At 39.2% G+C, this 56,634-nt stretch overlaps 1 protein-coding gene across 2 annotated transcripts; it reads right to left on the reverse strand.

Moving 5' to 3' along the window:
* Window positions 1–6,032: 6,032 nt before the first annotated feature.
* Window positions 6,033–39,874, reverse strand: si:dkey-205h13.2 (uncharacterized). 2 transcript variants are annotated; one of them, XM_051936672.1, is made up of 8 exons: window positions 39,618–39,874; window positions 31,134–31,292; window positions 23,055–23,213; window positions 21,060–21,099; window positions 20,377–20,410; window positions 20,218–20,265; window positions 19,810–19,981; window positions 18,431–18,972 (listed from the first exon to the last, which is right to left on the reverse strand). In XM_051936672.1, the coding sequence occupies exons 2-8, from the start codon at window positions 31,289–31,291 to the stop codon at window positions 18,849–18,851; spliced, it is 735 nt and encodes a 244-aa protein (XP_051792632.1). In that variant the 5' UTR covers window position 31,292; window positions 39,618–39,874; the 3' UTR covers window positions 18,431–18,848. The 2 variants fall into 2 exon arrangements, with proteins under 2 accessions (XP_051792633.1, XP_051792632.1); XM_051936673.1 differs by lacking the exons at window positions 18,431–18,972; window positions 19,810–19,981; window positions 20,218–20,265; window positions 20,377–20,410; window positions 21,060–21,099 and adding exons at window positions 6,033–7,500; window positions 14,974–15,132 and having other exon boundaries at window positions 39,618–39,870.
* Between the last annotated feature and the right edge of the window lie 16,760 nt (window positions 39,875–56,634).

Below are 56,634 nucleotides of genomic sequence, written 5' to 3' on the forward strand. Positions count from 1 at the left end.
ATACAGTGAAATTTGGTACAGACGTACATATTTATACTTACTTCGAAATAACATCCTCTGCTGCAGCCACACTGAGTCCAGAAAGAGTTTGGGCCTCAATAGCTGATGTTTTGGGGCAGATCTTTCCAGGGTTTTCTCTGCAAAGTTGGAAGAGGATTTCCCAGTCTCCATTACAAGGTGAACATTAAATGGTTTAATGTGTATTTTAAATGTCAAGAATGTCATGAAAAGAAGCGGCAACCCTCCTACTGGTTTTCACTGGAACCCGGACAGCTTCTCTTGTGTGATAAATTAAAAAAAAGAATGAAGTTTGATTTTATTGACACTTCACAAAAATTTACCTTCGTTCCCATTAATATATCAAAAATCGTGTGTGATGTTTATCAAGCTACAGTGAAGAGTCGTACTGCTTACAGAAAGATTTTGCGTTATGTTGTTGTGCACATCGCTGACAGCTCATAAGAGCAGTAAACCTGAACGTAGTTACTGCAGCTACACAGATGGACGTACCTAAAAGCAGTCCTGCTGCAATGACAACACTCAACTGTAAGTCAGAATAGAAAATTGTAATGTCAAAATGCACATCATGTTAAAACAATAAAACAAAGGAATTCTTCGCACATCTATTTCACGAAGTAGGTCAGGTGGTCGATCGTATCTAGCAGTAATGAGGAGACACCTGCACCCTGTCCAACGAGCAAAACTACATTCATTAGTGGGACTTTTTGGTGCCAGATTTTTATCAGGCAAATAGTTTATCCTCCAAACAAAGAAGCTTTCTGCAAGAGGGAGTGGCTGTGACTTCACCATCAGTGAACATACTCCACATACCAAAATCTTCCACTGAATGGTTGTTTTCACTTGCATACAGAAAACAATCCTATATATTGCAAAAATTAAAATTAAAAAAAAAATTACAGTGCAAGAGTAAAATCCTCCAAGATTAGTTCTTAAGGCTGCATGTTGTCAAAGAAGAGCTACACTTACAGGTTGCATTTGTAGATGAACATGCAATTATAACAATGAAATACTCTCCAAAATACACAGAATTTTAGGGTCTGCAGAGGTAACTTTATTCCTGGTGCCCGGAACTAATAGGGAATTATTGTTGCTGCATGACACCTGTTTGCCCAGTTGTACCTGCCAGGGTGATGAGGAACCACAAAAGTGCACTGATGTTTTAATTGTCACTGACTCTGTATGCCACACAGTCTGTGATTGGGAGGACACATAAAAAGAAAACACTCTGGATCTGGTGCTGTCTTGTTTGTGAGATTTGCACATCAGATTACACACCCACCATTGCAGCAATGAATGTTTCATTCATCGCCCATTTCAGGATGGATTTTAAAACTTTACTGTTGTTTTAAAGGTTAGAACTGGGCTGGTGCTTCCACGTTTAGCAGGACGTTTACATGTTCACACCCCATTTAGAGCACTAAAGACAGCCAACCAGATGCTCTTACATGTTCCAAAATCGACAAACACAAAGAGTACAATCTAAAATTTGTACCAGCTGCTCCTGATCTTTATTGGCCATCTAGATGAGCCTATGGGACACATGCAGTTGGAGACTAAATTATTAGCCTCCTATGAAATTTTAGGTTTTTCCCAAAAAAATCCTAAATGCTGTTAAACAGATCAATGCATTTTTAACACAGCTTTTCCAAACATCCTACTTTTATTTTGGATGCTTACATTATTTTACTTTGCAGCAGAAACAAAATGATTTAACAAAAAACAAAAACTACCAGGGCCAAAATTATTAGCCCTCTTAAGAACTGATCTTTTTATTGAGCCAAACCACAAATCACTGCTGAGCAATCATGTGCTTTAACTTTGTAACGCTCACACAGTTTGTTATCAATCAATCTGGGGTTTGTCCTGCACTGAACAAACAGCATAAAAACTTCATTAACGATCTGAGCTGTCGCTTAAGAAAGCATCATGTCAATAACAAAAAAAATCAGTTTAGACTTGTCAAGAAAAATTGTTTATGCTTACAAAGCAGGAGAAGGGTCTACAAAGTTCTCACAGCATTTACAAGTGTCGAGAAGTGGAGTGAGAAGCATCATCAAGAAAGTCAAAGAGAGCTACATAGTACAGAACAAGTCTGGCAGAGGTAGGAAGTGAAAGATTTCAAAGAGTCTGGAAAGAAAACTGGTGAGAGATGTGTCTAAAGATGCTAGAACTACCACCAAAACACTAGTTAATGACTTAGCCGAGTCAGGAATTCGAGTGTCAAAGAAGACAGTCACTAGAACCCTGCACAGAAGTGGACTGAGAGGATACAGGCCAGGAAAAACTCATCTTCTACAGAAGAGACACCTTCAGGGCAGACTGAAGTATGCTAAGGACAACCTGGAGAAAGATTATGAACACTGGAAGACCTCTGGTCAGATGAGACCAAATTAGACCTCTTTGGTCATAGAGACGCTGCGTATGCTTGGAGAAAGAAGGGAGAGATGTAGAACAAAAAGAACACCGTCCCCACAGGTAAACACGGTGGTGGCAGTACTCTGTTGTTGGGATGCTTCAGTGCTTCTGGAACTGGGAATCTTGTCAAGGCTGAAGGAATGATGAAAAAAGAAGGATGCATGAAGATTTTTGAAAGAAAACTCCAACTAGTCAGCTACAAAACTGGGTCTGGGTTGTTGCTTTGTCTTCCAACATGACAACGACCCAAAACATACGTCGCTCCTGGTGAAGAATTAGATTGATTACCAGAAGACCAAAGTGGCCCTGTGACTGACTGGTGACCTGACCAGGGTGTCCCCTGCTTTCACCCAAAGTCAGCTGGGATAGACTCCAGCACTCCTGTGACCCTAATGAGGATTAAGTGGTGTATAGATGATGGATTTATAGGCCAACTAGATGAGCCTCTGGGACACATTTATGACAAACATGGAGGAACTGCAACTTGACTGATTGGTGGAACCATAAGATGGTAACTCTTGATGTTTGGTGGTATGATATCTATAAAGTACACTTTGTGATACATATGTCTGGATTATTCACACCAAGTCACAACTTTTTCTTAGTCTGGCAGCTCTTTTGTGCAGTCTCAACGGGCCAAATACAAACTTGAAGACAACGAGGAATTTGCTGTTAATTTGTAGCTTTATTGCTGTTGATTCTTAATTTGTTTCCAACATTAGTCACACAAGATAGATCTAAATCACCATTCTCAATGAGTACTCATGCATACAAACAATGAGAAGAGAATAAATCCACTTTGCATGAGCAGCTTGACATTGCATATGTCGAATGTGCTCAAACAGGACGACGTCCAGCACAGAAAAAGGGATCGCAGTAAAAGCGAACACGATAGTCGTTGCACATCTTCTTCCCGGGCACGTTTCTGCAGACGAATCCTGAATATACATCATATCTGAAAAGAAACCAACATGGCACGTGTTAAAAGCAACCTAATTAAAACAGTTTACAGTCTGAACAGGAGTTTACACATATTTACAAAAGTCATGTATATAATGGCAGTCTGGAGCTTCCAATGACTCTTCAAACTAAATGATTAGAACACATGTATCTCTGTCACAAAAAACAAACAATCATTCACTGTGGCCATTTCACAAATTTATTATCGTCCTTTAGAAATATGCACAATGCACAATTGTTGTATGCGACAGAACCATGAGCTTGAATTATTTCATCACAGAAATTAGGAGTTATTCGGATTATTGTAAAGTCAAGACGGCCATAACGTGTGATCCTGACCTGTGTATGTAAACTTTTGTTCACAACTTGAAGTATTTCCAATTTCACCCATACTAGTGGCTCAAAAAATGCGTATATCAATATGTCAGTATATTAACAGTCTACTATCATTGTGGTTCAGGCTGAAATATCTCCAAAATCATTGGATGAGTTACCATCCAATTCTGTTCAGACCTCGACTTTTACTCTGACACCACTAGCAGGGGGACATTTGCAGCTTTTAGTGACAGCAATCTTGACAGCTGCTGGATAAATTCTATTGAAATTTGGTACAGATGTTCATGTCACATTGTGGTGATCCCTTAAATTGTGATCTCAACAAACTCATACAATGACAACATAAATCCAACACTTTATTTATACTTGTACTTACCTAAAAATCTTATCCCCTGTGTCATCCACACTGAGTCCAGAAAGAGTTTGGGCTTCAATACCATATGGTTTGTCGCAGATCATTCCAGGGTTTTCCTTTCGAAGATCGGAGAGGGTTTCGAAGTCTCCCTTACCAGAGGGGTTATCTCTGTCAAACCAAACTGTCCAGCATCCTGGAAAAAGGTGATCAAATTAAGATCAACTGGCAACAGGGAATACTGGAAATCTGCATATAACTGTGCATGTTGTAGTTTGGCCAAGATAAGCGTCATACTTGGATATGTTTTACATTCTTACATTTTTAATGCAAAGACAGGTGCAATGTAAATTTAAAAACAAAAAAAAACAAAAAGCGTCATCCGCTTACTAATGTGAATGGGATAGTTGAAAGCTACACTGAAGAATCTTACCTTCTCCAGGAAAAACGGGCACTGCACCGAGAGCCTTCTGACTGTTCTCTAACACAGATATACAGAAAGATGTTATGTTTTGTTATTGTGCAAAGTGCTGATAGATCATAAGAACAGTAAAACTGACAACAGTTACTGTAACTACACAGATGAACTTACCAAAAACCAGTCCTACTACAATGGCAACACTCAGCTGGAAACAGAAAAGAGAAAGTGGGAATGCAAAAATCCACATCATGTTCAAAAATGTAAACACAGGAATTCATCACAATTTAGCACCGTCGCTTCACAGCTACAAGATCCCTGGTTTGCGTCTCAGCCTGGGATTATTCTATGTGGACTTTACATGTTCTCCCTGTGCATCTTGAGTTTTCACCAGGCTAAGTTGTCCATTAGTGTGAATGTGATTGTTTGTCTCCACATGTAGTCCTGTGATAGACTGGTGACCTGTCCAGGGTGTCCCCTGCCTTTTCCCTAAGTCAACTGGGATCCGCTCTGGAAAATGTAGTGTCTTTTGATAATCAAATGTTCAGATAGTCATATTGTCATGTTATCAGAAGGCCTACAATAAACCTATGAAAGAAAAAAAAACAATTGCTTTTGTGACAAAGACACATGTGCTTCAATCATTCCATCATAGAAAGTTCAGAGCTCTTGTTTTTGGAAACTAAAGACATTCATGTCTTTACAAGTGTATATATCAGGGACCATGTAGGACTGCAAAGAGAACTCCAAACCACTGAAATGTTGTGATAATAAATACATTGTTGCAAGTTAGACAGTCTGCCTGTCACAAATAAATAAAAACAGACATATAAGCACAAAAATATAACTTACCAATTTGATCATGGTTGTGGATGATGAGAAACCTTGAAACCTGTGAAAAGAGGAAAGAGAACAAAGATAGTAAAAATACAGACTGACAAATATGAAACGTCATAATATGAACGCCTGTTGTGATGGCGCCAGTGTGAGCTTCTGGCCAGAATTTTGAATGTGAGACCAAATAGTCTTCCTGTTCTGTCTGAGGTCCTGCTCAACTTCACCGTCAGCCGTGTACCAAAGACATCAGAGAAAACGGGGTAAGGGTGAGAATCAAGACTCACCCTGTGTGCTCCACGTATGAGTGGTCCTTGTCTCTGTTGTGGTCGCAGTGGTCGAGGAGGTAACTCTTGTCCTGGTGTCCTGCGCTCATTGGAATATATACCTTTTTTTGGATGGGACCTGTTTGTCCAGGTGTTCTTGACCGGCCAGCCGAGCGGCCTCAACCAGTGGGATGACAGTCCCCAGAGGCGGCGTGGACTTTTAAAAATGTTAATGACTCTTGGTTTTGCCCAGTCTGTGACTAACCCGACTGGGTTATTATTAGTTTTTATTGTTCTAACAAAAATTCTGACCAAGTTCTATCTTTCACTAAATGCATTGTGAAATCATTATGCCCTGATATTATAAAAAGGTTTTCCCAGTGATGCACTGTTGTGTTGTGACGTAACATTGGACAACACTGTGGTAATGTTTTAGAAAAGAACATTCTTTAATGTGTAACTTCAAGCAGCATCCCCAAAACATCCTTAGAACAATACAGGTGAAATGTTCCATCGTTGTAAATTGATCACAAAGCAAATTAGAGAAGATGTTCTGCTATCTGAGAACATCTAGAAAACATTTGTAGAATGTTGGTTTGAGAACATTTTTCTTTTGTTGTCATGTACCATTATCTGTGACCCTGGCTACACCCTCCAAACATCCTCTTGAGGGCTTGGTTGGCTTTTAACTTTCTTGGAATGTTGTTGGAAATGATAAATAACCTGAAACTGGTATTTAAACATTTTCAATGAAAAATGTTTTAGCACTTGTAGGTAAGGCTAGCCAGCGTTGTGGGAACATTCCTTGTTAGCTGGTAAAAACATGCATGTCGCCTGCATGAGGTTAACGGTTTACTTTTTCTGCTGCTTTTAATGAGAAGTAAAAATACTGCTAAATGAAGGCCAGAAGACACAATTACTTAGTGTGCAAAACTAAAAACACTCACCCACAGGATGTCAGTAGAGAAAAATGGTTTTGTGAATCTGTGTCTGGCAAACTAAGCATCTCACTGCCCATCTCTCTACCTATATACGGTCCTTTAACACTAACTTGAGCATTTTTAGTTGCTAGAAAGATGGAAGTAGTCGCAGGCTTTAGAATTATGTGTCACAGAACACAGACAAACTAAACAATCCCACATTTGAAAAGCATGCAATTTGAAAATAAGATATGTTCACAAATAGTCATCCATGTATTGCAGTGGGTTGAGTGAGAAAACAATTGTTGGAGATCAGATGTGCAGCTACACCATTCTGCTGCAGTCACTTTAAACCTTTTTCATTGTAGTTTCACACAGATCAATGCACTGATAAGGAGGATGCATGCATACTCCTTTTTTTTTTTGCCACAAACAGGTCTAAACTGGGTGTGTTGTTGTCCAGGCTCGGTAAGTGTCACATGTACAAAAAAGCAAAACAAAAGGCTTGATCTATTTAGGAATGTGGGTGGGACAGTAGCAGGACCATCATAAATGGAGGTCAAGAAAACACTGAGCCACTGGATGGTTGTTTTAAATATCACCTCAAAAGAATCTGCAATCAGCCTGTATTTAAAGGAAAGGTTATGAAAGAGTTGGTGCTGTGTGACAAACAAATAACAGAAGTAGGAATTTATCAACAACCTACATGAAAAATGTCATAAAACATGTTCTGCTGGTACAGAAGATAATTTATGATATTAATCGATATTTAGGTAGAATACAGTGAAATTTGGTACAGACGTACATATTTATACTTACTTCGAAATCACATCCTCTGCTGCAGCCACACTGAGTCCAGAAAGAGTTTGGGCCTCAATAGCTGATGTTTTGGGGCAGATCTTTCCAGGGTTTTCTCTGCAAAGATGGAAGAGGATTTCCCAGTCTCCAGTATCAGAGGAGTCATCTCTGTCCAGCATCCTGGAAAAAGACGATCAAACTGAGATTAATCTAAGACCACAATGTTTTTCCACACTCATGAACATTAAATGGTTTAATGTGTATTTTAAATGTCAAGAATGTCATGAAAAGAAGCGGCAACCCTCCTACTGGTTTTCACTGGAACCCGGACAGCTTCTCTTGTGTGATAAATTTAAAAAAAGAGTGAAGTTTGATTTTATTGACACTTCACAAAAATTTACCTTCGTTCCCATTAATATATCAAAAATCGTGTGTGATGTTTATCAAGCTACAGTGAAGAGTCGTACTGCTTACAGAAAGATTTTGCGTTATGTTGTTGTGCACATTGCTGACAGCTCATAAGAGCAGTAAACCTGAACGTAGTTACTGCAGCTACACAGATGGACGTACCTAAAAGCAGTCCTGCTGCAATGACAACACTCAACTGTAAGTCAGAATAGAAAATTGTAATGTCAAAATGCACATCATGTTAAAACAATAAAACAAAGGAATTCTTCTAACGAGCAAAACTACATTCATTAGTGGGACTTTTTGGTGCCAGATTTTTATCAGGCAAATAGTTTATCCTCCAAACAAAGAAGCTTTCTGCAGGAGGGAGTGGCTGTGACTTCACCATCAGTGAACATACTCCACATACCAAAATCTTCCACTGAATGGTTGTTTTCACTTGCATACAGAAAAGAATCCTATATATCGCAAAAAATTAATAAAAAATTACAATGCATGAGTAAAATCCTCGGATATTAGTTCTTAAAGGCATTATGGAAGATGTTTTTTTGTTGTTTAATTTGTCTGATTCACATAAAATTAATATACTGACCTTTAGTGGACTTGTATGTATGGTCTCTAAAGGATAAAAAATAAAAATAAATAACTGGACATGGCAGGACCTGAAAAACATCAGCCAATCAATGCGCTCGGACTGAGGCGTTTGGTTTGCTCCCTTTCCTGTCAATCAAAAATCTTCCGGCTCAGGCCTAGTTACGTAGATTACGTACGCCTTGGACTTACATGTTTTCTGTATGTGTTGCTTTGGTATAGCTTCGTAGTTAGCTGGCGACTTGTTTTGCTCATCTTTTTTTACATAATGGCAGATAAAGATCCAGGGGGACCCAGCCGTAAAAGACAACTTCACGAGTGCTACGCAAGTTTCTGGAGGGGGGCGTTTCTTCGTAAATGTTAAGAGGGGGGAGGTTAGAGGGGGGTGAGGGAGAGCTTGTATGTGCGCATGCTACGTTCAAAGTCGTAGGAAATTAAATCTCCTCTAATGCCTTTAAAACTTTACTGTTGTTTTAAAGGTTAGAACTGGGCTGCTGCTTCCACGTTTAGCAGGACGTTTACATGTTCACACCCCATTTAGAGCACTAAAGACAGCCAACCAGATGCTCTTACATGTTCCAAAATCGACAAACACAAAGAGTACAATCTAAAATTTGCACCAGCTGCTCCTGATCTTTATTGGCCATCTCGATGAGCCTTTGGGACACATGCAGTTGGAGACTAAATTATTAGCCTCCTATGAAAATTTAGGTTTTTCCAAAAAAAAATCCTAAATGCTGTTAAACAGATCAATGCATTTTGAACACAGCTTTTCCAAACATCCTACTTTTATTTTGGATGCTTACTTTATTTTACTTTGCAGCAGAAACAAAATGATTTAACAAAAAACAAAAACTACCAGGGCCAAAATTATTAGCCCTCTTAAGAACTGATCTTTTTATTGAGCCAAACCACAAATCACTGCTGAGCAATCATGTGCTTTAACTTTGTAACGCTCACACAGTTTGTTATCAATCAATCTGGGGTTTGTCCTGCACTGCACAAACAGCATAAAAACTTCATTAACGATCTGAGTTGTCGCTTGAGAAAGCATCATGTCAGAAACCAAAGAAATCAGTTTAGACTTGTCAAGAAAAATTGTTTATGCTTACAAAGCAGGAGAAGGGTCTACAAAGTTATCAAAGCATTTACAAGTGTCTAGAAGTAGAGTGAGAAGCATCATCAAGAAAGTCAAAGAGAGCTACATAGTACAGAACAAGTCTGGCAGAGGTAGAAAGTGAAAGATTTCAAAGACTCTGGAAAGAAAACTGGTGAGAGACGTATCTAAAGATGGTAGAACAACCACCAAAACACTAGTTAATGACTTAGTCGAGTCAGGAATTCTAGTGTCAAAGAAGACAGTCACTAGAGCCCTGCACAGAAGTGGACTGAGACGATACAGGCCAGGAAAAACTCATCTTCGACAGAAGAGACACCTTCAGGGCAGAGTGAAGTATGCTAAGGACAACCTGGAGAAAGATTATGAACACTGGAAGACCTCTGGTCAGATGAGACCAAATTAGACCTCTGTGGTCATAGAGACGCTGCGTATGCTTGGAGAAAGAAGGGAGAGATGTAGAACAAAAAGAACACCGTCCCCACAGGTAAACACGGTGGTGGCAGTACTCTGTTGTTGGGATGCTTCAGTGCTTCTGGAACTGGAAATCTTGTCAAGGCTGAAGGAATGATGAAAAAATAAGGATGCATGAAGATTTTTGAAAGAAAACTCCAACTAGTCAGCTACAAAACTGGGTCTGGGTTGTTGCTTTGTCTTCCAACATGACAACGACCCAAAACATACGTCGCTCCTGGTGAAGAATTAGATGAATTACCAGAAGACCAAAGTGGCCCTGTGACAGACTGGTGACCTGACCAGGGTGTCCCCTGCTTTCGCCCAAAGTCAGCTGGGATAGACTCCAGCACTCCTGTGACCCTAATGAGGATTAAGTGGTGTATAGATGATGGATTAATGGATGGATGGATGGTTGGTTTTTGGTTATTGTTAAATAATTTTGCTTCTGTGTACAAAGTTAAATAATGTAAGGATCCAAAATAAAACTACAATGTTTGGAAAAGCTCTGTTAAAAATTCTTTGATCGGTGTAACAGCACTTGGAAAGTTTTTGAAAAAGAAAGAAAAAAATTTCATAGGGGGGCTAATAATTTTGCCTTCAACTGTGTATGTCTCGACAGATATGGATGTGAACTGCAACTTGACTGGTTTGTGGAACCACAAGATGGTAACTCTTGATGTTTGGTGGTATGATATCTATAAAGTACACTTTGTGATACACATGTCTGGATTATTCACACCAAGTCTCAACTTTTTCTTAGTCTGGCAGCTCTTTTGTGGAGTCTCAACGGGCCAAATACAAACTTGAAGACAACGAGGAATTTGCTGTTAATTTGTAGCTTTATTGCTGTTGATTCTTAATTTGTTTCCAACATTAGCCACACAAGATAGATCTAAATCACCATTCTCAATGAGTACTCATGCATACAAACAATGAGAAGAGAATAAATCCACTTTGCATGAGCAGCTTGACATTGCATATGTCGAATGTGCTCAAACAGGACGACGTACAGTACAGAAAGAGGGATCGCAGTAAAAGCGAACACGATAGTCGTTGCACATCCTCATCCTGGGCTGTTCGTCGTTTCTGCAGACGAATCCTGAAACTACATCATATCTGAAAAAACACCAACATGGCACTTGTTAAAAGCAACCTAATTAAAACAGTTTACAGTCTGAACAGGAGTTTACACATATTTACAAAAGTCATGTATATAATGGCAGTCTGGAGCTTCCAATGACTCTTCAAACTAAATGATTAGAACACATGCATCTCTGTCACAAAAAAAAAGAAAAAAATTCACTGTGGCCATTTCACAAATTTATTATCGTCCTTTAGAAATATGCACAATGCACAATTGTTGTATGTGACAGAACCATGAGCTTGAATTATTTCATCACAGAAATTAGGAGTTATTTGGATGATTGTAAACTCAAGACTGGCATAACATGTGTGTTCCTGACCTGTGTATGTAAACTTTTGTTCACAACTTTTAGCATTTACAATTTTAACCATACTAGTGGCTCAAAAAATGCGTATATCAATATGTCAGTATATTAACAGTCTACTATCATTGTGGTTCAGGCTGAAATATCTCCAAAATCATTGGATGAGTTGCCATCCAATTCTGTTCAGACCTCGACTTTTACTCTGACACCACTAGCAGGGGGACATTTGCAGCTTTTAGTGACAGCAATCTTGACAGCTGCTGGATAAATTCTATTGAAATTTGGTACAGATGTTCATGTCACATTGTGGTGATCCCTTAAATTGTGATCTCAACAAACTCATACAATGACAACATAAATCCAACACTTTATTTATACTTGTACTTACCTAAAAATCTTATCCCCCGCTGCACCCACACTGAGTCCAGAAAGAGTTTGGGCTTCAATACGATATGGTTGGTTACAGATCATTCCAGGGTTTTCCTTTCGAAGATCGGAGAGGGTTTCGAAGTCTCCCTTACCAGAGGGGTTATCTCTGTCAAACCAAACTGTCCAGCATCCTGGAAAAGGTGATCAAATTAAGATCAACTGGCAACAGGGAATACTGGAAATCTGCATATAACTGTGCATGTTGTAGTTTGGCCAAGATAAGCGTCATACTTGGATACGTTTTACATACTTACATTTTTAATGCAAAGACAGGTGCAATGTAAATTTAAAAACAAAAAAAACAAAAAGCGTCATCCGCTTACTAATGTGAATGGGATAGTTGAAAGCTACAGTGAAGAATCTTACCTTCTAAAGGAAAAACGGGCACTGCACCGAGAGCCTTCTGACTGTTCTCTAACACAGATATACAGAAAGATGTTATGTTTTGTTATTGTGCAAAGAGCTGATAGATCATAAGAACAGTAAAACTGACAACAGTTACTGTAACTACACAGATGAACTTACCAAAAACCAGTCCTACTACAATGGCAACACTCAGCTGGAAACAGAAAAGAGAAAGTGGGAATGCAAAAATCCACATCATGTTCAAAAATGTAAATACAGGAATTTGTCACAATTTAGCACTGTCGCTTCACAGCTACAAGATCCCTGGTTTGCGTCTCAGCCTGGGATTATTCTATGTGGACTCTACATGTTCTCCCTGTGCATCTTGAGTTTTCACCAGGCTAAGTTGTCCATTAGTGTGAATGTGATTGTTTGTCTCCACATGTAGTCCTGTGATAGACTGGTGACCTGTCCAGAGTGTCCCCTGCCTTTTCCCTAAGTCAACTGGGATCCGCTCTGGAAAATATAGTGTCTTTTGATAATCAAATGTTCAGATAGTCATATTGTCATGTTATCAGAAGGCCTACAATAAACCTATGAAACAAAAAAAAAAATCAACAATTGCTTTTGTGACAAAGACATATGTGCTTCAATCATTCCATCGTAGAAAGTTCAGAGCTCTTGTTTTTGGAAACTCAAGACATTCATGTCTTTACAAGTGTATATATCAGGGACCATCTAGGACTGCAAAGAGAACCCCAAATCACTGAAATGTTGTGATAATAAATACATTGTTGCAAGTTAGATAGTCTGCCTGTCACAAATAAATAAAAACAGACATATAAGCACAAAAATATAACTTACCAATTTGATCATGGTTGTGGATGATGAGAAACCTTGAAACCTGTGAAAAGAGGAAAGAGAACAAAGATAGTAAATACAGACTGACAAATATGAAACGTCATAATATGAACGCCTGTTGTGATGGCGCCAGTGTGAGCTTCTGGCCAGAATTTTGAATGTGAGACCAAATAGTCTTCCTGTTCTGTCTGAGGTCCTGCTCAACTTCACCGTCAGCCATTTACCAAAGACATCAGAGAAAACAGGGTAAGCGTGAGAATCAAGACTTACCCTGTGTGCTCCACGTATGAGTGGTCCTTGTCTCTGTTGTGGTCGCAGTGGTCGAGGAGGTAACTCTTGTCCTGGTGTCCTGCGCTCATTGGAATATATACCTTTTTTTGGATGGGACCTGTTTGTCCAGGTGTTCTTGACCGGCCAGCCGAGCGGCCTCAACCAGTGGGATGACAGTCCCCAGAGGCGGCGTGGACTTTTAAAAATGTTAATGACTCTTGGTTTTGCCCAGTCTGTGACTGACCCGACTGGGTTATTATTAGTTTTTATTGTTCTACCAAAATTCTGACAAAGTTCTATCTTTCACTAAATACATTGTGAAATCATTATGCATTAATATTATAAAAAGGTTTTCCCAGTGATGCACTGTTGTGTTGTGATGTAACATTGGACAACATTGTGGTAATGTTTTAGAAAAGAACATTCCTTAATGTGTAACTTCAAGCAGCATCCCCAAAACATCCTTAGAACAATACAGGTGAAATGTTCCATCTTTGTAAATTAATCACAAAGCAGATTATAGAAGATGTTCTGCTATCTGAGAACATCTAGAAAACATTTGTAGAATGTTGGTTTGAGAACATTTTTCTTTAGTTGTCATGTACCATTATCTGTGACCCTGGCTACACCCTCCAAACATCCTCTTGAGGGCTTGGTTGGCTTTTAACTTTCTTGGAATGTTGTTGGAAATGATAAATAACCTCAAACTGGTATTTAAACATTTTCAATGAAATATTTTTAGAACTTGTAGGTAAGGCTAACCAGCGTTGTGGGAACATTCCTTGTTTGCTGGTAAAAACATGCATGTCGCCTGCATGAGGTTAACAGTTTACTTTTTCTGCTGCTTTAATGAGAAGTAAAAATATTGCTAAATGAAGGCCAGAAGACACAATTACTTAGTGTGCAAAACTAAAAACACTCACCTACAGGACCTGTCAGTAGAGAAAAATGGTTTTGTGAATCTGTGTCTGGCAAACTAAGCATCTCACTGCCCATCTCTCTACCTATATACGGTCCTTTAACACTAACTTGAACGTATTTAGTTGCCAGCAAGATGGAAGTAGTCACAGGCTTTAGAATTATGTGTCACAGAACACAGACAAACTAAACAATCCCCCATTTGAAAAGCATGCAATTTGAAAATAAGATATGTTCACAAATAGTCATCCATGTATTGCAGTGGGTTGAGTGAGAAAACAATTGTTGGAGATCAGATGTGCAGCTACACCATTCTGCTGCAGTCACTTTAAACCTTTTATCATTGTAGTTTCACATAGATCAATGCACTGATAAGGAGGATGCATGCATTACATAGTCTTTTTTTTTTTTCTTTTGCCACAAACAGGTCTAAACTGGGTGTGTTGTTGTCCAGGCTAGGTAAGTGTCACATGTACAAAAAAACAAAACAAAAGACTTGATCTATTTAGGAATGTGGGTGGGACAGTAGCAGGACCATCATAAATGGAGTTCAAGAAAACACTGAGCCACTGGATGGTTGTTTTAAATATCACCTCAAAAGAATCTGCAATCAGCCTGTATTTAAAGGAAAGGTTATGAAAGAGTTGGTGCTGTGTGACAAACAAATAACAGAAGTAGGAATTTATCAACAACCTACAAGAAAAATGTCATAAAACATGTTCTGCTGGTACAGAAGATAATTTATAATATTAATCGATATTTAGGTAGAATACAGTGAAATTTGGTACAGATGTACATATTTATACTTACTTTGAAATCACATCCTCTGCTGCAGCCACACTGAGTCCAGAAAGAGTTTGGGCCTCAATAGCTGATGTTTTGGGGCAGATCTTTCCAGGGTTTTCTCTGCAAAGATGGAAGAGGATTTCCCAGTCTCCAGTATCAGAGGAGTCATCTCTGTCCAGCATCCTGGAAAAAGATGATCAAACTGAGATTAATCTAAGACCACAATGTTTTTCCACACTCATGAACATTAAATGGTTTAATGTGTATTTTAAATATCAAGAATGTCATGAAAAGAAGCGGCAACCCTCCTACTGGTTTTCACTGGAACCCGGACAGCTTCTCTTGTGTGATAAATTTAAAAAAAAGAGTGAAGTTTGATTTTATTGACACTTCACAAAAATTTACCTTCGTTCCCATTAATATATCAAAAATCGTGTGTGATGTTTATCAAGCTACAGTGAAGAGTCGTACTGCTTACAGAAAGATTTTGCGTTATGTTGTTGTGCACATCGCCGACAGCTCATAAGAGCAGTAAACCTGAACGTAGTTACTGCAGCTACACAGATGGACGTACCTAAAAGCAGTCCTGCTGCAATGACAACACTCAACTGTAAGTCAGAATAGAAAATTGTAATGTGAAAATGCACATCATGTTAAAACAATAAAACAAAGGAATTCTTCGCACATCTATTTCACGAAGTAGGTCAGGTGGTCGATCGTATCTAGCAGTAATGAGGAGACACCTGCACCCTGTCCAATGAGCAAAACTACATTCATTAGTGGGACTTCTTGGTGCCAGATTTTTATCAGGCAAATAGTTTATCCTCCAAACAAAGAAGCTTTCTGCAAGAGGGAGTGGCTGTGACTTCACCATCAGTGAACATACTCCACATACCAAAATCTTCCACTGAATGGTTGTTTTCACTTGCATACAGAAAACAATCCTATATATTGCAAAAATTACAATAAAAAAAATTACAATGCATGAGTAAATTCCTCGGATATTAGTTCTTAAGCCTGCATGTTGTCAAAGAAGAGCTACACTTACAGGTTGCATTTGTAGATGAACATGCAATTATAACAATGAGATACTCTCCAAAATACACAGAATTTTAGTGTCTGCAGACGTAACTTTATTCCTGGTGCCCTGAACTAATAGGGATTTATTGTTGCTGCATGACACCTGTTTGCCCAGTTGTACCTGCCAGGGGGATGAGGAACCACAAAAGTGCACTGATGTTTTAATTGTCACTGACTCTGTATGCCACACATAAAAAGAAAACACTCTGGATCTGGTGCTGTCTTGTTTGTGACATTTGCACATCAGATTACACACCCACCATTGACTTGTATGTATGGTCTCTAAAAGAACAAAAAAATAAATAAATAAATAACTGTGGACATGGCAGGACCTGATAAACATCAGCCAATCAATGCGCTCGGACTGAGGCGTTTGGTTTGCTCCCTTTCCTGTCAATCAAAAATCTTCCGGCTCAGGCCTAGTTACGTAGATTACGTACACCTTGGACTTACGTGTTTTCTGTATGTGTTGCTTTGGTATAGCTTCGTAGTTAGCTGGCCACTTGTTTTGCTCATCTTTTTTTACATAATGGCAGATAAAGATCCAGGGGGACCCAGCCGTAAAAGACAACTTCACGAGTGCTACGCAAGTTTCTGGAGGGGGGCGTTTCTTCGTAAATGTTAAGAGGGGGGAGGTTAGAGGGGGGTGAGGGAGAGCTTGTATGTGCGCATGCTACGTTCAAAGTCGTAGGAAATTAAATCTCCTCTAATGCCTTTCAAACTTTACTGTTGTTTTAAAGGTTAGAACTGGGCTGCTGCTTCCACGTTTAGCAGGACGTTTACATGTTCACACCCCATTTAGAGCACTAAAGACAGCCAACCAGATGCTCTTACATGTTCCAAAATCGACAAACACAAAGAGTACAATCTAAAATTTGCACCAGCTGCTCCTGATCTTTATTGGCCATCTCGATGAGCCTTTGGGACACATGCAGTTGGAGACTAAATTATTAGCCTCCTATGAAAATTTAGGTTTTTCCAAAAAAAAATCCTAAATGCTGTTAAACAGATCAATGCATTTTGAACACAGCTTTTCCAAACATCCTACTTTTATTTTGGATGCTTACTTTATTTTACTTTGCAGCAGAAACAAAATGATTTAACAAAAAACAAAAACTACCAGGGCCAAAATTATTAGCCCTCTTAAGAACTGATCTTTTTATTGAGCCAAACCACAAATCACTGCTGAGCAATCATGTGCTTTAACTTTGTAACGCTCACACAGTTTGTTATCAATCAATCTGGGGTTTGTCCTGCACTGAACAAACAGCATAAAAACTTCATTAACGATCTGAGTTGTCGCTTGAGAAAGCATCATGTCAGAAACCAAAGAAATCAGTTTAGACTTGTCAAGAAAAATTGTTTATGCTTACAAAGCAGGAGAAGGGTCTACAAAGTTATCAAAGCATTTACAAGTGTCTAGAAGTGGAGTGAGAAGCATCATCAAGAAAGTCAAAGAGAGCTACATAGTACAGAACAAGTCTGGCAGAGGTAGGAAGTGAAAGATTTCAAAGACTCTGGATAGAAAACTGGTGAGAGACGTATCTAAAGATGCTAGAACTACCACCAAAACACTAGTTAATGACTTAGTCGAGTCAGGAATTCGAGTGTCAAAGAAGACAGTCACTAGAGCCCTGCACAGAAGTGGACTGAGAGGATACAGGCCAGGAAAAACTCATCTTCGACAGAAGAGACACCTTCAGGGCAGACTGAAGTATGCTAAGGACAACCTGGAGAAAGATTATGAACACTGGAAGACCTCTGGTCAGATGAGACCAAATTAGACCTCTTTGGTTATCGAGACGCTGCTTATGTTTGGAGAAAGAAGGGAGAGATGTAGAACAAAAAGAACACCGTCCCCACAGGTAAACACGGTGGTGGCAGTACTCTGTTGTTGGGATGCTTCAGTGCTTCTGGAACTGGGAATCTTGTCAAGGCTGAAGGAATGATGAAAAAATAAGGATGCATGAAGATTTTTGAAAGAAAACTCCAACTAGTCAGCTACAAAACTGGGTCTGGGTTGTTGCTTTGTCTTCCAACATGACAACGACCCAAAACATACGTCGCTCCTGGTGAAGAATTAGATGAATTACCAGAAGACCAAAGTGGCCCTGTGACTGACTGGTGACCTGACCAGGGTGTCCCCTGCTTTCACCCAAAGTCAGCTGGGATAGACTCCAGCACTCCTGTGACTCTAATGAGGATTAAGTGGTGTATAGATGATGGATTAATGGATGGATGGATGGTTGGTTTTTGTTAAATAATTTTGCTTCTGTGTACAAAGTTAAATAATGTAAGGATCCAAAATAAAACTACAATGTTTGGAAAAGCTCTGTTAAAAATTCTTTGATCGGTGTAACAGCACTTGGAAAGTTTTTGAAAAAGAAAGAAAAAAATTTCATAGGGGGGCTAATAATTTTGCCTTCAACTGTGTATGTCTCGACAGATATGGATGTGAACTGCAACTTGACTGGTTTGTGGAACCACAAGATGGTAACTCTTGATGTTTGGTGGTATGATATCTATATAGTACACTTTGTGATACACATGTCTGGATTATTCACACCAAGTCACAACTTTTTCTTAGTCTGGCAGCTCTTTTGTGGAGTCTCAACGGGCCAAATACAAACTTGAAGACAACGAGGAATTTGCTGTTAATTTGTAGCTTTATTGCTGTTGATTCTTAATTTGTTTCCAACATTAGCCACACAAGATAGATCTAAATCACCATTCTCAATGAGTACTAATGCATACAAACAATGAGAAGAGAATAAATCCACTTTGCATGAGCAGCTTGACATTGCATATGTCGAATGTGCTCAAACAGGACGACGTCCAGCACAGAAATAGGGATCGCAGTAAAAGCGAACACGATAGTCGTTGCACATCCTCATCCCGGGCTGTTGGTTGTTTACGCAGACGAATCCTGAAACTACATCATATCTGAAAAAAGAAACCAACATGGCACTTGTTAAAAGCAACCTAATTAAAACAGTTTACAGTCTGAACAGGAGTTTACACATATTGACAAAAGTCATGTATATAATGGCAGTCTGGAGCTTCCAATGACTCTTCAAACTAAATAAATGGAACACTGGGGGGAGGGAGGGAGGGCTTTGGTGAGTTCCTGTGATTTGTTATTGTTTATTGTTTATGTTATTGCCCAAAAACACAATAAACATAATGTTGAAAAAAAAATAAGTGGAATACATGCATCTCTGTCCCAAAAAAAACAACAATAATTCATAGTGGCCATTTCACAAATTTATTATCGTCCTTTAGAAATATGCACAATGCACAATTGTTGTATGTGACAGAACCATGAGCTTGAATTATTTCATCACAGAAATTAGGAGTTATTTGGATGATTGTAAACTCAAGACTGGCATAACATGTGTGTTCCTGACCTGTGTATGTAAACTTTTGTTCACAACTTGAAGTATTTACAATTTTAACCCTACTAGTGGCTCAAAAAATGCTTATATCAGTATGTCAGTATATTAACAGTCTACTATCATTGTGGTTCAGGCTGAAATATCTCCAAAATCATTGGATGAGTTACCATCCAATTCTGTTCAGACCTCGACTTTTACTCTGACACCACTAGCAGGGGGACATTTGCAGCTTTTAGTGACAGCAATCTTGACAGCTGCTGGATAAATTCTATTGAAATTTGGTACAGATGTTCATGTCACATTGTGGTGATCCCTTAAATTGTGATCTCAACAAACTCATACAATGGCAACATAAATCCAACACTTTATTTATACTTGTACTTACCTAAAAATCTTATCCCCCGCTGCACCCACACTGAGTCCAGAAAGAGTTTGGGCTTCAATATTGAGTGGTTTGTCACAGATCATTCCAGGGTTTTCCTTTCGAAGATCGGAGAGGGTTTCCCAGTCTCCCTTACCAGAGGGGTTATCTCTGTCAAACCAAACTGTCCAGCATCCTGGAAAAAGGTGATCAAATTAAGATCAACTGGCAACAGAGAATACTGGAAATCTGCACATAACTGTGCATGTTGTAGTTTGGCCAAGATAAGCGTCATACTTGGATACGTTTTACATACTTACATTTTTAATGCAAAGACAGGTGCAATGTAAATTTAAAAACAAAAAAAACAAAAAGCGTCATCCGCTTACTAATGTGAATGGGATAGTTGAAAGCTACACTGAAGAATCTTACCTTCTAAAGGAAAAACGGGCACTGCACCGAGAGCCTTCTGACTGTTCTCTAACACAGATATACAGAAAGATGTTATGTTTTGTTATTGTGCAAAGTGCTGATAGATCATAAGAACAGTAAAACTGACAACAGTTACTGTAACTACACAGATGAACTTACCAAAAACCAGTCCTACTACAATGGCAACACTCAGCTGGAAACAGAAAAGAGAAAGTGGGAATGCAAAAATCCACATCATGTTCAAAAATGTAAATACAGGAATTCGTCACAATTTAGCACTGTCGCTTCACAGCTACAAGATCCCTGGTTTGCGTCTCAGCCTGGGATTATTCTATGTGGACTCTACATGTTCTCCCTGTGCATCTTGAGTTTTCACCAGGCTAAGTTGTCCATTAGTGTGAATGTGATTGTTTGTCTCCACATGTAGTCCTGTGATAGACTGGTGACCTGTCCAGAGTGTCCCCTGCCTTTTCCCTAAGTCAACTGGGATCCGCTCTGGAAAATGTAGTGTCTTTTGATAATCAAATGTTCAGATAGTCATATTGTCATGTTATCAGAAGGCCTACAATAAACCTATGAAAGAAAAAAAAAATCCCCAATTGCTTTTGTGACAAAGACACATGTGCTTCAATCATTCCATCGTAGAAAGTTCAGAGCTCTTGTTTTTGGAAACTCAAGACATTCATGTCTTTACAAGTGTATATATCAGGGACCATCTAGGACTGCAAAGAGAACCCCAAATCACTGAAATGTTGTGATAATAAATACATTGTTGCAAGTTAGACAGTCTGCCTGTCACAAATAAATAAAAACAGACATATAAGCACAAAAATATAACTTACCAATTTGATCATGGTTGTGGATGATGAGAAACGTTGAAACCTGTGAAAAGAGGAAAGAGAACAAAGATAGTAAATACAGACTGACAAATATGAAACGTCATAATATGAACGCCTGTTGTGATGGCGCCAGTGTGAGCTTCTGGCCAGAATTTTGAATGTGAGACCAAATAGTCTTCCTGTTCTGTCTGAGGTCCTGCTCAACTTCACCGTCAGCCATTTACCAAAGACATCAGAGAAAACAGGGTAAGCGTGAGAATCAAGACTTACCCTGTGTGCTCCACGTATGAGTGGTCCTTGTCTCTGTTGTGGTCGCAGTGGTCGAGGAGGTAACTCTTGTCCTGGTGTCCTGCGCTCATTGGAATATATACCTTTTTTTGGATGGGACCTGTTTGTCCAGGTGTTCTTGACCGGCCAGCCGAGCGGCCTCAACCAGTGGGATGACAGTCCCCAGAGGCAGCGTGGACTTTTAAAAATGTTAATGACTCTTGGTTTTGCCCAGTCTGTGACTAACCCGACTGGGTTATTATTAGTTTTTATTGTTCTACCAAAATTCTGACAAAGTTCTATCTTTCACTAAATACATTGTGAAATCATTATGCCCTGATATTATAAAAAGGTTTTCCCAGTGATGCACTGTTGTGTTGTGACGTAACATTGGACAACACTGTGGTAATGTTTTAGAAAAGAACATTCTTTAATGTGTAACTTCAAGCAGCATCCCCAAAACATCCTTAGAACAATACAGGTGAAATGTTCCATCTTTGTAAATTAATCAAAAAGCAAATTAGAGAAGATGTTCTGCTATCTGAGAAAATCTAGAAAACATTTGTAGAATGTTGGTTTGAGAACATTTTTCTTTTGTTGTCATGTACCATTATCTGTGACCCTGGCTACACCCTCCAAACATCCTCTTGAGGGCTTGGTTGGCTTTTAACTTTCTTGGAATGTTGTTGGAAATGATAAATGACCTGAAACTGGTATTTAAACATTTTCAATGAAATATTTTTAGAACTTGTAGCTAAGGCTAGCCAGCGTTGTGGGAACATTCCTTGTTTGCTGGTAAAAACATGCATGTCGCCTGCATGAGGTTAACAGTTTACTTTTTCTGCTGCTTTTAATGAGAAGTAAAAATACTGCTAAATGAAGGCCAGAAGACACAATTACTTAGTGTGCAAAACTAAAAACACTCACCCACAGGATGTCAGTAGAGAAAAATGGTTTTGTGAATCTGTGTCTGGCAAACTAAGCATCTCACTGCCCATCTCTCTACCTATATACGGTCCTTTAACACTAACTTGAACGTATTTAGTTGCCAGCAAGATGGAAGTAGTCACAGGCTTTAGAATTATGTGTCACAGAACACAGACAAACTAAACAATCCCACATTTGAAAAGCATGCAATTTGAAAATAAAATATGTTCACAAATAGTCATCCATGTATTGCAGTGGGTTGAGTGAGAAAACAATTGTTGGAGATCAGATGTGCAGCTACACCATTCTGCTGCAGTCACTTTAAACCTTTTATCATTGTAGTTTCACATAGATCAATGCACTGATAAGGAGGATGCATGCATTACATAGTCTTTTTTTTTTTTTCTTTTGCCACAAACAGGTCTAAACTGGGTGTGTTGTTGTCCAGGCTAGGTAAGTGTCACATGTACAAAAAAACAAAACAAAAGACTTGATCTATTTAGGAATGTGGGTGGGACAGTAGCAGGACCATCATAAATGGAGTTCAAGAAAACACTGAGCCACTGGATGGTTGTTTTAAATATCACCTCAAAAGAATCTGCAATCAGCCTGTACTGAAAGGAAAGGTTATGAAAGAGTTGGTGCTGTGTGACAAACAAATAACAGAAGTAGGAATTTATCAACAACCTACAAGAAAAATGTCATAAAACATGTTCTGCTGGTACAGAAGATAATTTATAATATTAATCGATATTTAGGTAGAATACAGTGAAATTTGGTACAGATGTACATATTTATACTTACTTTGAAATCACATCCTCTGCTGCAGCCACACTGAGTCCAGAAAGAGTTTGGGCCTCAATAGCTGATGTTTTGGGGCAGATCTTTCCAGGGTTTTCTCTGCAAAGATGGAAGAGGATTTCCCAGTCTCCAGTATCAGAGGAGTCATCTCTGTCCAGCATCCTGGAAAAAGACGATCAAACTGAGATTAATCTAAGACCACAATGTTTTTCCACACTCATGAACATTAAATGGTTTAATGTGTATTTTAAATATCAAGAATGTCATGAAAAGAAGCGGCAACCCTCCTACTGGTTTTCACTGGAACCCGGACAGCTTCTCTTGTGTGATAAATTTAAAAAAAAGAGTGAAGTTTGATTTTATTGACACTTCACAAAAATTTACCTTCGTTCCCATTAATATATCAAAAATCGTGTGTGATGTTTATCAAGCTACAGTGAAGAGTCGTACTGCTTACAGAAAGATTTTGCGTTATGTTGTTGTGCACATCGCTGACAGCTCATAAGAGCAGTAAACCTGAACGTAGTTACTGCAGCTACACAGATGGACGTACCTAAAAGCAGTCCTGCTGCAATGACAACACTCAACTGTAAGTCAGAATAGAAAATTGTAATGTGAAAATGCACATCATGTTAAAACAAAAAACAAAGGAATTCTTCGCACATCTATTTCACGAAGTAGGTCAGGTGGTCGATCGTATCTAGCAGTAATGAGGAGACACCTGCACCCTGTCCAATGAGCAAAACTACATTCATTAGTGGGACTTCTTGGTGCCAGATTTTTATCAGGCAAATAGTTTATCCTCCAAACAAAGAAGCTTTCTGCAAGAGGGAGTGGCTGTGACTTCACCATCAGTGAACATACTCCACATACCAAAATCTTCCACTGAATGGTTGTTTTCACTTGCATACAGAAAACAATCCTATATATTGCAAAAATTAAAATAAAAAAAAATTACAATGCATGAGTAAATTCCTCGGATATTAGTTCTTAAGCCTGCATGTTGTCAAAGAAGAGCTACACTTAGAGGTTGCATTTGTAGATGAACATGCAATTATAACAATGAGATACTCTCCAAAATACACAGAATTTTAGTGTCTGCAGACGTAACTTTATTCCTGGTGCCCTGAACTAATAGGGATTTATTGTTGCTGCATGACACCTGTTTGCCCAGTTGTACCTGCCAGGGGGATGAGGAACCACAAAAGTGCACTGATGTTTTAATTGTCACTGACTCTGTATGCCACACATAAAAAGAAAACACTCTGGATCTGGTGCTGTCTTGTTTGTGACATTTGCACATCAGATTACACACCCACCATTGACTTGTATGTATGGTCTCTAAAAGAACAAAAAAATAAATAAATAAATAACTGTGGACATGGCAGGACCTGATAAACATCAGCCAATCAATGCGCTCGGACTGAGGCGTTTGGTTTGCTCCCTTTCCTGTCAATCAAAAATCTTCCGGCTCAGGCCTAGTTACGTAGATTACGTACACCTTGGACTTACATGTTTTCTGTATGTGTTGCTTTGGTATAGCTTCGTAGTTAGCTGGCCACTTGTTTTGCTCATCTTTTTTTACATAATGGCAGATAAAGATCCAGGGGGACCCAGCCGTAAAAGACAACTTCACGAGTGCTACGCAAGTTTCTGGAGGGGGGCGTTTCTTCGTAAATGTTAAGAGGGGGGAGGTTAGAGGGGGGTGAGGGAGAGCTTGTATGTGCGCATGCTACGTTCAAAGTCGTAGGAAATTAAATCTCCTCTAATGCCTTTCAAACTTTACTGTTGTTTTAAAGGTTAGAACTGGGCTGCTGCTTCCACGTTTAGCAGGACGTTTACATGTTCACACCCCATTTAGAGCACTAAAGACAGCCAACCAGATGCTCTTACATGTTCCAAAATCGACAAACACAAAGACTACAATCTAAAATTTGCACCAGCTGCTCCTGATCTTTATTGGCCATCTCGATGAGCCTTTGGGACACATGCAGTTGGAGACTAAATTATTAGCCTCCTATGAAAATTTAGGTTTTTCCAAAAAAAAATCCTAAATGCTGTTAAACAGATCAATGCATTTTGAACACAGCTTTTCCAAACATCCTACTTTTATTTTGGATGCTTACTTTATTTTACTTTGCAGCAGAAACAAAATGATTTAACAAAAAACAAAAACTACCAGGGCCAAAATTATTAGCCCTCTTAAGAACTGATCTTTTTATTGTGCCAAACCACAAATCACTGCTGAGCAATCATGTGCTTTAACTTTGTAACGCTCACACAGTTTGTTATCAATCAATCTGGGGTTTGTCCTGCACTGCACAAACAGCATAAAAACTTCATTAACGATCTGAGTTGTCGCTTGAGAAAGCATCATGTCAGAAACCAAAGAAATCAGTTTAGACTTGTCAAGAAAAATTGTTTATGCTTACAAAGCAGGAGAAGGGTCTACAAAGTTCTCACAGCATTTACAAGTGTCTAGAAGTGGAGTGAGAAGCATCATCAAGAAAGTCAAAGAGAGCTACATAGTACAGAACAAGTCTGGCAGAGGTAGGAAGTGAAAGATTTCAAAGACTCTGGATAGAAAACTGGTGAGAGACGTATCTAAAGATGCTAGAACTACCACCAAAACACTAGTTAATGACTTAGTCGAGTCAGGAATTCGAGTGTCAAAGAAGACAGTCACTAGAGCCCTGCACAGAAGTGGACTGAGAGGATACAGGCCAGGAAAAACTCATCTTCGACAGAAGAGACACCTTCAGGGCAGACTGAAGTATGCTAAGGACAACCTGGAGAAAGATTATGAACACTGGAAGACCTCTGGTCAGATGAGACCAAATTAGACCTCTTTGGTTATCGAGACGCTGCTTATGTTTGGAGAAAGAAGGGAGAGATGTAGAACAAAAAGAACACCGTCCCCACAGGTAAACACGGTGGTGGCAGTACTCTGTTGTTGGGATGCTTCAGTGCTTCTGGAACTGGGAATCTTGTCAAGGCTGAAGGAATGATGAAAAAATAAGGATGCATGAAGATTTTTGAAAGAAAACTCCAACTAGTCAGCTACAAAACTGGGTCTGGGTTGTTGCTTTGTCTTCCAACATGACAACGACCCAAAACATACGTCGCTCCTGGTGAAGAATTAGATGAATTACCAGAAGACCAAAGTGGCCCTGTGACAGACTGGTGACCTGACCAGGGTGTCCCCTGCTTTCACCCAAAGTCAGCTGGGATAGACTCCAGCACTCCTGTGACTCTAATGAGGATTAAGTGGTGTATAGATGATGGATTAATGGATGGATGGATGGTTGGTTTTTGTTAAATAATTTTGCTTCTGTGTACAAAGTTAAATAATGTAAGGATCCAAAATAAAACTACAATGTTTGGAAAAGCTCTGTTAAAAATTCTTTGATCGGTGTAACAGCACTTGGAAAGTTTTTGAAAAAGAAAGAAAAAAATTTCATAGGGGGGCTAATAATTTTGCCTTCAACTGTGTATGTCTCGACAGATATGGATGTGAACTGCAACTTGACTGGTTTGTGGAACCACAAGATGGTAACTCTTGATGTTTGGTGGTATGATATCTATATAGTACACTTTGTGATACACATGTCTGGATTATTCACACCAAGTCACAACTTTTTCTTAGTCTGGCAGCTCTTTTGTGGAGTCTCAACGGGCCAAATACAAACTTGAAGACAACGAGGAATTTGCTGTTAATTTGTAGCTTTATTGCTGTTGATTCTTAATTTGTTTCCAACATTAGTCACACAAGATAGATCTAAATCACCATTCTCAATGAGTACTAATGCATACAAACAATGAGAAGAGAAAAAATCCACTTTGCATGAGCAGCTTGACATTGCATATGTCGAATGTGCTCAAACAGGACGACGTCCAGCACAGAAATAGGGATCGCAGTAAAAGCGAACACGATAGTCGTTGCACATCCTCATCCCGGGCTGTTGGTTGTTTACGCAGACGAATCCTGAAACTACATCATATCTGAAAAAAGAAACCAACATGGCACTTGTTAAAAGCAACCTAATTAAAACAGTTTACAGTCTGAACAGGAGTTTACACATATTGACAAAAGTCATGTATATAATGGCAGTCTGGAGCTTCCAATGACTCTTCAAACTAAATAAATGGAACACTGGGGGGAGGGAGGGAGGGCTTTGGTGAGTTCCTGTGATTTGTTATTGTTTATTGTTTATGTTATTGCCCAAAAACACAATAAACATAATGTTGAAAAAAAAATAAGTGGAATACATGCATCTCTGTCCCAAAAAAAACAACAATAATTCATAGTGGCCATTTCACAAATTTATTATCGTCCTTTAGAAATATGCACAATGCACAATTGTTGTATGTGACAGAACCATGAGCTTGAATTATTTCATCACAGAAATTAGGAGTTATTTGGATGATTGTAAACTCAAGACTGGCATAACATGTGTGTTCCTGACCTGTGTATGTAAACTTTTGTTCACAACTTGAAGTATTTACAATTTTAACCCTACTAGTGGCTCAAAAAATGCTTATATCAGTATGTCAGTATATTAACAGTCTACTATCATTGTGGTTCAGGCTGAAATATCTCCAAAATCATTGGATGAGTTACCATCCAATTCTGTTCAGACCTCGACTTTTACTCTGACACCACTAGCAGGGGGACATTTGCAGCTTTTAGTGACAGCAATCTTGACAGCTGCTGGATAAATTCTATTGAAATTTGGTACAGATGTTCATGTCACATTGTGGTGATCCCTTAAATTGTGATCTCAACAAACTCATACAATGGCAACATAAATCCAACACTTTATTTATACTTGTACTTACCTAAAAATCTTATCCCCCGCTGCACCCACACTGAGTCCAGAAAGAGTTTGGGCTTCAATATTGAGTGGTTTGTCACAGATCATTCCAGGGTTTTCCTTTCGAAGATCGGAGAGGGTTTCCCAGTCTCCCTTACCAGAGGGGTTATCTCTGTCAAACCAAACTGTCCAGCATCCTGGAAAAAGGTGATCAAATTAAGATCAACTGGCAACAGAGAATACTGGAAATCTGCACATAACTGTGCATGTTGTAGTTTGGCCAAGATAAGCGTCATACTTGGATACGTTTTACATACTTACATTTTTAATGCAAAGACAGGTGCAATGTAAATTTAAAAACAAAAAAAACAAAAAGCGTCATCCGCTTACTAATGTGAATGGGATAGTTGAAAGCTACACTGAAGAATCTTACCTTCTAAAGGAAAAACGGGCACTGCACCGAGAGCCTTCTGACTGTTCTCTAACACAGATATACAGAAAGATGTTATGTTTTGTTATTGTGCAAAGTGCTGATAGATCATAAGAACAGTAAAACTGACAACAGTTACTGTAACTACACAGATGAACTTACCAAAAACCAGTCCTACTACAATGGCAACACTCAGCTGGAAACAGAAAAGAGAAAGTGGGAATGCAAAAATCCACATCATGTTCAAAAATGTAAATACAGGAATTCGTCACAATTTAGCACTGTCGCTTCACAGCTACAAGATCCCTGGTTTGCGTCTCAGCCTGGGATTATTCTATGTGGACTCTACATGTTCTCCCTGTGCATCTTGAGTTTTCACCAGGCTAAGTTGTCCATTAGTGTGAATGTGATTGTTTGTCTCCACATGTAGTCCTGTGATAGACTGGTGACCTGTCCAGAGTGTCCCCTGCCTTTTCCCTAAGTCAACTGGGATCCGCTCTGGAAAATGTAGTGTCTTTTGATAATCAAATGTTCAGATAGTCATATTGTCATGTTATCAGAAGGCCTACAATAAACCTATGAAAGAAAAAAAAAATCCCCAATTGCTTTTGTGACAAAGACACATGTGCTTCAATCATTCCATCGTAGAAAGTTCAGAGCTCTTGTTTTTGGAAACTCAAGACATTCATGTCTTTACAAGTGTATATATCAGGGACCATCTAGGACTGCAAAGAGAACCCCAAATCACTGAAATGTTGTGATAATAAATACATTGTTGCAAGTTAGACAGTCTGCCTGTCACAAATAAATAAAAACAGACATATAAGCACAAAAATATAACTTACCAATTTGATCATGGTTGTGGATGATGAGAAACGTTGAAACCTGTGAAAAGAGGAAAGAGAACAAAGATAGTAAATACAGACTGACAAATATGAAACGTCATAATATGAACGCCTGTTGTGATGGCGCCAGTGTGAGCTTCTGGCCAGAATTTTGAATGTGAGACCAAATAGTCTTCCTGTTCTGTCTGAGGTCCTGCTCAACTTCACCGTCAGCCGTGTACCAAAGACATCAGAGAAAACGGGGTAAGGGTGAGAATCAAGACTCACCCTGTGTGCTCCACGTATGAGTGGTCCTTGTCTCTGTTGTGGTCGCAGTGGTCGAGGAGGTAACTCTTGTCCTGGTGTCCTGCGCTCATTGGAATATATACCTTTTTTTGGATGGGACCTGTTTGTCCAGGTGTTCTTGACCGGCCAGCCGAGCGGCCTCAACCAGTGGGATGACAGTCCCCAGAGGCAGCGTGGACTTTTAAAAATGTTAATGACTCTTGGTTTTGCCCAGTCTGTGACTAACCCGACTGGGTTATTATTAGTTTTTATTGTTCTACCAAAATTCTGACAAAGTTCTATCTTTCACTAAATACATTGTGAAATCATTATGCCCTGATATTATAAAAAGGTTTTCCCAGTGATGCACTGTTGTGTTGTGACGTAACATTGGACAACATTGTGGTAATGTTTTAGAAAAGAACATTCTTTAATGTGTAACTTCAAGCAGCATCCCCAAAACATCCTTAGAACAATACAGGAGAAATGTTCCATCTTTGTAAATTAATCAAAAAGCAAATTAGAGAAGATGTTCTGCTATCTGAGAAAATCTAGAAAACATTTGTAGAATGTTGGTTTGAGAACATTTTTCTTTTGTTATCATGTACCATTATCTGTGACCCTGGCTACACCCTCCAAACATCCTCTTGAGGGCTTGGTTGGCTTTTAACTTTCTTGGAATGTTGTTGGAAATGATAAATGACCTGAAACTGGTATTTAAACATTTTCAATGAAATATTTTTAGAACTTGTAGGTAAGGCTAGCCAGCATTGTGGGAACATTCCTTGTTTGCTGGTAAAAACATGCATGTCGCCTGCATGAGGTTAACAGTTTACTTTTTCTGCTGCTTTTAATGAGAAGTAAAAATACTGCTAAATGAAGGCCAGAAGACACAATTACTTAGTGTGCAAAACTAAAAACACTCACCCACAGGATGTCAGTAGAGAAAAATGGTTTTGTGAATCTGTGTCTGGCAAACTAAGCATCTCACTGCCCATCTCTCTACCTATATACGGTCCTTTAACACTAACTTGAACGTATTTAGTTGCCAGCAAGATGGAAGTAGTCACAGGCTTTAGAATTATGTGTCACAGAACACAGACAAACTAAACAATCCCCCATTTGAAAAGCATGCAATTTGAAAATAAAATATGTTCACAAATAGTCATCCATGTATTGCAGTGGGTTGAGTGAGAAAACAATTGTTGGAGATCAGATGTGCAGCTACACCATTCTGCTGCAGTCACTTTAAACCTTTTATCATTGTAGTTTCACATAGATCAATGCACTGATAAGGAGGATGCATGCATTACATAGTCTTTTTTTTTTTTCTTTTGCCACAAACAGGTCTAAACTGGGTGTGTTGTTGTCCAGGCTAGGTAAGTGTCACATGTACAAAAAACAAAACAAAAGACTTGATCTATTTAGGAATGTGGGTGGGACAGTAGCAGGACCATCATAAATGGAGTTCAAGAAAACACTGAGCCACTGGATGGTTGTTTTAAATATCACCTCAAAAGAATCTGCAATCAGCCTGTATTTAAAGGAAAGGTTATGAAAGAGTTGGTGCTGTGTGACAAACAAATAACAGAAGTAGGAATTTATCAACAAACTACAAGAAAAATGTCATAAAACATGTTCTGCTGGTACAGAAGATAATTTATAATATTAATCGATATTTAGGTAGAATACAGTGAAATTTGGTACAGACGTACATATTTATACTTACTTTGAAATCACATCCTCTGCTGCAGCCACACTGAGTCCAGAAAGAGTTTGGGCCTCAATAGCTGATGTTTTGGGGCAGATCTTTCCAGGGTTTTCTCTGCAAAGATGGAAGAGGATTTCCCAGTCTCCAGTATCAGAGGAGTCATCTCTGTCCAGCATCCTGGAAAAAGACGATCAAACTGAGATTAATCTAAGACCACAATGTTTTTCCACACTCATGAACATTAAATGGTTTAATGTGTATTTTAAATGTCAAGATTGTCATGAAAAGAAGCGGCAACCCTCCTACTGGTTTTCACTGGAACCCGGACAGCTTCTCTTGTGTGATAAATTTAAAAAAAGAGAGAAGCTTTATTTTATTGACACTTCACAAAAACTTACAAGGTACTTTCATTCCCATTAATATATCAAAAATCGTGTGTGATGTTTATCAAGCTACAGTGAAGAGTCGTACTGCTTACAGAAAGATTTTGCGTTATGTTGTTGTGCACATCGCCGACAGCTCATAAGAGCAGTAAACCTGAACGTAGTTACTGCAGCTACACAGATGGACGTACCTAAAAGCAGTCCTGCTGCAATGACAACACTCAACTGTAAGTCAGAATAGAAAATTGTAATGTAAAAATGCACATCATGTTAAAACAATAAAACAAAGGAATTCTTCTAACGAGCAAAACTACATTCATTAGTGGGACTTTTTGGTGCCAGATTTTTATCAGGCAAATAGTTTATCCTCCAAACAAAGAAGCTTTCTGCAAGAGGGAGTGGCTGTGACTTCACCATCAGTGAACATACTCCACATACCAAAATCTTCCACTGAATGGTTGTTTTCACTTGCATACAGAAAAGAATCCTATATATTTCAAAAATTATAATTAAAAAAAATTACAATGCATGAGTAAAATCCTCCGATATTAGTTCTTAAGGCTGCATGTTGTCAAAGAAGAGCTACACTTAGAGGTTGCATTTGTAGATGAACATGCAATTATAACAATGAAATACTCTCCAAAATATACAGAATTTTAGTGTCTGCAGAGGTAACTTTATTCCTGGTGCCCTGAACTAATAGGGATTTATTGTTGCTGCATGACACCTGTTTGCCCAGTTGTACCTGCCAGGGGGATGAGGAACCACAAAAGTGCACTGATGTTTTAATTGTCACTGACTCTGTATGCCACACATAAAAAGAAAACACTCTGGATCTGGTGCTGTCTTGTTTGTGACATTTGTACATCAGATTACACACCCACCATTGACTTGTATGTATGGTCTCTAAAAGAACAAAAAAATAAATAAATAAAATAACTGTGGACATGGCAGGACCTGAAACACATCAGCCAATCAATGCGCTCGGACTGAAGCGTTTGGTTTGCTCCCTTTCCTGTCAATCAAAAATCTTCCGGCTCAGGCCTAGTTACGTAGATTACGTACGCCTTGGACGTACATGTTTTCTGTATGTGTTGCTTTGGTATAGCTTCGTAGTTAGCTGGCGACTTGTTTTGCTCATCTTTTTTTACATAATGGCAGATAAAGATACAGGGGGACCCAGCCGTAAAAGACAACTTCACGAGTGCTACGCAAGTTTCTGGAGGGGGGCGTTTCTTCGTAAATGTTAAGAGGGGGGAGGTTAGAGGGGGGTGAGGGAGAGCTTGTATGTGCGCATGCTACGTTCAAAGTCGTAGGAAATTAAATCTCCTCTAATGCCTTTCAAACTTTACTGTTGTTTTAAAGGTTAGAACTGGGCTGCTGCTTCCACGTTTAGCAGGACGTTTACATGTTCACACCCCATTTAGAGCACTAAAGACAGCCAACCAGATGCTCTTACATGTTCCAAAATCGACAAACACAAAGAGTACAATCTAAAATTTGCACCAGCTGCTCCTGATCTTTATTGGCCATCTAGATGAGCCTTTGGGACACATGCAGTTGGAGACTAAATTATTAGCCTCCTATGAAATTTTAGGTTTTTCCAAAAAAAATCCAAATGCTGTTAAACAGATCAATGCATTTTGAACACAGCTTTTCCAAACATCCTACTTTTATTTTGGATGCTTACATTATTTTACTTTGCAGCAGAAACAAAATGATTTAACAAAAAACAAAAACTACCAGGGCCAAAATTATTAGCCCTCTTAAGAACTGATCTTTTTATTGAGCCAAACCACAAATCACTGCTGAGCAATCATGTGCTTTAACTTTGTAACGCTCACACAGTTTGTTATCAATCAATCTGGGGTTTGTCCTGCACTGAACAAACAGCATAAAAACTTCATTAACGATCTGAGCTGTCGCTTGAGAAAGCATCATGTCAGAAACCAAAGAAATCAGTTGAGACTTGTCAAGAAAAATTGTTTATGCTTACAAAGCAGGAGAAGGGTCTACAAAGTTCTCACAGCATTTACAAGTGTCTAGAAGTGGAGTGAGAAGCATCATCAAGAAAGTCAAAGAGAGCTACATAGTACAGAACAAGTCTGGCAGAGGTAGGAAGTGAAAGATTTCAAAGACTCTGGAAAGAAAACTGGTGAGAGACGTATCTAAAGATGCTAGAACTACCACCAAAACACTAGTTAATGACTTAGTCGAGTCAGGAATTCGAGTGTCAAAGAAGACAGTCACTAGAGCCCTGCACAGAAGTGGACTGAGAGGATACAGTCCAGGAAAAACTCATCTTCTACAGAAGAGACACCTTCAGGGCAGAGTGAAGTATGCTAAGGACAACCTGGAGAAAGATTATGAACACTGGAAGACCTCTGGTCAGATGAGACCAAATTAGACCTCTTTGGTCATAGAGATGTTGTTTATGTTTGGAGAAAGAAGGGAGAGATGTAGAACAAAAAGAACACCGTCCCCACAGGTAAACACGGTGGTGGCAGTACTCTGTTGTTGGGATGCTTCAGTGCTTCTGGAACTGGGAATCTTGTCAAGGGTGAAGGAATGATGAAAAAAGAAGAATACATGAAGACTTTTGAAAGAAAACTCCAACTAGTCAGCTACAAAACTGGGTCTGGGTTGTTGCTTTGTCTTCCAACATGACAACGACCCAAAACATACGTCGCTCCTGGTGAAGAATTAGATTGATTACCAGAAGACCAAAGTGGCCCTGTGACAGACTGGTGACCTGACCAGGGTGTCCCCTGCTTTCGCCCAAAGTCAGCTGGGATAGACTCCAGCACTCCTGTGACCCTAATGAGGATTAAGTGGTGTATAGATGATGGATTTATAGGCCAACTCGATGAGCCTCTGGGACACATTTATGACAAACATGAAGGAACTGCAACTTGACTGGTTTGTGGAACCATAAGATGGTAACTCTTGATGTTTGGTGGTATGATATCTATATAGTACACTTTGTGATACATATGTCTGGATTATTCACACCAAGTCACAACTTTTTCTTAGTCTGGCAGCTCTTTTGTGCAGTCTCAACGGGCCAAATACAAACTTGAAGACAACGAGGAATTTGCTGTTAATTTGTAGCTTTATTGCTGTTGATTCTTAATTTGTTTCCAACATTAGCCACACAAGATAGATCCAAATCACCATTCTCAATGAGTACTCATGCATACAAACAATGAGAAGAGAATAAATCCACTTTGCATGAGCAGCTTGACATTGCATATGTCGAATGTGCTCAAACATAACGTCCACCACAGAAAGGGGGATAGCAGAGAAAGCGAACACGATAGTCATGGCACATCTTCTCCCCGTACTGGTCCTTGTTTCTGCAGACGAATCCGTAAGATGGACTATTTCTGAAAAAAGAAACCAACGTGGCACTTGTTAAAAGCAACCATTTACAGTCTGAACAGGAGTTTACACATATTTACAAAAGTCATGTATATAATGGGAGTCTGGAGCTTCCAATGACTCTTCAAACTAAATGATTAGAACACATGCATCTCTGTCACAAAAAAACAATAATTCATCGTGGCCATTTCACAAATTTATTATCGTCCTTTAGAAATATGCACGATGCACAATTGTTGTATGTGACAGAACCATGAGCTTGAATTATTCCATCACAGAAATTAGGAGTTATTTGGATGATTGTAAACTCAAGACTGGCCAACCCGGTCTCACGGGGATTCGTGAAACTGTCACGTAATTTTTTGTTTCGGTTTCGTGCGCACCAACACGATTTCGTCATGTTTTTCGTGCCGCTCACCACGAAATGTTTTTCGTGTTGCTCACAACGAAACCCGCTGTGGTAATCACATCTGAAAGTGGTTTATACCGGCGGATTCATGACGATCTAAGCTGTCCATCGGCGTATACTGCTTGTGTGTTCGCGTTTGCGGCCGTCGGACATTCTTTAAATTCCTATGCAAATTGGTAAGTGTACCACCGGGTTATGGTTAGGGTTATGGTTAGTGACGATGTCATGCAAAATATAGCGTTGGATTCGCCACGGTTTTACTTTAAAAATATAATATACCCATTCGTTTGAAATACGTTCTGAGTGGCACGAAAAGTCCGCCGTTTAAAATACATTGGTGTGCATTTCGTGGTGAGTGGCACGAAAAACATGACGAAATCGTGTTGGTGCGCACGAAACCGAAACAAAAAATTACGTGACAGTTTCACGAATCCCCGTGAGACCGGGTTGGACTGGCATAACATGTGTGTTCCTGACCTGTGTATGTAAACTTTTGTTCACAACTTGAAGTATTTACAATTTTAACCCTACTAGTGGCTCAAAAAGTGCTTATATCAATATGTCAGTATATTAACAGTCTACTATCATTGTGGTTCAGGCTGAAATATCTCCAAAAACATTGGATGAGTTACCATCCAATTCTGTTCAGACCTCGACTTTTACTCTGACACCACTAGCAGGGGGACATTTGCAGCTTTTAGTGACAGCAATCTTGACAGCTGCTGGATAAATTCTATTGAAATTTGGTACAGATGTTCATGTCACATTGTGGTGAGCGCTTAAATTGTGATCTTAACAAACTCATACAATGACAACATAAATCCAACACTTTATTTATACTTGTACTTACCTATAAATCTTATCCCCCGCTGCACCCACACTGAGTCCAGAAAGAGTTTTGGCTTGAATATCATATGGTGTGTCGCAGATCTTTCCAGGGTATTCCTTTTTAAGATCGGAGAGGGTTTCGTAGTCTCCAGTTGCAGAGGGGTTATCTCTGTCAAACCAAACTGTCCAGCATTCTGTAAAAAGGTAATCAAATTGAGATCAACTGGTAACAGGGAATAGTGGAAATCTGCATCTAACTGCATGTTGTAGTTTGGCCAAGATAAGCGTCATACAAAAAAAAAAAAAAAAAAAAAGGGGGAAATGTAAATTTTAAAAAAAAAAGAAAGAAAGAAAGCGTGATGGGCGGGATAGTTGCAAGCTACAGTGAAGAGTCTTACTTCTTGTATGTCCAGGAGGGGGCACTGCACCGAGAGCCTTCAGACTGTTGTCTAGTATAGACATACAGAGAGATGTTATGTTTTGTTATTGTGCAAAGAGCTGTTAAATCATAAGAGCAGTAAAACTGACAACAGTTACTGTAACTACACAGACGAACTTACCGAAAACCAGTCCTACTACAATGGCAACACTCAGCTGGAAACAGAACAGAGAAAGTTGGAATGTAAAAATTCACATCATGTTAAAAAATGTAAACACAGGAATTTTTCGCAAATCTATTCCATGAGGCAGAGGAGTAGGAGAAGAGAGCATACAGGGCTCCAGACAGCAACCAAAATGAAAATCATTTTATTGAGTTGGAAAAATCTGATATTGTAACACTAAATTTACCTTTTTTCATTTCAAAATAGTTTTTTGCTCACACAGCTGTACAATTTAGCACTGACGCTTCACAGATACAAGATCCCTGGTTTGTGTCTCAGCCTGGGATTATTCTATGTGGACTTTACATGTTCTCCCTGTGCATCTTGAGTTTTCACCAGGCTAAGTTGTCCATTAGTGTGAATGTGATTGTTTGTCTCCACATGTAGTCCTGTGATAGACTGGTGACCTGTCCAGAGTGTCCCCTGCCTTTTCCCTAAGTCAACTGGGATCCGCTCTGGAAAATGTAGTGTCTTTTGATAATCAAATGTTCAGATAGTCATATTGTCATGTTATCAGAAGGCCTACAATAAACCTATGAAAGAAAAAAAAAACCCCAATTGCTTTGGTGACAAAGACACATGTGCTTCAATCATTCCATCATAGAAAGTTCAGAGCTCTTGTTTTTGGAAACTAAAGACATTCATGTCTTTACAAGTGTATATATCAGGGACCATCTAGGACTGCAAAGAGAACCCCAAATCACTGAAATGTTGTGATAATAAATACATTGTTGCAAGTTAGACAGTCTGCCTGTCACAAATAAATAAAAACAGACATATAAGCACAAAAATATAACTTACCAATTTAATCATGGTTGTGGATGATGAGAAACGTTGAAACCTGTGAAAAGAGGAAAGAGAACAAAGATAGTAAATACAGACTGACAAATATGAAACGTCATAATATGAACGCCTGTTGTGATGGCGCCAGTGTGAGCTTCTGGCCAGAATTTTGAATGTGAGACCAAATAGTCTTCCTGTTCTGTCTGAGGTCCTGCTCAACTTCACCGTCAGCCGTGTACCAAAGACATCAGAGAAAACGGGGTAAGGGTGAGAATCAAGACTTACCCTGTGTGCTCCACGTATGAGTGGTCCTTGTCTCTGTTGTGGTCGCAGTGGTCGAGGAGGTAACTCTTGTCCTGGTGTCCTGCGCTCATTGGAATATATACCTTTTTTTGGATGGGACCTGTTTGTCCAGGTGTTCTTGACCGGCCAGCCGAGCGGCCTCAACCAGTGGGATGACAGTCCCCAGAGGCAGCGTGGACTTTTAAAAATGTTAATGACTCTTGGTTTTGCCCAGTCTGTGACTGACCCGACTGGGTTATTATTAGTTTTTATTGTTCTACCAAAATTCTGACAAAGTTCTATCTTTCACTAAATGCATTGTGAAATCATTATGCATTAATATTATAAAAAGGTTTTCCCAGTGATGCACTGTTGTGTTGTGATGTAACATTGGACAACACTGTGGTAATGTTTTAGAAAAGAACATTCTTTAATGTGTAACTTCAAGCAGCATCCCCAAAACATCCTTAGAACAATACAGGTGAAATGTTCCATCTTTGTAAATTAATCAAAAAGCAAATTAGAGAAGATGTTCTGCTATCTGAGAACATCTAGAAAACATTTGTAGAATGTTGGTTTGAGAACATTTTTCTTTTGTTATCATGTACCATTATCTGTGACCCTGGCTACACCCTCCAAACATCCTCTTGAGGGCTTGGTTGGCTTTTAACTTTCTTGGAATGTTGTTGGAAATGATAAATGACCTGAAACTGGTATTTAAACATTTTCAATGAAATATTTTTAGCACTTGTAGGTAAGGCTAGCCAGCATTGTGGGAACATTCCTTGTTTGCTGGTAAAAACATGCATGTCGCCTGCATGAGGTTAACGGTTTACTTTTTCTGCTGCTTTTAATGAGAAGTAAAAATACTGCTAAATGAAGGCCAGAAGACACAATTACTTAGTGTCCAAAACTAAAAACACTCACCCACAGGATGTCAGTAGAGAAAAATGGTTTTGTGAATCTGTGTCTGGCAAACTAAGCATCTCACTGCCCATCTCTCTACCTATATACGGTCCTTTAACACTAACTTGGGCATATTTAGTTGCCAGCAAGATGGAAGTAGTCACAGGATTTAGAATTATGTGTCACAGAACACAGACAAACTAAACAATTCCCCATTTGAAAAGCATGCAATTTGAAAATAAGATATGTTCACAAATAGTCATCCATGTATTGCAGTGGGTTGAGTGAGAAAACAATTGTTGGAGATCAGATGTGCAGCTACACCATTCTGCTGCAGTCACTTTAAACCTTTTTCATTGTAGTTTCACACAGATCAATGCACAGATAAGGAGAATGCATGTATTACATTTTTCCCACAAACAGGTCTAAACTGAGTGTGTTGTTGTCCAGGCTAGGTAAGTTTCATGTTCAAAAAAACAAAACAAAAGGCTTGATCTATTTAAGAATGTGGGTGGGACAGTAGCAGGACCATCATAAATGGAGTTCAAGAAAACACTGAGCCACTGGATGGTTGTTTTAAATATCACCTCAAAAGAATCTGCAATCAGCCTGTACTGAAAGGAAAGATTATGAAAGAGATACTGCTGTGTGACAAACAAAAAAAGGGAGTAGGAATTTATCAACAACCTCCAAGAAAAATGGCATAAAACATGTTCTGCTGGTACAGAAGATAATTAATTCTATTAACAGTCATTCCGTTTTTCCACAAGCATCCTCGAGGAAGATTTTATGATTAACTTTAATGTGACAAAGATTTTTTTCCCTACTTTTACTCATAAACCATCACGCAGATGGATAGACACGCAGATGGATAAATAAATAAATAGATGGATAAATAAAAAGATAGATTGCGAGGCAGACAGCTTACCTGAAACCAAGATGAAAATCAGCATTTTCGGTTTCCTTCTTGTAATTAACAGAACAATGTTGACAGCTGAAACTGCACAGCTGTCCTGAATCCCATAATCCAGACAGAAATTTGGCTCACTCTTGCAGTTAAAGGCAGCTGTCATGCTATCACGCAATTATAAAAGGATGATTCAGGTGCAAGTGGCTGATAGGAATTGGTGCACAGCACCTGTACTCTGAGTCACAACCAGCAATAGCGTTATTTTAGAGACTGTTTAGGTGTTGTGGTTATATAAGGTGGAAAATGTGTGTCTGTAAGCCTGTGTGGGTACATCATGTCTCCTCCTGTATGAGAGGTTTAACTAAATGGGTTTTGTAAAGATCTTCCAATGCTCTACTTTTAAACACTGACAATAACCTTGTGCAAGGGTGCTAGAATTTGGGCATGTTAGATCGGTGTCTTCTTGACCCTACCAATATTCAGCAACTACTAGATTGTCTAGCTCCATAATTTTGACCTAATTATAAAAACAATAATTTCTGTCTGTGTATTATGAATGTATTTAGTACACAAATGATCCGATCTCGTCCTCTATAACAAGACCTGCCTTTCTGACCCAGCTACTTAATGGATTGACTTTGCCATTTCTTGCTAACGTCAACTGTTCTCAATCAGCTGTATGTGCTTGTAAGTGATTGAGGAATGACACCATCATTTTACCAACAGTTCTGTGCATGAACGTAATGGATAAATTGCATCTGTATTGACTCAGTAAGCAAGAGAAATTTTATCTTTCAGGTGGCTTACTCAATTTCCTGTATTGCTTTTGTACTTTGCAGATATTATGCAACCAGCATTTAGAACAACCACCGCGCGGTTGTCCGACTCCACCAACCAGTCAAGCTGCAATTTAAATACGTGTTTGTCCAGATTTCTATAATATGTAGCAAATACTTTGCAGCAGGTATGTCCACTGGGAGAAACGAAGTGAAAATACCTTTCTTTGTGTTCACAGGGTTGACAAATACAGCTGATCTGAAAGAACACAAAGTTGCAGCCATAACAGTGGACAATTCTGACAATGTTACTAAAGAGAAGCTATAAATTCAAAAATGTTAATGCTTCATCCTCAACCTGACAGCACAGAAGGTTTATATAATCAGCACCGTTTCAAGGTGGCCACCAAAGATTAGTGTCATTAATTCAGTATCCAGGCAAATGTGAAATATAGTCACAATCTCCCTTCCTGCTCCTGAGTTATGGCACTGAATAATGACGAGAAAAGTGGTTGTGTAAAATATTATGATATCTAAGTGGAACTGACCTTTGACCTTTCAGTTATAAAATGTCATCCCTCTATCATTTAATCCGATTAAATATTTGTGTGACATTTTGTCATAATTAGCGTAATAATTTTATTTTGTGGCACAAATATGATTTGTTAGGTCACACTAACCTTGACCTTTAATCACCAGAATAAAATCAATTCATACTTAAGTCCAAGTAAATACCTGAGCCAGACTTCAAGAAAATCCCTCAAGACTTCCTTGAGATATTGTGTGCATGAGAATGTTGACACTGGTGACACTTTCTTTACAACAAAGAGGAAAACTAATTGGAAGTCAGCTAACTGGTCAGTGAACATGATTTTAAATGAAACCCTGTTTTCAACTGTGGAGAAAAAAAAATGTCAACTTTAATTAAAAAGCCACTCCAGTGAGAAGCAAGTATCCTGCCTTGTTAATATGTCTTTGTGGCGTGTTTTATATGCTAGAAGATGCCGAGGCTGTGCCCCAAATCAGTCACCACTCACTATTTAGGGTGTTTGCCAATTTGTAGTGCTGTCCAGATGTTAAAGTACAAGTGGTACACCCTATATAGTGCACTCAAAGTATCCCACAATGCACCATGACAAGTAGCGTATAGTTGATGATTACTAAACCAAGCTTTCTGCATCATCATGCATCACCTCGAAGAACCATGACAGATGGACGGGCAGACGGACAAGAAAGCCAGTTGAGGATTGGCGGCATTTCCACAGCTTTCTGACAGCTATTTTTATTGTGTTGATACGGATTTTATAGTATTAAGATATATTTTCTACAGAATATATATTTTCCATATGCGTAGACACATTCTTGAGTTATGGTGCAAAAACGTGCAAATTAAAAATAATTAAATGAATATGTTTAATGGAAACAGAACAATGTATCACAACACAAAGAAAAAAGTTATACTATTTTTTTCATTTTTGGAAAACATGTTTAGCATAATATGAATCTATCATAAAAATGTAGCTCAGTAAACTACAACAGCTGACATGGATCTGATATGTTTTAAATGAGCGACGCAGTGACGCGATTATTAGCACTAAGGGGCCGTTTACACGAGGACGCTTGCAGGTAAAAACGTCAAAATATTTCAACAAAACACCCTATCGTTTATACCGGGACGGCGTTTTGGGGGCTTAAAAAGGCAAAAATTTGAAACCGGCCTCCAGAGTGGAAAAGTAGAAAACGCTCCACCATTACGTTTCCGTCTAAACAGCAAAACGCAAAACTTTGCCGAGATCTGACCACGTCGCGTACGCGATTACGTCACATACGTGCGCCGGTGCTTTGGTTTGCCGGCCGGTACAAGAAAGTAGACAAAGATGTGTGATTATTTCAATCCTTCGTACCTTCAAGCAACTCTGGCAGCTCTATGTACACTACAGGAGTCGTGCCAACAAACGTGCAGAATCTGTACAGATTCCATTCATGAACATTTACCGCGGCGGAGATCCGAAAAGGGAGATAGTACACATGCGCGTAGACATGGCGGAGTTTTATCACAGTGCCACCCAGCTGCCTGGCATGCATATCCAATCGAATTCCACACACTATAGAGTCACCGTATATACGCAGATTTCCTTCAAAACCGCTCGTCTAAACGTGAAATGACAAGGCGCCACTTTTGCGTTTTCTGTTAAGATGGTCCTCGTATAAACATAGCCTAAGACTCAAGTAGTGTCTGAAAGCTCCCTACGTAGTTCACTATATAGTGGTCCCTGTATAGGGAGTAGGGAATAAGTGGATGATTTCAGACACACAATGAGATGAATTTTCACAGTTTTAATCAGGACTTAAACCTGGCGAGCTAGCATTAACTAACAAGCTAATCCTGGCTTCTGTCATCTGTATGTTAGCAGTCAGGTTGCTATAGCAGGAGTAAACATAACATGAGTGAACACTGCAAATAAGGAGTTAAAGTTCAATCTTGAAATCCCATGAAAATATCACCAGAAATGAATCATTTTGTATGCAGGAAAAAGCAGCGGGCTAGACAAGTCGAACAGGCTAATGAGGAAACAGGTTTTTCAGGATCTCAGGTGACATGCTATAGGGAGACATTAGCATTAAAGTGAGCCTTAGGATGCTCAGATGACAAGGGATACTTCAGAATACCAAATGCAGTGAGGTGTGAGAGTGAAACGGGTAAAGCTTACTGAATATATAAATGTTGATGCTTGGTGCAAAAATGCAGAAACACCGCTTGATGTTTTTTTCCCCTCTCTTTTCCGTCAACAGGCATTTTCCTGTAGATAAACCATTTTTGTGTCAGCGCTAAACTGGTGGCGCTACTTCTATTTCAGAAAAAAAAAAAAAACATTTAAATTATTGAAAATTGCATTCATTTTCATTTGTTGTCAGTAACTAAAAGGATGATTGGCAGTGGCTTTGAAAAGTAGACTTGCAGATATAAAACCACAACAATGAGCTTAAACACACTAAAAGCCTCCACAGCTGAGGGGAAGTGGACAGATAATAATTTTATGAGTTTATCCCTAAAAGCGACACGTTTCACATTACATTATTAATATGACAATATTGTTTGGAGCAGCTTTTAAATGTTAAACCCTCCCTCTCGTAAAAAATGACAAAATGACCTACAATTTAATGTAGGAGCTATAGCAAACATAATGACCCCTAATATTCTTTAATCCGAGTCTTCTTTTTTTTTTTTTTTTTTTTTAAGAAGATGATATGCAGCACAATCAGAATAATGCTTCCTGTGCCAGTGGTTATATTTGCTTAAAAAAAAACTAACTGAATGGCATTGCTTGGAAAACAATTAACAACAATATAAGGAATCAATCTTGGAAATGAGTATAAACATTTTTTCCAAGAAATCAGTGCAATTTTGTTGAAAAATTGCTTCTGAATCTTTGAGAAAATAAATACAATTGGTATTGTTACACATACAAGACCGGAGTATGCTGTCCTTTTTCAATGTCCACCTTCTGTAGCAGCTCTGTGTGTGTGCACGCTAATTAATTGCCCTTTGAGAAGAATACCTACCTCCCACTGTTCAATAGCAGCTGGGGATAGTCTCTGTCTATTCATACATCAGCGTTAAACTTTGTCATCTGAAGGGGCCGGCGTAATATTTTACACTAAATTGTGCTTTGGACTGGATGCCAAAGTACAAATGACAACATGGTGTAGACTCATTTATCATCCCCCTCAAACATACACACACCTCCCGCTATCTCCCTCTGCCCCTCCACACCTCCAGCCTCTCTCCTTATCCTTGTCTCCATGGAAATCACTGGTGTCTCCATCCTCCTGCGATGAAGGAGCTGACTGCAGACTTTCTGTAGACCATGGGCCACATTTGCACAGATGGAGCTCTGAGAAAGTACAGTTTTTGGGTGGAATCTCAAATATATACACGTGGTATGCTCATTTTATTTAGTATCGCGGACATGTATTTGTCAGTTTCCCATTACTGTGATCAGTGGCAATGAATGCAAAAAGCAGCGCGATGATTATATGTCACTCTGATCCGTAAATGCGCTGAGGATGGATGATGGATGGGTGTATAGTCGACACTGACTTGCTCAATAAACACTTCGAATCTTGACATCTTGATCTTGATGACTGAGATACTGTACATGTAAATGAATCGAATGTTTGGTTTTGTCTTGCACTGCTGTGTTATTTCTTTCCACTCCGCATTATGTTATGTTACGTTCTGTTTACTGTCGGTCATCCTGACGCCTACTTTGAGAAAACTGACAGTAAAATTATGTAAAGTCGCACTTTGGAATCTCAGGCAGCAGTTAAAGCACCACTTTTGTAATAATTTCAATATTTTAAAGAAGGAAAAGGGTAAAAGTCTTCAGGATTCTAGACTGAAATGATACCGCCCCTGTAATCCCCACAGAATGTGCTGTAGTTAATAATGTCACAGAGAGGTGTGTGGATTAGCCAGAATGGTGGAGCATTGTTTCTGAGAAGCAAAGCTGGTTGATGAATTTAATAACTAATAATTTAAACCTGCCATTGCCTATTTTAGACAGCAGAGAGAAGCTGCAAACCCAGCAGTGGCATTTCCCATTTAAGCTGGTGATGAACTGATGAATGGGCATTAAATATTCATTCTCTTTTTAGTTAACTTCACCAACTCCTGAGGGAAATATCTGCCTCTCTGGCTGCTAAGCGCTCCAGGATGCTTACCACGACCGAATATGACCCTGATGACTGAGAAAGCCAAAACAGAGAAGGTGTGGTCTGGAAATCAATCAGCTGAAATGGAACCAAAGAGGACAGCAGGTTCAGGTTATAACTCTCGGCGGGTTTGTCACTGTGATCTTTGCCATACGAGTAAGTTTACACCACAAACTAAATTCCATTTACCTCCACTGTAAAAGGCAGAAATCTCAAAAGACACATATCTCAAAACTTGGACAAATAAAACCTAAAAATCTCTGCAAGGCAGGTTACTACAAGAGAAAATATGTTGTGGTTTCCATTTGGGGGAAATAACCCTGTAAGCAGCTCAACTGCAGCATTCAGTGTAAAATATATGATCTGTACAGGGCATCAAAGAGTAATAGCTAATAATAGAAGTATTCTGCTGTATATATTTTATCAGCTGCGTAACTAACCTGTTTTTAACTGCCATCTGCATCTTCAACCTGTTTTAAAGAGAACAAATCCTGGTCACACTTGACAAATGTATTCACTGCAGGGGTCTGAATCTCAAGCATGAGAATAAAACTTCAAGCACACAGAGATGTACACATCACACCTTATTGTAGCTGGATATTTCATCTCCTTCGGCGCTAAAAGCAACACGAAGGTCATTTGCTGAAGCTCGGAGCTGAGCTGTTCATGCAGCCACAATGCACACAGCATAGCACAACTGCTGCATGTCTGTGCAACACATCTTTGACCTTCCACAGCTCTACGCCTGCCTCTAATGAAACAGGCTGTTAAGGGGGACATAAACTTAACCATAACATTAGGCGAACTACTCATGCAGTTGGCAGGCTAGATTGCTGCTCCCAGTCACTCACTTATATTGCAAAATGGTGTATCCGAGATAGGGACAATAGGGACGATAATAGCTGTTGATTTGAACCTTTTTGTTTTACAATTAGTAGATTTGGTTGCAATTTTCTGGATGTTATCCAGAGTCATCAGGGCCTAATAGCAGCTAATTGCAGATTGTGTTGTTTTTTTTGAAAAAAGAACGAGAACGGCATGTTGTTTTCACATTATGTTTAAACGTCCTACAGTAATTAGTGGCACATTTCTGCACCATTACCTTTTAGAGGGAGAGTATTATACATTTACTCTACTATCTATCTGCCAGCCTAGGTTACTTTCAAAAATATGATGGGCTCAAGAGTAAAACATTTTTTTTTTAAATTTCAGAATGTATTTCTACAGTTTGGCAATTTTACATAATTAAAGAATCTCTATACCTCTTTTACACTGGTGATAATCAAGTAATTAAATTTGAAGCACCATAAAGAATGTCTGTGAGCTCCTATCTATTCAGACGCGTCAGCTTTAATAGCCATGAACTGAAAAGCCTATATCTCTGCATACGCATTATATCCGCTGAGAGTATCTTTGTCTTCTTTACCCAGCTGTTAAAAATCTCAGGCAAGAAGAAGGTGGCCTGAGGATAATTATGTAAACTAGGAGGAAGAAGAAGAAAATGTACTAAGGGTTTAATTATCACTGGAAATGAGACACTTATGAGGCACAGATTCTGATAATGTTTCTTTTTAAATGCAGCTCCCAATGTCTGTCACATTTTCGGGTCACACAAAATGTTCATCTACTGATATCGTGTTGCTTATTTATTGGCATCGCTTATTTGTGTGCTGCGAGAGAGAAGCTGGCAGGAAGCAGGAGGAATGATTCAGACAGTTATCCGAAATGACTGCAATCCTTTTTTTTTTTTTTTTCCCCAAATTGGGAGAGTGGTGATTTGTGTACCTTTGCACATTATCGCTAAAAGGTTTTATTTGCGTCTGTTGCACATGTAAACAGGGACTGCAGTAAATATCTAACACATGTACCTGCTGTAGTGGGTGATTTTATTGATGCATACATTAATTCTGAGAGAATTTGCAACATAAAATATGCATGTGTGTGTTTCCAGGAGGAGCAGTGAGTGAGAGTGCGAGGTCTCATTGATATTTTTCTCAGGCCGGCAAAAAAAAAAAAATCCCTTCTAGACCCCCCGGTGACCCACGCTGTAATACATGCCACACACACACACACACACACACAGAGGCCGGCACTTGTGCCAACACACACACTTTTATTGCTCTTAGCTGTGTCTCTGTGTGAAGCATGTCTGTCAGGGCGGCTCTTATACGTCATCATTTGTCTTGCGTCCTGACAACCATTCAATCAAACACTGGCCTCCGGGTTTGAGCCGAAACCCTTTCTCCACAGGGATGGCTGTTGCCATGGTAACTGTGGAGGTGTGCGACCCACCAACAAGCTGGAGAATGCAGTGTTGTCTTGTTGGGGGGTTTTTTGTTGGTATTTTTTCCTGAAAAAACACCAACTTTATGTTGTTTATCTGCCTCTCTGTGTTCTGTCCCCCACCCTCCCATGAAGAGGAAACCGTGTACCTATCGCACTCATTTACAGTTCTGGGGCTTGTGGGTAATTGCAATGTGCCACAGGTGTGTCAGACTCCAAGCTGCCAGCCTGGAAAATTTCACACTAGCTTTCCAGCACAGACAACAAACACTGGTACAGTCTCGCATCCGCATGGAGCTGCACACGACGAGGACATTTGATTACTGTTAAATTAGCAAAAACTGAATAAAAATGATTCAGTAAGAGAGTGCCTGAGCTTTTCAAGAGCGTGATTAGAAGGTAGATTAAGGCTGAGTTTATCGCCGATTTAAAAATAAAACCATTTACAGTCATGCTGATGGCTTTGAGATGCGGCACCAATTTCTGCATCAATTCATATGCCTGGTTTATTCATCTAATAGTCTAATATTTCACAAGATAAGTAAAAACTGTGACTTCCTGGAGGCATTTAAAGTCAAATGAGCACCAAAGACATCAGGTTTTATCCTGTGAGAACCATGAATCTCTGCACTTGACCAAAACCTAATGAGATATTTCAATCACGTCTGATCGAGCTATATATGAAATGAGATAAAATGCAGAAAAATGAATAAATAAGCACAATATCTTTCTATGCCACCACTATAATTATTCTTTCAGCTGCTCCGTGTGATGGATTGCATGTCTAAAGAATTTTTCCCAGTGCTGTCGTCTGAATATCTGCTGCCCCACAGCAGAAAATCATCCAGCATGTCTTACATGGAGCCCACTTGCTATTTTCACTTGACATCCTCTATTCTCTGTGAGTAATTAAAGAGAGGGTTTGGGCTCGAGCAGTGACAGGAGGTCCGCTGAGATAGCCAGTAGTCTAATTAGAACAACATATCTCCATTCTCTGCTAGAAAAACACTAGTCACCTATGCTTTTTACACCAGCTGTGATTTAAGTATCCTACTGCAGAATGGGTGTTTAATGAAACCCTTTTGGCTGCGCAGGATTCACAGGTTGCCGCACAGCAAACAATGCAACACTCAGGAGAATTGTGGCGCTTTTTTTTCTCCCTCCTCCGTTAGTGTTATGTCTGAAATTATGATTAATCACCTCGGACGAAGGGACTTGTAGAACACAAGTTGTTCTTCACACTGTAACTCACAAACGGCGAACAACAAATGTGGAGCAGCATATGGTCACTGCTCGGATGGATGCTGGTTCATCGCATTGTGCCGTGCTTCATGTAAATGCAGGGAGGGTGGAACTGCTAAAATATTAACCAGGGAGAATATTTATGCATGTGTTTTCATTTATACCCGACAGGCTTGTGTTGTCAAGGAAGTGCTATGAACTGATTCATTGCGCTGGAGGATCATGTTTACTCAGCTTGGCTCTGTATTATTTCTCATTCACAGCCCCTACGGTGCCTATGCTTGTTCATGCTGAACGGCGTTACAGTCAACTGCCAATCTGTACTCCGCTGAGCGGGGCTCGCCTGCTGACAAATGGCCTGGAGGAGAGGTCCAAGGAGAGTCCTGTCAGAGCCAGTCAGCACTGTGCTGCCGCTGGATTAATCTAAGGAGGGATGGGGGGGCCACTAGAGGGCACTGTCACAAAAATAACAAAAAAAATGTAGCTATGGTTCTTAAAAAAAAAAAAACTGTACAAACAACCTGGAGGTTCTTTCTTTCTACCTTTTTCTTCTTTCTTTCGTCTCCTGACCCTCCAGGTGTGTCTCAAAAGTATTCGCAAATACCAGCCTGATCCATCAGCTGATAAAAATTTGACACCGTGGATGCAGCTATCACCGAGCACCAACACCCCATACGTGCATTGATGCTGACAACTCATGTTTTATGCTCCGGCTTCAGCACACCAGCTATCTGTAAGGTAAATGGATCGGCTTGGGGGTTAACCAGTGTGCAATTGAAAATCCATTCACAGTGGCTTGATTTACAGTTTTGCTGGCTAATTATTCAAGTCAAAACTGCTGAGCCAGGTTATGATCCACGGGGAGAGAGCAAAGGCTGAAATGGAGACTTGATGCTTGACACAAGGCATCTGAAGTCTCTAATAATCCCATAATGTGAATGTGAGCTGCATTATTCAATAGCTGATTTGAGCCTTGGGAGTACTTTAAGAAGAGGCTTGGTTCAGATACAGCAAGTTCTGCTGCCAAGACGAAGCACAGCTATCAGAGGCAGCAGTTGATTACCAACAACCAGTGTTTAATTTATTGATCTGTCAGCAGGCAGATATTGAAGGGTGGCACCTCTGATACACACAACGTAACTCAAAGAGCTTTACAAAATAAAACAGGAAAGAGAAGTCTGTTAAAACTTCAGGGTCCCTTCGGCTGTACAGATTTTTTTTTTTTTTTCTCAGAAGCTGGTAGAGACCAAACACAAGGGAAAACAAGAGCAAATTCAGTTTCAGTTCAGTTCAAATTTATACAGCGCCAATTCAGTTGTCTCAGGGCATTTCATGTAGTGAGGTCAAGACCTGACAAAATTATGTTACAGAGAGTAACCCGACAAATCCGATGATTCCCTTTGGGCAGCACTCAGCGGAAAGAACAACCTCCCCTTTAAACACGAAGAAGCCTCACAAGTTGTCCACTAACTGTAAGGTTGGCAGTTTGATCCCCTCCATGAGCCAACATGTCCTTTGGCAAGACACTAAGCTCAAGTTGCTCCTGATGGCAGGCAACCATCTTGCATTGCAGCCATTGTGCTTCGTGGAGACTAGACTATAACAAGCTCTAGTATAAAGTAATGGCAGCAGTGGTTGCATGTATTTTCATTTATTTTTACACTATTGTAATTCACTTAAATAATTACAGCATTCTACAGTAGAAAAAGGTTTATTGTTTATTATTGTGACAAGACTTTGTCATTGTAATCAATATTAATTTTATATTACTTTTAACTGTAATTACCTGTAAAATAAAACATATTCATTTTTAAAAATGCACATCAATACTATAGATGACAATGTACACAACAAAAATAACAATGCGTATTCATACGATCAAGTCCATAAATATTTGTGCATTGACGCGATTTTCTGAATTTTGGCTTTGTACACCACCACAATGGATTTGTAATGAGACAATTCAGATGTGCTTTAAGGGCAGGCTTTCGGCTTTAAATTCAGGCTATTTACATCCAAATCAGGTGAACGGTGTAGAAATTACAGCACATTTTATATGCCCCTTCCACCTTTTTAAGGGACCAAAACTAACTGGACAATTGGCTGCTCAGCTGTTTCATGTCCAAGTGTGTGTTATTCCCTCATTATTTCATTTACAAGGAGTAGATAAAAGGTCAAGACTTAATTTCAAATCATCATCAGGCTGAAAAATCAAAACAAATCCATCACAAAGATATTAAAAACATTAGGTGAGGCCAAATCAATTGTTTGGCACATTCTTAAAAAGAAAGAACACATTGGTGAGCTCAGCAATACCAAAAGACTCGGAAGACCACTGAAAGCAAGTGTGGTGTATGACAGAAAAAAAACTTCCTTTGGTCAAGAAAAGCCACTTCGCAATAGTTGGCCAGATCAAAAACACTCTTCAGGAGGTGGGCGTATCTGTGTCATAGTCAATTATTAAGAGGAGACTTCACCAGAGTATACAGGCAGTTCACCACAAGGTGTAAATCATTGATGAGCCTCAAAAACAGGAAAGCCAGATTAGAAGTTGCCAAAAACATCTAAAAAAAAGAAAAAAGAGCTAAGAGTCTGTGCAGTTCTGGAACGACATTCTATGGACAAAGATCAACTTGTGCCAGAATGATGGGAAGAGAAGAGCGTGGAGAAGGGAAGGAACTGCTCAGCCCAGGGGAGCTGCTGAGCAGATCATAAAGCACCTAAATACCAGTCCATATAATTTGCACCAAATGCAGTTTGGTTTTAGAAAACATCCCTCCATTGAGACGGCTGTTTGCTATTTTCTGGAAAATTTAAAATCCAGGTTAGACGCAGTGGGCATTATTGGGGCTGTTTTTATTGATCTTAGGAAAGCATTTGATACTGTGAACCACTAGATATTGTTGACCAAACTATCCTATTTTAATTTTTCAGTGAATGCCTTGAATTGGATTGGTTCCTATATCTGTTTAAGGACACAATGTGTTGAAGTACAGAAGGTAAAATTATTAAACCGTGACAGCTATCTTGGAGTACCACAAGGGTCGGTGCTGGGGCCACTGCTCTTCAGTTTATTTATAAACAATCAACCAAGCTGTTGTTCACCAAATGTGGTCTGTCAAATGTATGCCAATGGCGCGGTTTTGTATGTTCACACAAAAGGCAAAAAACAAGCTGTCTAAGAGCTGACAGCTGTAATGACTAATGTCTTTAAATGGCTTGATAGCTCTCAATTACATCTTAACATTTCCAGGACTGTGTGTATGTACTTTTCCAAAAAGACAAATGGAGAAACTGATCCTAATGTCTCAAGAATTTAAATACTTTGGAATTATTTCAGACTCTCAACTTCATTTCAAACAACAGGTGAGAAAGATTATTAACAGGATGAAATTTAACCTGTCCAATTTTAGATTTATTCAGGATAATTTATCTCTGGAATCAGCTAAACTGTATTTTGACGCGATGATTTTGCCCCACATGTTGTACTGTATAATAAGTTGGGCAATGGCATGTAAATCAACCATAAAACAAGCCTTAAAGGTTCTAGACACAAAAAAACACAAAAAGGTAACATCATTGTTATATTCTAGAGGAATATGGGTGATTAAACCTAGATAACATTGTAAAACACACTGATTCTGTTTTGGTTTACAAAATTGTTCATGGTCAGGCTCCACCTCCGCTAAAAGAATTCATTAAAAAAAATCCCAGCAGATCAACCAGAGCAGGTGCCAGAGAAAATTGCACAGCACCTTCTAGGAAAAGTGCTTTTGGGCAGTCGATTTTCTCTTTTCGTGCATCACAAACCTGGAACACTACGCCAAGTGCAATCTGTGAACCACCGTATCTCATCTCATTTACTAAACATCTCAAAGCATGGCTATCGGAAAATCAGATCTTTGATCATAACACTCCATAAATTTATTTGATATTTGATGGGGCTTGTTCGTGTAATTTCTTTTAAATGTGCAGATGTGGGTTTGTGCTATACAATCATGTGTAATGGTGTTGAAGGATCATAAGCGATAGTGATAATGGGATATGTGCATTAGTGATAAAGGGACATTTATAGTGTAATTATGTGTAACGTAGACAGGGATATGTGCAATAGTGATTAAGAGAAATGTGCAATGTTATGTCCAATAGTGACAATGGGAAATGTGCAATACAATTATGTGTAATAGTATCAGAGGGTTATATGCAGTGGAATATTGTATTATAGTGACAGAGGGGTAATTGTAGTATAACTACGTGCGATAATGATGGATTGATATGTGCAATAGCAACAAAGGGGTATTTGCAATATAATCATGTGCAAATGTTAATTAATTATTGCTTGGTAGCTTGTCTGGTAGGTGCACTATGTGTTATCGCTTGAGGCTTGTTTGTCTTTTATGTATGTCTGTGTTGAGTTATGGTTTTATGTTATTTGTATTTTTTTTTGACCTGCTAATAGAACTCGAGATAGAAATTAGCCATATGGCTATAGTCTTTCATATTCACATGGAAATGTTCATGAATGCGAACTTTTCCATTTTAAAAACAAAGTGAACATAAATAAATAAACATTCAAAGCAAACCACCTCATCACTGAAGCATGGTTTTGGTAGTGTAATGGTGTGGGCATATATGGCTGCCAATGGAACTGGTTCTCTCATATTTATTGATGATGTGACTGCTGACAAAAGCAGCAGGACGAATTCTGATGTATTTCGGGCAATATTATCCGCTCGTATTCAGCCACATGCTTCAGAACTCTTTGGACGGCGCATCATGGTGCAGATGGACAATGACCCGAAGCATACTGCGAAAGCAACCGTGAGAGATTTTTCCAAGCAAAGAAGTGAAATGTTCTGCAATGGCCAAGTCAATCACCTGACCTGAATCCAGTAGAGCATGCTTTTCACTTGCTGAAAACAAAACTGAAGGGAAAATGGCCCAAGAACAAGCCGGAACTGAAGACAGCAGGAGTAGCGGCCTGGCAGAGCTTCACCGGGGACCAAACCCAGCGTCTGGTGATGTCTCTGGGTTCCAGACTTCAGGCTGACATTGACTACAAATGATTTACAACAAAATATTAAAAGTACAACTTGATTTATGATTATGTTCATTTGTTCAGTTATTTTTAGTGCCTATAAAGGGGTAGAGCGCATATAAAATGTGTTGTAATTCCTACAGTATTCACCTGATTTGGATGTAAATATCCTCAAATTAAAGCTGAAAGTCTGCTTTTAAAGCACCTCATGATAAATACAAAAGTCAGATTTCAATTAAATTTTGAGGTTATATTCGAAACAGTCCAAGCAAAATTTGGATCTTTTTCATATATGTATATATATAATTATCAGATAGTTAATTGGTGCTTTTTTATGTCTAAATTTCATGTTAATTTGTTAAATCTGCTGAAAATCTAAATTGTGTCAAATACTGGCATCACAGACTAGTCTCCTTTTTATTTCTGAGCATGAGAATGTTCTCTTTAGAACAGCTATGACCTTCTATTCCAGTGACCGTTTTATGAGTGAAAACTCAGAGATTTTAATTGCTTTATTTTAAAATGGTAAAATCAGGTGTATCTTCAAATCCATTTTGATGGTACAGAGTCGAAATGGTGAAAATTTTGTCAATGTCCAAATGTTTATGGACTTCACTGCATTTATGATCCAGAATTGACATTTAACCAGCTCTGTTTCACATTTAGAAATGCATGTGACACTAAAACACTTGAAACAATGACGGATAAAGGATGTGGTATATTACATTTTAATGAATCTGGAGCATTTTTGGAAAGACATCTATATATGACAAATTCTAGTCTACTGAATATATTTTACAAAGCAAGGAAAAATAGTTTGACTGAAGGAGATAAAAATGTAAAAATGGTCCATCTCAATGAATCAGTGTGAAGTTATCAGTAATAATCTTAGTAGCCTATATGAAGTCGCCAGTTTAAACAGCGCTTTGTTCACTGTTGTGTTCAATTAGCTCAGTCAGCCTTTACAGCAGCCTGCTGTTAATGGTCATTCTTGTTTTTGACTCCCAAAGAGCATCGCATTGGACATCATTAAACTGAATTTTGCAAAAAATATGCACTGCAGTTAATATTTGGCTGTGTTACAGTAATTTATTGCAGTGCTGCTTAGGTTAAAAGATGCTATATAATTACTACTCTACAATATTGCTTAATATTAGACTTATATCAGATGGTCAGGAACCCCAAATAAATAAAAAAAAATGCTTCATACCACCTGGAAATGTTAATAAGCAGCAAAAATGGTGTAAATGTATTTACATAGGCCTCAGGTAGACTACAGGAATATTACAATACAGCAGCTGATGGGAAAAGAAGGTTGTTTTCTAATAAGTTTGCCACATCAGTTTAAATCCTCCCCCAAATGGGAGGAAAAACTCATCTGAGAAACACTTTGGAAACAGTAGACTGTTCTGATTATTATTATATTTCACTTAGGGGCAGATAGACACAGTCAACAGCAAAACAGTTCTTTATCTGATTCACGTTTCTGCTGCTGACGTGTCCTCGAGCAAGACACAGAACCCCTGTCGGGCAAAATCTGAAAGTCGCACAGCAGTGAATCTCTCTGCTGATAATCCTGAGCGTCAGTGAGGAAGAATCTATGAAACAATTTCAGGATCACTTCAGCTTCACGTCCTAGAGCCGAGTGAAGCGACAGGACGGAGGGTGATCGGGACGTCCTACAGCAAGGACTCACATTTGAATCCGTGATGTGCTGAGTGCAGTGCTTTCACCTTAATGTTGCTGCTCCACCCGCGTACTGCGCATTATGAATCATTTCATTGTAAACATCCCGGAGTGCTGCTCCGAATTCCACATTTGGTTCAACAGCCCGAAGTGGTTTGTGTGTTGAAAGCGGCGTGTTTGTGCAGCTACTACTGAAGCTATTCTGGTGGGAAAAAAGCACGTACACTTCCAGCAATATCACAGCCAGTGTTTTATAATAGGAGCAAGGCGGGGGAAGTACTACATCCATAACCTCCCTCCCTCCTCTCTCCTTCAAACAAAATTACACAGGGACACATGCACGTGAACACACACGTACACACACTTGAGTATCCTTCTTGGCTTGCGTTGCAACTCTTTGATAGAAAGATGTCTCACTCCAGGGGTGCAGTATTGCATTGTCAGAGGTGTGTGACAGATATTAATGTCATGGAGGAACATGATGGATGGAATTCCTTTATGATGTTGCTTTCTATCTCCGGCTCTGTCTCCCAGAGCCTGGCATGCCGCAGACAGCCCTTTAATGAGCTCTGGAAGCATCCACATCCGCTGACAGCCCTTCCTTAGCGGCCTCTTTGCCTAAAACGGTCAGGCGTGGCTGAGTCCCGGAGAGACGAGGAAAGTCTCCGACAGAACACCCTCAGACATCCTGCCCTCGAAACAAATGAGGAAATTTTTGCCTTTAATTATGAATGAAAATGTGGTTGTTGAAGGCCATTTCAAAAAAAAGGTATGCATAATAAGTGGGTTGCATGAATAAAGCATAGGCTAACAGCCAGCATTAGGATGCGATAAACTATATGTCATTTTTCATTCAGGACAGGAATATTAGAATGAAGCTCAAATAATAATATTGATTGTGCAAAATATTTCCAACAGCACTTTTTTAAAATACCATTTGTGGGGGAGACATTGTGAAATTACCAGATGATGGATGCTGTTTCTTCAGCAGTTGTTGTCAGTGAAGTGCTGCCTGTATCAATAAGCTGCCTATTCAATGAAAAATGGTTACTGATTACAGGAAAAAGAAAATGTTCAGCTGCTTTTGTTGTCTCCTTTACTTCTAAGTACACGATCTCATTCGAAGTTAGTCGTTGACTTGCTGTTGTATAAAACTACAATTGTATGTTTCCTTCACACAAAAATGTGAATGTGCTATAAATCACATTTGTCTTCAGTTGAGCTGATTATTATCTTTGTTTTAAATTCACAACAATGACCTGGCATCTGAAGGCTCTTTATAAGGACAAAATAA

The sequence above is a fragment of the Acanthochromis polyacanthus genome, chromosome 16 (genome assembly GCF_021347895.1).
Source record: "Acanthochromis polyacanthus isolate Apoly-LR-REF ecotype Palm Island chromosome 16, KAUST_Apoly_ChrSc, whole genome shotgun sequence".
NCBI classification, from domain to species: Eukaryota; Metazoa; Chordata; class Actinopteri; family Pomacentridae; genus Acanthochromis; species Acanthochromis polyacanthus.

What these genes read in the sequence shown, in the direction of transcription:
- si:dkey-205h13.2 (XM_051936672.1), bottom strand. Translation starts at nt 31,291, where the DNA reads ATGCTGGACAGAGATGACTCCTCTGATACTGGAGACTGGGAAATCCTC. An exon ending in CCACAACCATGATCAAATTG is followed by an intron (nt 20,411 to 21,059) that starts GTAAGTTATATT and finishes TTCTGTTTCCAG; the next exon opens with CTGAGTGTTGCCATTGTAGT. An exon ending in GCCCGTTTTTCCTTTAGAAG is followed by an intron (nt 19,982 to 20,217) that starts GTAAGATTCTTC and finishes ACCTTTTTCCAG; the next exon opens with GATGCTGGACAGTTTGGTTT.